The sequence below is a fragment of the Apteryx mantelli genome, chromosome 30 (assembly GCF_036417845.1).
Source record: "Apteryx mantelli isolate bAptMan1 chromosome 30, bAptMan1.hap1, whole genome shotgun sequence".
NCBI lineage: Eukaryota > Metazoa > Chordata > Aves > Apterygiformes > Apterygidae > Apteryx > Apteryx mantelli.
The window spans coordinates 250,894-317,208 of record NC_090007.1 but is presented as its reverse complement, the minus strand read 5'-3'; the positions used below and the strand labels follow the sequence as shown (position 1 = coordinate 317,208).

The 66,315-nt window shown below is 61.0% G+C and overlaps 4 protein-coding genes across 13 annotated transcripts in view; 3 read left to right on the top strand and 1 right to left on the bottom strand.

Moving 5' to 3' along the window:
• MIER2 (MIER family member 2) overlaps nt 1-7,612 on the top strand; it is an 11,253-nt gene extending 3,641 nt beyond the window's left edge. The window contains exons 6-12 of the mRNA XM_013945001.2: nt 212-281; nt 1,864-2,015; nt 2,855-2,936; nt 3,040-3,134; nt 3,936-4,063; nt 5,118-5,254; nt 6,271-7,612. Coding sequence (XP_013800455.1) covers nt 212-281; nt 1,864-2,015; nt 2,855-2,936; nt 3,040-3,134; nt 3,936-4,063; nt 5,118-5,254; nt 6,271-6,746 — 1,140 coding nt within the window. The 3' untranslated portion in view covers nt 6,747-7,612. The remainder of the gene's footprint in view (nt 1-211; nt 282-1,863; nt 2,016-2,854; nt 2,937-3,039; nt 3,135-3,935; nt 4,064-5,117; nt 5,255-6,270) is intronic.
• Nucleotides 7,613-14,961: 7,349 nt separating this feature from the next.
• On the top strand, nt 14,962-20,495 carry PLPP2 (phospholipid phosphatase 2). The gene is made up of 6 exons (XM_067312989.1): nt 14,962-15,213; nt 18,053-18,204; nt 18,487-18,764; nt 18,938-18,995; nt 19,110-19,286; nt 19,427-20,495. Exons 1-6 carry the CDS (start codon nt 15,162-15,164, stop codon nt 19,562-19,564), a joined length of 855 nt encoding a protein of 284 aa, XP_067169090.1. The 5' UTR covers nt 14,962-15,161; the 3' UTR covers nt 19,565-20,495.
• Nucleotides 20,496-27,632: 7,137 nt separating this feature from the next.
• On the top strand, nt 27,633-40,922 carry LOC106486391 (transducin-like enhancer protein 1). 3 transcript variants are annotated; one of them, XM_067312588.1, is made up of 21 exons: nt 27,633-27,699; nt 28,260-28,390; nt 29,163-29,311; nt 30,019-30,082; nt 30,495-30,539; nt 33,912-33,974; nt 34,290-34,331; nt 34,867-35,062; nt 35,299-35,315; nt 35,599-35,706; nt 35,842-35,886; nt 36,104-36,259; nt 36,555-36,678; nt 36,791-36,978; nt 37,048-37,124; nt 37,321-37,570; nt 38,936-39,183; nt 39,379-39,526; nt 39,608-39,758; nt 40,181-40,257; nt 40,521-40,922. In XM_067312588.1, exons 2-21 carry the CDS (start codon nt 28,367-28,369, stop codon nt 40,626-40,628), a joined length of 2,280 nt encoding a protein of 759 aa, XP_067168689.1. In that variant the 5' UTR covers nt 27,633-27,699; nt 28,260-28,366; the 3' UTR covers nt 40,629-40,922. The 3 variants fall into 3 exon arrangements, with proteins under 3 accessions (XP_067168689.1, XP_067168688.1, XP_067168687.1); XM_067312587.1 differs by having other exon boundaries at nt 34,290-34,364; nt 37,342-37,570; XM_067312586.1 differs by having other exon boundaries at nt 34,290-34,364.
• Nucleotides 40,923-42,056: 1,134 nt separating this feature from the next.
• On the bottom strand, nt 42,057-62,332 carry TLE2 (TLE family member 2, transcriptional corepressor). 8 transcript variants are annotated; one of them, XM_067312925.1, is made up of 20 exons: nt 61,779-62,332; nt 61,361-61,458; nt 60,516-60,579; nt 59,389-59,433; nt 57,154-57,216; nt 56,842-56,916; nt 56,160-56,352; nt 53,815-53,831; nt 50,153-50,452; nt 49,594-49,638; nt 48,130-48,270; nt 46,860-47,001; nt 45,421-45,581; nt 44,921-44,997; nt 44,307-44,556; nt 43,843-44,090; nt 43,445-43,592; nt 43,192-43,342; nt 42,964-43,040; nt 42,057-42,819 (listed from the first exon to the last, which is right to left on the bottom strand). In XM_067312925.1, the coding sequence occupies exons 1-20, from the start codon at nt 61,800-61,802 to the stop codon at nt 42,712-42,714; spliced, it is 2,427 nt and encodes an 808-aa protein (XP_067169026.1). In that variant the 5' UTR covers nt 61,803-62,332; the 3' UTR covers nt 42,057-42,711. The 8 variants fall into 8 exon arrangements, with proteins under 8 accessions (XP_067169026.1, XP_067169025.1, XP_067169028.1 ...); XM_067312924.1 differs by lacking the exon at nt 61,779-62,332 and adding an exon at nt 61,673-61,702; XM_067312927.1 differs by lacking the exon at nt 61,779-62,332 and adding an exon at nt 61,673-61,702 and having other exon boundaries at nt 50,153-50,254.
• Nucleotides 62,333-66,315: the final 3,983 nt, after the last annotated feature.

Here is a 66,315-nt window from a genome sequence, read left to right as displayed (position 1 = left end):
AGGTCCCCAGGGTATAATCTCATTGTTTGTAAATTTTTTTGGTTACCCTATAAAATAGTCAGGCTTCCCTAGAAGGAATAGTGACAGTGTGGACCACTGATATATAAATAGGCCTCATGCTGTGGTAGTCCCTAAACCATGAGGTATATTTCAGTGCTTACATAGAGCACATTCTTTTTGGATTTACTCCTTCTTTGTAATGATGTTTCAGGAGATCATGGTTGGACCTCAGTACCAAGCTACTGTTCCCATCCTCCACTTAAACAGGCACAGTGAAAAAGGTGAGGCAACTTGCTTTGTGTATCTTGTTTGGATGTAGGGCTGCTGTGTGGGCACTTGATGAGGCTCTGGTTCACCAGTTCAGTTCCATATCTCTAGGTTTGGCACCTCTGGGTGTTGATACCAAAATTCACAGCTGTACCAGAGCTAGCTTTAAACCAGCTTATTTGAATATGATTAGTAGTACATCTACAGAAGCAGAAGGGCTCAGTCAAAACTGGATTGGTTTGACATGTTTGGAGGGGGGTTGGTCCCGGCTGTAAACAAAGAGAGGGAATACCCTACTTGAGATATTCTAATTTATCTACTTTTTCTTCTAATTTTCTTCCAATTTTTTTTTTCTTACATCCTCCTTAACAGGCAAGAGTTATTTTCATTCAGTACTCCCTGGAGCTGATCAGTTTTCAGTTTGGGAGGGTGTCTACAAAGTAGATGGAGGTGACTTGATTGGCAGATTGTGTCTAATACTAGTGCAATACTAGCACCAGCTGGTTGAATTTGTGAAGAAGGTAGCTAACAGAAAGCCTCTGCTTTAGAAATGACTCACTTCCTCCCTGGTTCTTTTAACCTAGCAGATTCTAGATGAGTTAGTTAAGAGAGATAAGTTACCAGTTTTGAAGACACTGTTTCAGACTTATTCAATACAATGCTCAGAATTTCTTACTGTTACTGAATCAGGAAGTTTAGGGTGCTCTCAGTTTTCTATATTGAAGACCACAGATTTGGTGCTTGTTTTCCATTGCCTGTATGTTTGCGTCAGTGTGAAATGAGAGGAAACTGGTAACAGATCCAGTTGAGGCCTTTTATGCCCTTTATATACTTCCTCTGACCTGATATTAATAATCCTGCAGGGCAGGAGAGAATTGGTTTCTTTGCCTGTAGAAATAAGTGAACAAATAAAGTACAGCACTTGGTAATGTTTTTGTCTGAATAGAAAAATTTCTTTGACTTATGTTGATTTTTATTGCAGAGTTTTTCTTCTTGCTTTCCTTTGCGCTGTTGTTTTACTTAAACACCTCTCTGCATTGTTGTGTGCTGTGTTCTCATGGACTAAGAGCCTTGAAAGCTGAAAGGGACAAGAATCACTTAGTGATGCAGTGTGCTGCTGCTATTCTGTGTGGGTGGAGGAGCATTACAAGCTAGCACAGGGTAGGACAGCCTTGCAGCTTCTTAGTTTTTTTGTCTAGGGCAGAGAGAGGATCTGCAGACTAGGCCAGGGTTGTACCTTAAAGCTGTCTTTGCCTCCTACTCCTTTTGTTTACTGTGCTAAGGAAAAGACACCTTAGAATGTAAGTTTTTAAAGTTGCCAGTATTAATGAATCAAAGCAACAGTCTTTGAGAACATGGTAACAAAAACCTTGTCATCAGCCAAACCTTCTGAAAAAGTTGAAACAAGCGGAGTCCGTGCTTAGGGCTCTAAAAGAGTGTAAAGAGTCAGGAGGGAAAATGCTCTACCTTCACACTGGTGGTTGTAAGCTTTACTGCCAGGTTGGAGTCTAATCAAAGATTTGCCCTCTCCTTCTGTCTCTCAAAAGCAGTGGAATTGTTTCTTTGATTAGTTTATTTCAGTGTTTTTTCTGTTAGCCTATGAGAACGAAGATCAGCTACTTTGGGACCCAAACATACTTCCTGAGAGAGAGGTTGAAGAGTTCCTGTACCGTGCAGTGAAGCGGAGATGGGACGAGCTGTCTAGCAGCACCCTTCCAGAAGGAGAGGTGGTGAAGGACAATGAACAGGTAAATACAGGGGCTTCTTGCAGCCAACAGATAATCAAATGATGCTGTTATAGCACATAGTGGGATGCTGCTGTTGGAGATGGAAAGTGTGAACAGGGTGTTTCTGAGCTGTTGAAATGAGGGACAAAGTCCTGCAGAGATCCTGAATGAGACCCACTTAAAAGAGAGCCAGAGCTAACTCCTGTGATCCCCTCCTGCTTCATGGAAAAGTGAGAGACTGCTTCTCATCTGCAGGCCAAGGAGGCTGCTCGCCCTGCACTGTGCGGTTTTGGGAAGATAGGAAATAGCCATGGTGGATCAGACCACAGACTTGTCTAGCTTAGTATTTTTTTCTCCAAGGCAATTAAGAGCTGCTTGTGGAAAGAATTAACAGACTGGACAAGTAGAGGGTAGATACTGTTCTGACTGTATTCTCCAAGTAGCCTAAAAACTCTGAGCCAGTGCTTGCAGCAGGACAATCCTTTTGGACCCATCCTCTATAAAATTGTTGGATTCTTTTTGAAGCCAGCAGAAGATCAAACATTTGGCAAAGAAACTTCAGAGCAGTTTGTTTTCCTTTAAATTAGCCAGATTAGATTCTCTTAGTAAGTCCTGGTATCTGCAGAAACACAGAGGCAGTAGTTTCTAGAGCTGCTGGTAGAACTGCTTCCGTTCAGTCTTAGGGTTTGTAATACAGTGCCCTAAAAAGTGGAAGAATCTGTGCTGGTGGTCAAGGTTGGAGTAGTAGTTATGTGGCTCCTGGGAAAAACATGTTTTATAAGGCAAATATCATGAGCAGGTTTGCTTGTGGTGTGTTGCTGTGGCGCATGCTATCAGTCGTGTTTTCTTTTGTTTCTTAGGCTCTGTATGAATTGGTTAAATGCAACTTCAATGCAGAAGAGGCACTACGGAGGTTACGGTTCAATGTGAAGGTTATCAGAGGTGAGAAACCCTCATATTTGGATTCTACCCCAAACATTAAGGTACACATAACTTTTTCTAGGTTCTATAGATCTCTTCCAATTCCTCTTTCCTTCTGTTATAGATGAGCTTTGTGCCTGGAGTGAAGAAGAGTGTAGAAATTTTGAACATGGCTTCAGGGTCCATGGGAAAAACTTTCATCTTATCCAAGCAAACAAGGTAAGGATGCTCACCCCTGCATTGCACTAAGACAAAGGGAAGGAGGCATGTGCATTTGCACCAGAAGTATGTTTTGAGCCTTGGCTAATGCAGGAAGTTCAGGACTGCTGAGTTCCAATCCCAGACTTTGTGTTGACTCATACTAGCAGGTGATGGGCTGTTCACTGCCCTGCTCTGCCTTATTTTCCAGGTGGGAGAAGTCACAAACAACACTGACCTACATGAGTGATGTCAGTTAATTACTGATTAGCCCTTTCTGGAGTCTCAAAAGTTCTTTCCAAACTCTCAGCCCTTGCAGTACTTCTGTGAATGAGTGAGTTGAGCATGTGGATGTTTTGTAAAGTCCCCTGGGGTCCTCTAGAATGAAAGATGCTTTTGTAGGGAGAACTGGGCCCCAGGACATATGCTGCTGTGCTGGGAGTTGGCAGAACCAGAGAGTCCAGTTCTACCACTGATTCATTGTGGGCATGTTGACACTGGCCAGTGAAAATGGATGCAAGTTTTCTCTCTTGGTGTTAACTGTGCTACTGGAAGCGCAGGGAAGTCCTGCGTAAATGTACTGTGTATGAACCCACACTGGGGTCTGCAAGAACAATTATGCACCATGGGGAGTTCCTTCTCTGGGCAATACCACCTCGGAAATTTCAGTATCTACTTCTGTTCTGCAGTGTAGATGTGTCCACAGTGACGTAAATCACTGTAATGCATTTAATTTTCTGTACTGGTAAAATGGCAGAACAATCCTTGCTTTGTGAGACTTACCTTGATGCTTGGGATTCTGACTATGATGTTTCCCCTCAGGTCCGCACCCGGTCAGTGGGAGAATGTGTGGAGTATTACTACATGTGGAAAAAGTCAGAGCGCTATGACTACTTCACTCAGCAGACTCGTTTAGGAAGGAAGAAGTACGTCCTCCACCCTGGAGCCACGTGCGTGGAATATTCTCACACTAAAATTAGTAATATTGACTTCCCAGTGAAGATCCCTGCTGCAAAGCACCTCTACCTTAAAGACTGTGCTTTCTGCTCTAGAAGGTTTCTTGGGTGGTAGCGTGGAGAGATGCATTGGTTGTACTCAGAACACAGACCGTAGTTAGTGTGGGGAAGGAGGGAAAAAGCAGTTATTTGCTAGCGTGTGGACTTTCTTGTGTCAGAAAATCTTGTGAATACATTTGTCTGAAACAAAACAGTAAAGATTAAGATTAAGGTCAGAGATTCAGGGCTGATCTCAAGAAATAACTCAGTGCAATGAAGTTTGGCGAAGGGAATTTCATAAGTGCAAAAATACTCTGTTTCTGAAATTTTGGAGCCCGAATTCATTTCTTTCTTTGCCCACCACCCTTTGAGGCAGATCCTTCACTTTGAAATCTATGCTAATTACAGCAAATACTTTTCAAAAAAGTTGAAACTGAAATGTTTTTAAAAGGTCAAAATGAAATATTTCAGTTGAATCAGTTAAAAATATTAGATGTTATGCCATGAAAATATATGAAATCTTGGCTTTTTTCTTCTGACTCAAGGCAGGAAAATATCTGAAATCTCAGAAATTCCCCCAGGGTGGGAAATTTTTTTTCTCGTCTCTTTTGCTTTTTGCTAGCATGCTAACATTGTTACAACCCATTGCAGTCATTCTATGGAGATGACTGTTCCCTGGGGAGAGTATTTGACCATTTATTACATTATGGGAGGGGCTGAGGCTCATGGAGACCTGGGGGCGGGCAGAGCTCTTTGTTTTGGAAAGCTGCAGAGCCCATTCTGGCTTAACATGTGCTGGTCTTAGCCCTGCTGACTTAATTGCAATTGCCCCAGTGCAGAATCTAAATTGGGCTCTGCAGACTAGGAGGGGGATGGATGTTCATTCTAGTGAGGCCCTTTCAGCCCCGTTGCTTTATCTGTTGGTGGGTTTTAATCTCAGTCATTGTTTTCTCTGCCTGCATCTTTCTGCTTAATGGATGGTTGCTATACTATCTGTCTTTCCCCACAGGGATTTTGCCGACAATGACTTGGATGGGGGTGAAGTAGAAAATGCTAGTCGTTCTCGGAGCTCCCCACCAATTCCCTCTGCCACTAGCTGCCTGGACTCTCACTTTGGTCAAGATCAGCTAGCAATTGAGAGCGCAGGTAACTTCTCCTTCTCTCCTGTCTGTCATGGGGATAACACCTCTTTGCTACGCAGCATACAGGCTCCTTTGCCTTTCTCCTGTCCCCATGATCCAGCTGTAACTCTTCTCCCCTCACCTCGCCAGTGTGTTCGCTTTCTGTTCTCTATCAAATACCAATCCAGTGCAGTTTGGTGTGAGTAAAGGAGGCTTGTCTGTCTCTGCAATGACCAGCAGTGATTTTAAAAGATTTGGTCCCGCTTCAGGGCACAGGCACATGGCCTAAATGAATCTCAAAGCAAGGGAATTTGCACTACTTTAGGCACCTGAATTAGGCATCTGCTTCCAGTACACTCACTTTAGTTAGTGGAGACAGACAACTCCTCCAGACATTGGTTTAGGTCACCAAAAATCAGGCTGTGCCTGTGAACTGCTTTCAGAGAGCTGGTCTTTCCCTCCACTGACTGCAAAGGCAGGACTCCAAAGTTCTGTGTAATACACCCGACCTTCCCAAGGTCCCTGTTCTGTTGTTCAGTGATGACCCTGTCAGATGGAACGTGAAATTTAGAGGCTGTTGTTGGAAGAGCTGATTCAGACTGGCTCTGAGAAGAATTTTGGCCTGAAATGGATTCATCCCCTTTCACCATTTTACCACAGACTGGGGCTTTATGTAGGTACCTCCTGTGGGGTGTAGGCTTGGAGGGGATGGGACTTAGGATTGGGCATGTCTTGGAATGTCTCTGTGAGATTTCCTTTAATTTCCATAGAAACACTGATGTCCTCCCATCTGCTGGCTGTATCTTGCTTTTCTTCAGTAGTTGCTGATGGGGATCTTGGTTGCTACAGTAAAGAAACAAGCAGCTATGCCGCATTCTGCCATCAAATTCATATTGTTGTGGTTAGGTGGGATTGAACTGGGTTCTGTTTTCACATGTTATGGACTCACTCTAGTTTTCTTTCACTTGCTGTTCCCCACCCTTTCTTCCTCCTTGTCTGGCTATCCATCTCCCATATATTTCCCTCTTTTGTGGTGTGCAGAGCCCCTGAGCGTGGAGAGCACAGCCTGCAGCCTGGGCAGCATGAGCGAATCGGGGCAGGGCTATGAGTGCAGTACTCCTTCAGAGACAAATTGTTCCTTCGACCCCGCAGAGGAGACATCCTCAGGCACCATCTCAGCTCCTTGCACACGACATACTGTCAACCCCTCAGAAACGGGGCTCTATGCTTTGCCACCGGCAGTACCAGGACTGGCAGAGAAGCAGGAGACGTTGCAGAGCTCTGGTGAGACGATAACCATGGACTTCACTCTCCCTGCAGATATTAATGAGGGTTTGCCTTTAATTGCTGGCCCTGTGGATTTGGACAGAGACCCAGAGGCAGTGGTGGCCCCTGCGCAAGTGTCCTTATCGGTCACAGATTTTGGCCTCATTGGCATCGGAGATGTAAATAGTTTTCTGACTGCTCATCAGGCCTGCCCAGCACCTGTGGCTCGGTCAGAGCCTTTGTCACAGTGAGAGTCTCCAGTCGCAAACTTGTCACAGACCCAGCAAGGACTTTGACTTGACTGAGTGAAATCCTGGAACTTCCCCTGTTCCATGGGGATGGTTTGGAGCTGTTGGTCAGAATCCGTCTTTCTATCCTCCTTGATCCAAGGCTACAGTGAAACCAAACACCTTTCTGCTCTAGTGTGTTCTGGCACAATCACGCAAAGCTGGTGGCTGGCTTAAGTGAGGGGGAAGCCCGTGACCCCCCCAGTTCATTGGCCATGTGTCACCCCAGGTAATGCCAGGCTGTTCAGAGAGTCCCTGCCCTCAGGACAGTGGAATTGTCCTTTGGCACCAGTGGGGCAGCCTGGTACAGCGAAGATATTTTCAGAACAGGGATATATCATGGGCACTTCAGGGGCTGGGACAGAGGATGCAGTCTGGTGGTCCGCGAGCTTAGGAAATCAACAGGAAGCACAGTCCACCCAGGCTGGAGGGCTGTTTGCCTGCAGAGATGGGCATGATGATGCCAAAGGAAGATGAGTCGTGGCTGTTCACCCACAGATACTGTGTCGCAATAGAAGTCGCTCTCCCTATTCCTCTTCTAACAGCTATCCTGCACCTACTGAGCTGTGAATCATGACAGGGACGCACATTGCTGTTTTCTAACCTTTTGGAGCTGTTCCTGTCTGTCTGCCCACACCACCGCCAGCTCCAGATGAGATGTGGCCTATTCCAGCCCTTTGGCTAAAGCTTCAGGTCTTGGAAAGAGGTACTGCGTGGTGAGGTAGCATTGTGTGCACTTAGTCCTTCCCACCCTTCCTTCCAGTGCTCTGCCATGGGCTGGGCCATGGAGAACTTGTACTAGAAATAAAGGGAGTGTCTAGACTGACAAAGTGATGTTGGCCCTCAGAGTGCTGCAGTGCTGCCACTTGTGTTACTGGCAGTGAAAGACTTGACCCTTACTGATTCTGCTGCATTACAAGAGGGTTAAATGCAGGTTAAAAACCTGCGTAACTTCCCAGCTCATTCCAAGCAGGTTGTCAGCTGTGAAAGGAGGAAAGAGGAGGACCAGAACATGGGAAGGGATGGCAAGAAGGGGATGGCTCTTACTTTATTGGATGACTGAAGCTAGAATCCTGAAAGGGAGAAATGGAGAAGCAGAAGCTGCTTCTGAGAAGAAGGTGTCTGTAAGAAGGTAGCTCTCACCTGCTCTCCTGTCCCCAGCACATGCCCTGCACTTCCCTGGGGCAGTGGTATCGAACCTGGGCAAGCTGAAAGCATGTATATGCATCCTCGAAAGGCAGGAGGGCTTTCAGCCCTGCTATCTCATTGGAGTGGGTGGGACTTAACTGTAGCAGGACTGTACATCCTCATTGCTAGTTTGTGGGAGCATACAGCACACATCCCAGGCAGGAGGTTTCTCAGCTCCCAGGGCATCAAGTCTAGGAAACTTGTGCTAGCAGAGACCCAGGCAGGAGAGCACACCAGTCTCTGGGTTTCTCTGCCCCTTTTCACCCCCCTCCGCTCTTCTGAAATGTCACAAAACGAAGCTCTCTGTTTTCTGAGAGGAAAGTAGCGATGTTTCAAGGAGGTGACAAAGGTGGCAATGCATGCCAGTGAGGTGGCCACATGCTGGCATGTAGTGTTGGAGTCCAGAGCTTCTTAGCTTCCCAGGTGTGTTCCAGATCTGGGGTTTGCCACTGGCTTAAATTCACATATTCTCAATCTCTCTTCCCCTGTGCAGGGAACACTGCCTACCAACTTGCAGGGCAGGGCTCTGATGCAGATGTTTCCCTCCTCCAGCCACTTTCTGCATTTGGGAAAGGGGCTTGTGATGAGGTTTTTGTTTATTTTGGTAGATGCCTTCTGGTTGTGACCATGCAGTTAGTTCTGCTGTCTGCGGACTTGAAAGATGACTAAAACCATTAGCCTGGATCTTCCCCCTTTCCCAGCCATGCGTAGCTGCATTCACCCCTGTAGTGGGAGCATGGAGACAGCATCAGACAGCTTCCCAAGATGACTTAGCATCAGATCTTGTCTCTCGTTCCAAACCCCAGATCTCTTTTGCCTGCGTTGGCAGGGATTTATTTTGGTCCCTGGCCAGCTCTGCTTAGAGGTGCTGAGTTCAAACACAGTTGTCTTGACCAGGCATCACTTTGTGAAGCAGATGTGCTAAATCCGAGGTCTCCACACTGGCCGCTCCCAGTTGCTGGAAAGAGAAAGCAAATATGCGTGCCCGCTCCGTAGTGGAACTTCCCCAGGCTGTAATTCCCCTTTTCTGGGGGAGAGAGGAAGCTTTGCTGGCTGAAAGAAGAGGAGGCAGGGGGAGAGCATCTGGAGCCCTCCCAGGGAGGGCTAGGCCTTGGCATCTCCTCTCCATCAGTCAAGAACGTTCTTAGTTTTCCTGAAACCATTTTTTCTTTGGTTTGTTTCAAGCCCTAATGACAGGAGAGGGGAGGCAGAAATGTCTCTTATTTATGTTCTTCAGTGTTGTTTACAGATTCGCATGGGGTCTTTCAACATGAGTGTGGCGCTCTTTCCATAAAACATTTTGGGAAAGGGGTGGAAAGGGCTGGGACAGGGAGGGGGAGTCACTTTTGGTTTGGGATTTTTTTTGGTTGTTTTTTTTTTCTTTTGGTTTGGGGATTTTCTTTTTCCTTCTTAAAAAGCACATTCACTTTGAGCCGCTCTCAATGCTGGACTCTTTTCCAACCCCTCCCTCCCCCCCCCCCCAAGCCCTACACTGTGAAGTGATACTGCCTTGAAGACCCCTCGCCGTTATTTATTTAATTAAAAACCTAATTTGAAAGTGAGCAGGAAGCCTGTCTTGTTTTTGCAGACTGAGGTGTCCCAGTCCTGTACATCATGATGGCAGAAGTGAGGAAAGGGGTCTTTGCCTTTTCTGTCTGATCCCTTCCCTAACCTGGGCAAGTGCTCTTTTGGCAAAGGCTGAATCTTATGTGCACAGAAGAGCATTTTGGAAGCTGTAGGCAGAAGATGTCCTTGTTCAGCCATATGTGGTCTCTAAGAGAAAGAGCTTCAAGGACAGTTTGTGTGGCTGAACACTGATTAAGGCCCGTCCTCTGGGAGTTGGCAGGTCAGGTAACGATCTTGGAGCCCCTGCGGGATTGTGTCCTCCCGTCTTGGATGCTCAGATTACCCACTGATGCCTGCATCAGAACAGCCCAGGGAGCCCTGGTATATTCCTCATGTGGAAGCTGAATTTGACCTGTTCTTAAACACAGCCAGTTCTACTTTGTGAAGAGCATCTTCATCCAAGGATCAGTGAACTGGTACGTTCAGCCTGCCCTGCCCGGCCTCAGGTCAGTGGTGAGATACAGGTGGTCCCCATGGCACGAGTCTGAGTGAGCCGGCCCCAGAGATTGCCTGCTGCTCTTTGTCGCAGGACGGTTTGGGGCTGGTTCACAGGTTACCTGCTTACTCAGTGTTGCTTGGCCCCTGCTCTCCCTGCCGAGACAGGAGAGATCTAGTCCCAGCTAGATATAATCCCTGGCCGAAACATCTGGTTCCAAAACCCGCATTAGAAGACCTTCCAGTGCTTCGTAGGAGGGATGCCATCATGGCCTGGAAGGAGGTCCAGCTTCCTTGGCTTAATTTACCCTCCCAGTTGTGTGTGTGGAGGGGAGGGAGCTGTTTGTTGCTCTTACAGGTGCCCTGAGTCCTCTGAAACCCTGGCAACCTTTGGAGAGTCGGGGAGGGCTGCCTATCCACGTCTCGCTGGCTTCAGCCAGAAATAACATCCTGGAGGTGAGGGAAATGTTCCTGCCAGAACTGCTTTGTATGCTTCTGCAGGAAGACTCGTTCCTCACCACAAAGCCCCTCTGTTTTGTCAGAAAACCCTTGACTTCTGTTCCTTTCACCAGCTCTGATGCCTGTTGCTGTCAGCCCCTTTGGTCTGTGGAGTGCTCCAAAAATTGGGGCAGTGAATCAGGCAGCTGCCTGAGGCCAGCCCGGATCTCCAGGCAGTGCTGGGGAGGGACACTTGGACCCTTCAGTTCCTGCGGTGTAATGCTATCCTACTTCTGTGACTGATCAGATTGGATCAACTCTCATCTTTTGCCCAAAAGGTTTGGGGTGGAAGGGCTCTCAGGGCTCGCTGTTCTGCTCCTGGACTCTCTCGCTCACAGCCCCCTGTCCAGCTGGAAAATTCCACCCCCAAACCAGCAGGAAATAGGCAAACCCACCCTTCTCTTGGAAACTCTCCATCCTGTGCATTCCTTGTGGCAGCTCAGCCAGGTGGGGCAGAGGTGGCTGCCTGGCAGGAACGCAGCTCTTGTGCCTGGCGCCCCATGGCCGCAGCAGGGTAGGAGAGGGGCAGAGCGTCCCTGCTGCCTGGACGGGAACAGCCCTTGGTGCAGTGCAGCGCGTCCGGGGCTCAGGAGCGGAGCTGGAGCTCAGCTTCGTCTGTCCCTGAGAACAGGAGGGCCTGTTAGCAGCTACTGCACAGGACCCTGGACACGCAGACGGGCTCCTGGCTCTGCTGCAGCAGAAGCCAGGGGTGTGAATGTGGGCACTTCCAAGGGCACCACAGACAGGAGGATGTTCCCTGCTTCCTTCTCAGCCAGGAGGAAGAGGCTGGTCTGCTCGGAGCTCTGCAGCTCCTTTGGGAGCAGGGCTGGGCTCAGCCTGCAGCAGGAATTCAAGATTTGCTCCCTGGGCTTTTCCATCATCCCCCTGCTCCAGTGCCATGGTGGCCCACCTGCCCTTTGTTTGATGCGAGATTTGATGCTCTTTCCATTTGGATGTCCTGGTGGGGAGCAGCTGTGTTTGCTTTTTCAGGAGCCAGCGTATTAGCAGCCCTTGCAGAAGGCAGTAGGCGTTTTGCGGGAATTCAGCAGGATCCGGAGAACCCAACTGTGCCAACCTGCTGCTCTGTCCCCTCCTGCTGCAGCCCTGGCAAGGACCTGGGGCATATTGGCAAGCCAGGCTCAGCCCCTACAGCAGGGCTCGAGGGGTGGCCGGGGGTCCCAGGGCAGGGCAGGCTGCTGGGAAGCACCAGTCCTGCTGTGCAGTCAGTCAGTGCCCAGGAGCATCCAGGACCAGGATCCATCCTGGGCGCACAGAAATCTTCCAACAGAACCAAACGTAGTGGGAAAACACCACTTCTGGGAGTCTGAAATGTTGTTGTGGAGATGTTTTGGGGTTGGCAAACTCTTGCCAAGTCAGGGGCTGAACACAATCAAATCCTCATCTGCTCCCACCTTGTCTTCTTGCCACCCCTGGCCTTGTCCCGGTGACTTCGCTGCTGTAAGTGGCAGAGACACTGCGGGGGTAAAGCTATGATGCTGCAGAGATGCAAGAGCTGGGATGCGTTCTCCTTCCTGGAAATGCTGCAGAAACTTTGGCTTTGAGTCAGATGACAAAAACAAGCATGTAACTCTGCTTTCCAAACAGTTTTAGCAACATCCCCTTCTGCGCAACACTCATGATGCCTAAACAACCCTAAGGGCCAGCTGAAGCTGCGAGACGGTTGCAGTGGTGTGTGCAGCCCCGTGATGGCATATGTAGTGCAGCTCTTGCTCTGTTTGGCACCAGACTCTGCCCTCGAGCCCTCAGCAGGGGAGCGGGGCTGCGGCGGTGCATCCCGCACCGTGCTGCGCGTGGAAGCAGGCGTGCGGCCACTGCAGGGTCTGCGCGCAGCAGCTGCAGCCGTGGCGCTTCGACAGCAGAGGGCAATCGTTCCGCTCCCGCGTGGCTGGATGCATGCGCTGGGCCCCGCGCGGCGCTGCGAGTGCAGCAGCCGCAGGCCCTGCCGGGGCTGCACCCCTCACGCCCTGTCCTTCCTGCTCGGGCCGCGAGCCCCTGCTCCATCCTGTCTCCAAACATCCGGTGTTTGCTGCTCTTAATGGGATTTCCAAGTGCTCAGGGAGGTTATTGTGACTCCCAGAAGAGCCGCATCTCACTCCTCTGTGCCCTGGTGCTCCACCCAGCCTTATCAGGCAGGAAGGTCCGACCTTCGCTACCTGCTTCGTTAAATGCTCAGGGCTGCGAGCTCCCTCGAGCTCCAGCTCCGCCCGCCTCGGCCCTGGGGGTGCCGCTCCCCCCTTGCTCAGCTGGCTCCGGTGCACGGGATGATGCTGTCCACCTCCTGGACGCCTCTGGGCCAGGCAGAGCGGCGGCAAGGCTGCGCGGGAGCCAGCAGGCAGCAGAGGGAGGAGGGAGATGCTCCCTGCCGCACTGAGCCTTGGCAGCCCTGAGAATGGGAGCCAGGGCGCGGCCCTGCAGGCTCCTGTGCATAGACTGGAGGCGCTGGGCTGGCGGAGACGAGCCTGTACCGGCACCAAGGGGGGTTTGAAGGGCCATTTTCTTGTTCCAAAGATTCCAGGGCACCCATCTGCGGAAATCGGATGAGCTCCTGGTGCCCATTGCATAGGGACCCCTGTCGCTGGGACGGAGATGGCCCAACACGGGTGGGAACGGCCACTTCTCTGTGCTGTCCCTCGCCCTGTGGAGGAAGGATTTCCTCCATCCCCTGCTCCCAAGGAAGAGCCAGGGCTGGGCAAGGATGTGCTGGGAACCCAGGCCAGGGAGGGCTCCCTCCTGCTCAGCAGCAGCAGAAGTGGCTCAGCGGCCGTCCCCGCTCAGGGCTGTGCTGTGCCTCCCGCCGCCCTGGCACCATCCAACGGCACCGCGCAGGGCAAAGTCCTCCCCGTGGGGCCACTCCATGGGGCTGCGCTCGGCAGAGCCTTGGCCTCGGCCTGGCGCGCAGCCTGCGGCACGGGGCGAACCCTCGCCACGGCAGCGCCTGGCGGGCTGGGCAGGGGTGCGGCGGGCAGACCGGCTGGGATCAGGTTGGAGCAGAGGCATGCGTCTGCTGTGAGCAGAGGGAAGCTGGCAAGTGATCTTGCTCCTCTCCTTAAATCCCAGGGCATCCCGAGAGAGTTTCCAGCTCTGCTGGCTTCCCACAACAGCCTTGGGATTCTCCGCAGGCTGCTCACAGTGGACTTAAATAAACCAGACCAGTAGCTATCATTTGGGTGGTTTCTGTATTATTTACATTTCCTTCCGCTCCTAACCAAGAGTCAGGCCTGGATCTGGCATTGGGAACAAACAGCCTGGCTGCAGCCGTCCCCATCCCCATCCCCGGCAGGGAGCCGCCACGGGGACCCGCGCTTGGAGCTTTGCTCCTGCCCCGCTCCGGGTGCCGCCGGCTCGGCCCATCCCCAGCTGGGTAGTGCTACAGGCCTGTCTTGCTCTGACAACGTCCAGGGCGCAGGAAAGTACCACCGTGCATTCCCACAGTTCAATTACAGTTTAAAACAAACGTGTGCCTCGTCCCATGTTTAAATCTGGGTGCCTTCGCTTCCCGCCATTCCTCGTTGCAGCCTTTTTCTGCTGTGTCTCCGGGTGTCTTATACTGGGGAATCTTTGTTCCTTCCAACAGACATCGCAACTGAGTCAGCACCTTATCTGCTTTGCAATAAACAGATTGCTGCACCACTGCTCCCGCAGCCAGCACATTTCTGTGGCTGCATTTTTCCACTCTCCGATTTTTCCTTTTTCCCCCTTTTTTCTTAGAAAAGGAGCCCAGAGCTGGCGGGACACGTGCTGCTCTCATATGAGGCCTCCCTCTCTGCCCTCTGTCGCAACAGCGGGGAGGAAGCGGAGCTCAGGATTGCAGCTCAGGGACGGGGGGGTCCGACCTCCCTCCGGGGGCCCTGGAGCCGGACGACTCCGACTCCGACCCCGTCGGGGCCGGGCGGGAGGGTCGCTCCGGGACCCACTCGGCGTCCGCGGTGCCGCAACCTGCCCTTCACCACGCTCCTTTTCCACCTCCTGCTCCTGTGAGGTCATCTCCTTCCCCCCTTCCCGAGCTTCCCCCTCTCCGCTTTTTTGTCTTCTCTCCTTTGCAGGCGATGCCAGGATATTTCGCCCTGGCAGGGACGCAGGAAAGTTTAAACAAACACTCCCGGCCTCTCCCGCGCAGGCTGCCGGAGCGCGGCGCGCTGCGAGCGTCCGGGGCCCCCGAGCGCCCCCACTGCCCCCTGCCCCGTGCAGCACCTCCGCCCCCCATAGCCCCCCAGCCCCACACCCCGACCCTCTGCCCCCCACCGCCCCTCCCGGCCCCGGCCCCTGCCCTGCCCGCCCCCCGCCACCGCCCCGCGCCGTCCCGCGCCAGCCCGCGGGCGGGGGCACCGGCCGCCGGTGCCGCCCCGTCCCGCCCCGGTGCCGCCCCATCCCGTCCGCCCGGACTTTACCTCCCGGCCTGGCCCGCGCCGCTCCGCTCCGCTCCGGGCCATGTGAGCCGCGGGGCCGGGCCGCGGGGCCGCCATCGAACCGGCACCGGCACCGCCTCGGCCACCGGCACCGCCTCGGCCACCGGCTCCGCTCCGGCGCCGCTCCGGCGCCCCCGACTCCGCCTCAGCCGCCGGCTCGGTTCCAGCACCCCCAGCTCCGGCTCGGCTCCGGCTCGGCTCCGGCATGGAGCGCAGGAAGGTCTTCGTGGTGCTCGATGTCCTCTGCGTGGTGGTCGGTAAGGGCCCGGTCTGGCCCGGCCTGGCCCGGCTCGGTGCCAGCTGGTGGCTCCCCCACCCCGGACCCTCCTCGCCCTGAGCTGGGGCTCGGTACCGGCCCCGTCCCAGCCGTGCACGGCCCCTGTGCCTCCCGTCCCAGCTCTGCACCCCCCCACTGCTGCTCCAGCTGTGTGTGACCCCCGTGCCCCGTCCCAGCTGTGCACCCCCCAGCCCTTGCTTCAGCTGTGCGCCCTGTCCCCATTCTAGCGGTGCATGATCCCCGTGTCCCCTGCTCCAGCTGTGCACCCCCCCCACTGCTGCTCCAGCTGTGCGTGACCCCTGTGCCCCCTGTCCCAGCTATGCGTCACCCCGGCGCCCCTGTCCCAGCCGTGCCCCGCTCACAGCTCCTGCCTTGATGCCAGTGCTGTGCCCTGGGCCACGTCCCCATCCCTGTGCTCGCTGGGTGCCCCATGGGGCAGCGACCCCCAGGCTGGGGGAGGCCGCCCAGTGTGACAGGCTTGGGAGGGCAGTGATGGTGTTTGGGGTGGTCCCGCAGCCCCGGGGGCTGGGAGCGCACCCCGAGCACCTGCCCCAGGCACCTGGGCCGCTGTTGGCACTAGCCTTTGTCCCCGGGGAGTCAGCGCGGCAGAGCAGCGCAGGGCTTCGTGGCTCAACACGGAAGCTATCGGCCTCGCCTGTGCTGCTTTGCCCTCCCGGGAACGGCACGTTAAGGCGCAGCAGGCTGGTGGCCTGGGGCTGGCCGGCGGGGCCATGGCAGGAGCCTCAGGGTCCCTGCAGCACCCGGCGGCTGCCAGAGCCCAGAGCGGTGTCCTCACAGCCGGCCGGGGGAAACTGAGGCACGGGAGGCCATGGCTCACACCGGGGCTGTGGTGGCTGCGTGGGGCACCAGGGTCCTGGCGAACCGGGTGCCCATGGTGGTGCTCGCCAGGGCCATGTGCTGGGGGGGCAAACGGGGCTGGAGCTGGGGGGGCTGGTGGAGCCGGGTGTGAGGGGGGTGCCCAGATCTGGAGCCGGAGCAGGGGCTGCTCCAGCCCGGTCGCCTGGGGCCACGGCTCCGGGAGCCCCGGTGTTGCGGCGGGGCCAGGCGAGCGGTGGGGACGTGCCCAGTGCCGCCAGTTGCAGCCCAGCCCCGGCGCGGGGTGCCGCGGCACGGCCGGGGGCAGAGCCGGGGACTGTTCGGCCCCACGAAGCCAAAGCCGTGCAGCCTGCCCGCTTGTTTTCGAGTCGGAGGGGACCTTTCCTGCCTGAGGCTGCCCGTTTCTCCGGCCTGCCTCTCCCTCCCTGGGAGGCCGGAGCGGGGCTGTGGGGCACAGCCGGGGCCGGTCCCGCTGGGCATGACGGGAGCATCCCTGGCGCATCCCAGTGGCGGCAGCCCCCATGCTCCAGCCGCCGCAGCCGGGCTGGGGCTCCGGCTGGGGCTCCGGCTGGGGCCGGGCTCCCCTTGTCCCGGCGACAGCCCGTGCGCGGCACCGGGATGCCGCCAGCTCCCTCCCTGCCTCCCTCACCCTGCTGCGTTCTCCAGGCAGCCGTTCCCCCACCACCACCCAGGGCAGGAAGACGCCCGTTTCCAAAATAGACGCTCACAAGCGCCTAATTAGGATGGCCTAAAAATAAAGGCCCAGGTCGTAATTTCAGCCTGAGCCTCCTGAGCCGGGGAATTGCTTTCTTGGGCTCTCTAAGCACCGGTGGAGAAAGGCAGGTTCCTGTTTTTGTTTGGGTCTCTATTCTCTCTTCTGCGTGGGTGTCTTTTATTTTTAGGGGAGCTTTTTTGGAAGATGAAATTATCCAGAATGAGAATGGGTGTCTAATTTGAGCAGCAAATAATGTTTGAAGTATAGAGCACTTTCTAAAAACGAGCCCCTGCCCTGCACGGGTCACCTGGCTCCTCTCGTGCCGGGGAGCCGGGAGGAGTTGAGGCCTGTTCCTCCGAGCTTTCTCGTAGCTCTGTTTTTGGCCGCTTTTGCGTCTGCTGGGGGGAGCACGGAGCGGGTGGATTCGGAGGCGTGGAAACAGCGGGGTGAGGCTCTGCGATAATTTTTCCCCTGTGCTTTGGTGAGAGCAGGAGCAGCAGCTCCGGGGCGTGAAGGACCCGATCGGTGCTGCGCTGGGGCCGGGGCTGGGGGCAGGAGGGGGCCTGCTGGGGACGGAGGCGCAGGTTGGCCCAGGAGATGGTTAACCAAGGGCAGGCGGAAATCACTTCCCAGCGGCGGAACCGGGAAGGAGTCCCTGCTTAAGGTGGACTGCGGGACACTCCCGAGAGCGGCTCTGCCCACGCCAGTGTCCCGCCGGCCCTGTGCCGCCGCGCCAGGCTGGAGGGGCCGTTCCGCCGCCTGCCCCGCTTGCTGCGGCAGCTGCTCCAGCCCTCGGCTTCTCCTGGAGCCGTGCCCCGCTCCGGCAGCACGGAGCGGAGGGAGCGTCGCCGGGGCTGGGGCCGGGTGGCAGTGTGGCTCCGTGCAGCCGAGGCCATGGTGCGCAAGCTGCATGGGCAGGAAAAGCCCTTCGCCCCTTCCCGCCGGGCAAGGGCTTCTCGACGCCCCGGCTGGGCTCAGCACCTCCCGGGCAGAGGAACGTCCTGGCCTGTGCTGGCCAGCCGGTGTCGGCACCCTCCGGGGCCGCAGGGGCCCTCTGTGGCCATCTCGCGTGGTATCTGGCCGCCGCAGGCAGCTGCTGGCGCCCGATAGCGCCCTGCTAATCGGTGGTGTGCTGGAGCGGCAGTGCTCCTGCCCCGGGCGCGGGCGGCGCAGGACAGCGTCGCCCGGGGCATCCCGCTCCGGGGGGACGGGATGGGCGCCGCGCAGTGCCGCGTGCCCCAGCGCTGCCCCCCCCTCTGCCTTGCAGCCTCTCTGCCCTTCGTCATCCTCACGCTGGTCAACTCCCCGTACAAGCGGGGCTTCTACTGCAACGATGACTCCATCCGCTACCCCTACAAGGCAGACACCATCACCCATGGCCTCATGGCCGGCGTCACCATCACCTGCACCGTTGTCATTGTAAGGAAGCCCCATGTGCCCCCCGTGTCCCCCCGCAGCCGGGGCTGGCGTCCCAGCTGGCAGCGTTCCCGGGCTCAGCCCGGCTCCCCAGCCCCGGTGGGGCCCCGCGGACGAGCTCTGCCCCGTCCGGGGCTCCCTCCCAGCCAGTGGGACACCCTGCCCTGGGGCTGCTCTGGGCGCGGGGAGCTCCCGTGCCGCTGACCCGAGTGCCGGAGCATCCCGGGGGTCTGGGAGCCACGCGCCAGGCCCGAGACCCTCACCCCTCGCCCTTTGGCCCCACAGATCTCGGCAGGGGAGGCTTATCTGGTCTACACGGAGCGTCTCTACTCCAAGTCGGAGTTCAACAACTACCTGGCCGCCCTCTACAAGGTGGTGGGGACTTTCCTCTTCGGGGGGGCCATCAGCCAGTCCCTGACCGACCTGGCCAAGTACATGATCGGCCGCCTCCGGCCGAACTTCCTGGCTGTCTGCAATCCCGACTGGTCCAAGGTGAACTGCTCCGTCTACGTGCAGCTGGAGAACATCTGCCAGGGGGAGAACAGGAACGTCACCGAGTCCAGGCGAGCTGCGGAGCCCAGCGGCTCCCCGGTGTGCCGCGACGGGAGGTCGGGGCAGCCAGGCGCCCGGGCCGGGGGCTCTGCCCATGGAGCCGGGAACGGGGGGCCGTGGGAGCGGGGGGGGCCAGCGGGGCGCTGCCGGGTCCCTCCTGGCCTGACACCTCCTTTCCCTCCAGACTGTCCTTCTACTCCGGGCACTCCTCCTTCGGCATGTACTGCATGGTGTTCCTGGCGGTAAGTGCCGCCGGAGGTGGCGCGGGGCAGCGCTGGGAATCCCGTCCCGTCCCATCCGGGCAGGGCAGCCTGGCCCCTCGCGGCGCCGCTGACGGCTCTGCCCTCCCTGCCCAGCTCTACGTGCAAGCCCGCCTGGTGTGGAAGTGGGCCCGCCTGCTGCGCCCCACCATCCAGTTCTTCCTCATCGCCTTCGCCATCTACGTGGGCTACACCCGCGTCTCCGACTACAAGCACCACTGGAGCGACGTGCTGGCAGGGCTGCTCCAAGGGGCCCTCATCGCCGTCCTCACTGTGAGCGTTCCCGGGCGCGCGCCGGTGCTCGGGTCTGCGCGGGGCCGGCTCACCCCACCGCACGGTGGCTTCGCCCGCGGGGCCGGCCGGGAGGGTGCTGGCTGGCCGCAGCCTGAAGGCTCCCCAACTCTCTTTTCCAGGTCCGCTACGTCTCCGACTTCTTCAAGCGCCGCCCCGCGCTGCAGTGCGAGGAGAAGGATGCGGAGCGCAAGCCCAGCCTGCCCCTGACCATGAGCGACCCCGACCGCAATCACTACAGCTACCGGAGCGCCCCGTGAGCCGCACGCGGACGGACGCCCGCGGGGGGACGGACGCCCGTGGGGACGCGCGGCCGGGCTGCGGCTCCCGGCACCGTCCCACGGCAGCGCGGCTTCGTGCCACCTCCGCGGCTGCTGCACCCCTCGCTCCACTGGCGTCCGTGGGCACCTGGCCCCTCTCCCGGCATCCCGGGGCACGCTCCCTGTGCTGGCGCGGCGCTGGCAGGGAGCGCCCGGTCCCCAGATCCGGAGGAGCCCGTTCCCCGCCTGCGCCCCGCCGCGGGGCCGGGCAGGGGGCGCGAGGCACGCGGGGGGTTTCCTGGGCTGGCAACGTGCGCCGAGCCGCGAGCAGACCCCTCGGGGAGGCTGAGGCTGGCGGAGCCGAGCGTGTGTCCTTGTCAAGCTGTGCAGCCTCGTGAGCACAAATCCTTCCCAGCGCAAGGGGAGGAGGGCAGCTGCTGGGCTAGCGAGACTTTTTTGGAAAGGATTAAAGCAATCCAGAGCTCTTCTCCACTCTCCAATTGCCTTTAAAAGCGCTGCCGGCCGCCAGCAGCCGCTGGAGCGCGGGGTGCGCGGGGCGGGCTGGCTGCCGCGGCACCCAATGCCGCAGGGCTGCAGTGGCTGCCTCTCGCCCCGCGGGTGCCGGGCTGCAGGGACGCTCGCCAGCTGCCGGGCTCTCCTGCAGCTTCAGCCCTTCCTTCGAGGGGTGCAGGGGGTGGGCAGGGGCGAGGGGCAACGTCTTCTGTGGTAAGGGAAGGTCAATGGGGACGCAGAGTTGGACGCGCCACTCTGAACTCCTTAGGAAGGTGGGAAAGGGGCCCTTCGCGGTCCCATCTCCCATGTGCAGCTGCTCGGGTGCTGGAGAGCTGTGGGCCTCTTCTTAAACTACGTGCATTTTCATAATGATGTGTTTTTATAAAAATGTTTTTTAAATTAGATCATCCTTAAAGAATGTCTGTGTCAGACCTCTTCTCTTGCTCCGTAGATGTGCTGGGCCTTGGAGCGGACGGGCTTAAACGCTGAGGTTTTCCCCGTGCAAGGAAGGGGTCCGAAGCCCACTGCTAGCAGGCAGCATGCATGGAGCAGCCCATGTGGCTGTGCCAGCCGGAGCAGCTCTCCGGCCTCTCCAAGGGGGAGGGAAGGCGGGGTGAATCTCTTGGAAAAAATGACGTTTTGTGCCAGCAGCTCCCTCGCCTCTCCTGGAGAAGGAGCCGCGGCGGCGCGGGCCGGTGGGGGCCCCAGCCACTGCCTGCTCCCTCTGCGTGGGCACATCGCAGGCTCCATGCTGCACCAGCGCCTGGTGGCCGTGGCCCTCCTGGGGCCATCCGGCCCCTCTGGAGCCATGTGGCCCGGCCGGGGCTCGGCGCTGCCTGCAGACCCCGCTGCAGTCGGTGCAGCCAGGTCTGCCCCGGCTGGGAGCTGTGCAGGCCCCGGGCTCACTGCATGCCGAGGGTGCTTGGCGAAGTCCTTACGCAGTGCGAGTTACTCCAGTCTCAACAAGTCCGGACCAAAAATACCTTTCCTGCGTAGGGGAAACTCCCTTGCCACATGCTGCTTTTCTGTTGCTCCTTAAGAGCTTTCCTCCCTCAAGACTTTCCCCAGTCCCCCAGTGGGGTCCTTCCTCCTGGAGCCCCCAGGCTGGTTGCTTAATAGCTGGCAGTGCAAAGCAAACCTGGCCACGGTGGGAAATGCCAGGGCCTGCCAGAGCAGGGGGCTCTGCCGCGTGGTTTGCAAACAGAAGTCTTCGAAGCAGCAGCTCCTGCAGTCAGGGAGCGGCTCAGATTTGGGAGCTCGTGTGTTTGTTTGGTTTTCCTCTTGCTAGGGGTTGCAGAGAAGAGCATGGGAGCGACACCCAGCAGCCTTTCCCCGAGGCGGGCCGGCTGGCGGGGGGCTGCCATGCCCAGCAGCTGCCTCCCTTCCCAGCACTGCCCTCGGCAGCGCCCCTGCACAGCCAGGAACGCGCCCGCTCCCTTCCCCTGAGATCTCATTTTGCCTCTTGGATGCGGCGCTGGAAAAACCAGCTGGGCCACAATGCGGCAGCGCTGGGTTCCTGCAAGGGCAGGGCTGGCTGGGCACACACGGGGAGCTGCCTGCCTGCCTGCCCCCTGCGGAGCGAAGGGGCTGAGACCTGACAAAATTCATGGTGTGCCGAGCCATGAGTAACCCGCGGCTGGAGGCAGCCCCAGAGCCATGGCTGGGCCTTGTTCCCAGCGTCAGCAGCTCTGTGCACCACGTGCTCAGCCAAGTCACCTCCTTTCCTAAATAAGCTGCTTTTGGCAGTGCTTAGCCGTGCTCTGGCTTCCGGCCCTGCTCCAAAGGGGGGTCAGGACGGCCGCCCCCAACTTGTCCCTCCCGGGTGCTGTTGCCAAGCCGGGCTGCCTCCTTCGTCCCGCGCCTGGCATCGGGGCTCCTCCTGCCCACCCGCACCCAAACGGGCACGAGGGCTCCCGGTGCCCAGGGGCATGCGGGGCTCCCACCCAGCTGTGGGTCAGGCAGGCACCAGGGTGCACCCGGCTGTGGGTCGCACATGCAGTGGGGTGCAGCTGGCTGTGGGTCGGGCAGGCGCAGCGTCCGGCCAGGCCGCAGCGGCTGCAGGCTGCGCCAGCGACGCTGCTGGCAGCAGAGGGCAGCAGGAGAACGGCGCTGAGGCCGCGCGGCGGGAGCAGGCGGGCGAGCGTGGGACCCGCGTGGGGCCTGCGTGGGTGCCCAGCTCCCCGGCACCCGGCTCCCCTGCAGCCGGCAGCGCTCCCGCCCAGCCCCACACGGGCGCTGCCAGCGCCGCGCTGCTGCTCCGGCTGCTGGTGGGGGGATCAGCAAAGCCCCGCTGGGGCGATGCCGCCACGCTGCTCCCTGGCTCTGGCCGGGGAGCCCCCGGAGAAGCCCCCGGAGAAACCCCCCTTGCCCAGGCCCAGCCCCAGCCCAGTGGCGCCCGGTGTCCCTGGCCAGGGCGTCCCGGGGCAGCAACACACGGGCACCCCGCACTGCCGTCCTGTCCCATCCCATCTGTGGGGTTGACGGCCGCTGCAGGACTGGGGGCCGCCGCTGGCAGCACCCTGCTCTCTGCGCACACCCTCTCTTCCCGTTTCGTCTTGCCACGAGGCAGGGAAGGAGCGAGCAGGGAATGAGCCTGCTCCCTCCCGCTGGGCACCCTGTGGCGGAGCGGCGGGGGCTTCCTCCTTGCGCTCCTGCTCCTGCAGGAAGGGCCTTAAACGATGCCTCTTTCTCCTTGCAGCAGCCGGGTGAGGCCCCATCCCGGGGAGCCCTGGCCGGCGCGTGGGGTCACCCCTCCCCGGGCGCTGGCGCGGCTGCACCGCCGTGGCCTGTGCCCATTCCCCTCCGCCAGCCGAACCGGCCGCCCCTCCGCCAAGCGAGCCGTGCAGTGCCGGAGCCGCCTGCCGCGTCACCCAGCCCTGCCGGAGCCGCTCCGGCGCAGAGGAGCTGGCATCCAAACCTGCGGAAGCAGCCAGAGGGCAGGAGGAGCAGTTTGCTTTCCGCCGCTTGCCAGGAGCCAGTGGAGGTGTGGAGATGCCAGGGACACGCTTGCCGGATGCTCCTGGTGCCAAGCACCAGCCCTGCATTTTGTGACAGCCTTTCCGGACTAGCCCTGGCTCTTGCATGGATGAAAGCCTAATTCCCTGCAATTTTCCTTTCAACAGCAGAGGAGGTGGGTTTTCCTGGAGTCCTTTTTTCCTCTGTCTGCATCCTGATGCTCCCAGCAAACCAGACCTGCTCCTGGGAGCAGGGTGCTTGCGGGTGCAAGGGGCTGCAGGTCCATTTTGCTCATGGCAGGTATCGCCCACTTTCCAGCATCTGTCCCTGCCGCTGCAAGCGGCTGTGTGAGAGCTGGCTGCTGGCCAAGAAACGCCCCACTTCAAAGCCATGGAAGAATGATCAGTTCCTGCCTCGGCATCATCCCCCCGGTCTGCACCCGAGCGATCTGCTGGCTGATCTCCCACGCCCGTCCCCTGACCTTGGGGCAGGCAGGCACACTGGGATGGCCGGAGCCGGTCTCCTGCCTCTGGGCACCGCATTGAAGAGCAGGGACAGAAACATGCCTGGGACCAAGGCAGGATTAACGTGCAAAGTGCGATGCTGGGGAACAGTGCCTGCTTCCCGGGCTCGGCAGGACCAAGGAAACACGTTGCAGTCTGCACAGGCCTCTCCTGTGCTGCTTCATCCGACGGCGCTAAACCCATCCCAGCCTGTCCAGCAGCGTGGGCCACGGGGCAGGGCCAAGGGAGCGCAGAGGCAGGCCAGGGGCCACCAGGCCATGCCCAGGCTGAGCAGGAGGCAGAAAGGGCTCCAGGGGTGATGGGACCCCCAGCCGGTGTTCGGGGATGGGTGGGTGCCCTGGGACCTGGTGCCAGCACCACTCGCCAGAGCTGAGCTGCAGCTCCGGGTGGCCAGGCCAGGGGTTGGGATGGGGCTTGGAGGTGGGCAAACATGACCCGCCGTGCACAGGACACCTTCCCAAGGCGTGTGCCCCGTGCGCGGCACTGAGCCCCCCTGCGGGTCTGGCTGTGGGAGGGGGGGCCCCGTCGGCTCTGGCAGGGGTTCCCTTGCTGCCGGCTCCCCCATGGCTCCTGGTCTGGAAGCTGCCGCCCCTTGGCAGCAGCACGTTCCCTCCCTTCGGGAAGCACCCTGGGATGATCCGGAGGCTGCCACCTGGCAGGCGTTCAGCTGCACCTCGGAGCCGGTCCATCCTTCTCCCCCGCTGGCCCTGGCTCTCCTGCCACCCCCAGGGTCCACGGCCACCGATCCATCAACGCTCAAGCAGCATAAACAGGTCTCTCCCTGCCAAGCCTGCCCCCCTCTCCCCTCGCCACTCTGCCTCGGCCGTGATGGACGGCATGAGGCAGCCAGGTGGAGGGGGAAAGCTGCTCCGCCGTGATGGATGGCGCTGTCAGAGCAGCGCCAGCTCTGGCACCTGGGCCCAGGCTGGGCGCTCAAGGGCTGCGTGCGCCTCCCGGCCGGGAGCGGGCAAGGACAAACGCTACGAGCCCAGCGCAGAGCCCACAGTGGTCGCAATGGTGCGACTGGGGGCAGGGAAGGACCTGGAGCCCTGGCCCCATCCTGCAGCGTCTCCCGTGTTTGCCCAGCTCTGCCGCTCACCTGTCCTGGGGAGACGCCGCGGCACAGTGGAGGGAGTCCAGGCGCCCTCCAGCGCTGCCTCCAACACCGTCGTCTCCCCGGCACGCGGAGGCCTGACCATGGTCCCAGTCTCACACCCTGGCACCTCTCATGGGTCCCCGTGTGCATCCCAGCATGGGGGAGCCTCCTGCAGCAAGGGTGGACAACCCAGGGTGGCTGCAAGAAGAGCCCAGCCTGGGCGTGAGGACACGGGGGTCCTGCCTGGGGCCCCTCTACGGTGTCCTGCTTCCCCTCGCCACCTTTGGCCGCTCGGCCCCAGGGAGCCCCACTCCCACCCGGCCCTGACTCTGTGGGGCAAGGGCTGGGGACCACTGGGGCCGGAATCAGCGGGCAGCACAGGCAGGCTCCTGGGCTGGGCAGTGGCTTGCACTGAGGGGGACAGCACCGGCAGTCCGGGCTCTCAATCGCTCTTTTTGATGTTATTTTAATATTTTTCCCCTTTACACGGTTGCTGCCTTAACATGACCTTGGCCAAATTATTTCCCCTCCCTTTGAGATTTATGGCCCTCTTCCAGAAATGATCTGTTCCATCTACGAAAATAGACCTCGCGCTGTTATTACATTTTAAAATATAATAAGGGCTGGGAGCCCGCTCCTCTGCTGCCCTGCCCAGCCCCGGTGGCCATCCACCACGAGGCCACAGCCCCGCAGAACTGGGGCGCAGGCAAGAGAGGGGCAGCCGGGCCGGGTGGCCCTGGGGGCGCAGGGGGGGGCTCCACTCCAAAGCGGTGCACAGCCCTGCCCCTCGGCCCCGTGCTGATGGGGAGCAGCGGTGAGGAGTGACTCCCCGGCCCCCATCTCAGTTGCAGCGGGGGGGCTACAACCTCTGGGGTGTTCAGGAGATGCAAAATGACTGCCAAATAAACCAGACAATGAAGAAAATCAAGTCAAACTTCAACATTTCAGTTGTCGCTTTCCCTCTCCATTGCTATTTTTGTTTCCTGACTTGTGCGTGTGAGTGCATGTGTGTGCTTATGGATGTCTGTACATACATTTTGGGATGATTTGCTTTCTGTCGGATTTTTTTCTCTCCTGCTGTAAATGCAAAGCTTTGCGCTATGTTCGTTTAAATGTGGTCGCCCTTGGATTCAGAAAGGTTGTGCAGACACTGCTCAGGGGTGAGTTAATGGGGGGCACTTAGCAGCAAACTTCAGCTCTGCAGGAGGGAGTTTCCCCTCTGGATCTCCAGAGCTGACGCCTCTCCCGGCAAACATCTTTCTGCAAAAGGGAAGGGCTGGGGAAGTGCCTTGGTTTGCTCTGCTTTCTGCTCAGAAAAGCTCCTTTGACCACCCAGGAACGCCTGTAGCTGTGGGCTCTGGAGTGAGGATGGGTTTGTCCCACGGGCGACAGCATCTGTGCCACCCTGAACGGTGACGGGACCGGGAGGACAGAGCCTCAGTGGGGAGGCAAGGGCTGCGGCTGCTCTTGGATTAAGGTTAAACGGGAGGAGAGGCCGACCCCTCGCAGCTGCTGCTGTTCAAATGTTTTAGTTCCTGCTCTGTAAGCCCGGATTGACCTGCAGGCAGTAGAAAATGTCGAACAACAAACGGTCTCCCTGAAAGGAGAAAAATACCAGCAAAACCCTGAGAAAAAGACAGCGGGTTGTGTGGATTGCAGCCCGCTGGCTGGAAGCACCGGGGGGGCTCGGGGGGGCACAGGACGGGGCCGGGGGCCGCCCGCGCTGCCCGGCCTCCAGCTGCAGCCGGGCGGCTGGGCGCCAGAGGGTCCCGGGCCCCAGCCAAAGCGTCTCCCCCACTTCCTTTCCCCAAGGGAAGGTGCGATGCAAGGGGCCCCCTGGAGCCCCGGGGCCGCCGGCAGCGTCCTGGGGGCCACGGCGGCCGGGGAGGGCTCCTCACTGGGGTGGGCCAGGGCGGGCGCTGGGGGCCGGGCTCGGCTGCCTGCCCTGGGCCCGGCAGGTTCCCGGGGGGGCGATGCAGGGAGGCCCCCGGGGGGAGGAAGCTCGGGGGCCACGGGGAAGGATGGATCCCACGGGCCCTGCGCTGCCGGAGGGGAAGATGCCCCGGCCCTGCCGAGGAGGGCTGCGCTCGCCCACATGACTCAGGATATTCCCGGTGAGCTAAACCTGCGGCCTCGCAGGAGAATTTCAGGTCTCATTTCTTTTATTTTCTTGATTAAAAAAGGTGTGTATGCAGGGAGTGAGGGCTTCTGGTATTTAGTGTTTATTAGGAAAAAGCCTAAAATATCAGAGCACTTCTCTGATGCGGAATTGGCTGGTGGCAGCGGGGACAGAACGGAGCCGGGTCTTTTGTGGAAACCTGGGGACTTTGGCTCTGGTTTGAAGATGGACGTGTGGTTTCGGGGGGTTCCTGGCTCGGCGCTGGAAAGGGGCCGTGCCCTCGCCCCGGGAGCCGGCCGGGCCCGCGGCACATCCCCCGTCAGCGGCAGCGAGGTGGCGCATGGCCCGGGCCCTCGGCACCGCGGAGCCCCGTGGGCGCCCCGCACGCCGGCCCCGGCCCCCCTGTGCCTCGGTGTCCCCCCGGGCCCCAGCGTCCCCAGTGTCCCCCCGGTGTCTCCAATGTCCGCCCGGTGCCCCCCGCGGCCCGGCACCGCGCCGGCACCGCACGGGTTAACCGCTCCTCCCCCGCCCCTCGCTGTCTCTCTTCGCTTGCTACTTCGCCTTCCGCAGATTGACACATTCTCCTGGCGGCTGGGCCAGGCTGCCCAATCGGATACGAGCTCGGCGAGGCCCACGTGGGGGCGGGCCGCTCCCGCGGCGTTCCCATTGGCCAGCCGCCTCGGCGATTGCCAGCACGAGCCAGGCCCCACGTGGAGCTGGCGCTAGTTCATTGATCGGTCTCCCCGCAAAGCGGCTGCCGCGGCGGGCGGGGAGGGGGCGCCGAGCCCGGCCCGGGCGGGAGCGCAGCCAGCGGCCCGGTTCGGTTCGCCTCGGCCCGGCCCGGCTCGGCTCGGCTCGGCGCGCCCCGGCCCGGCCCGGCCCGCCGCAGGGGCGCGCGGCCGGGGCCGCGGCCAGGGCCAGCAGCGCGGTGAGTCTCATCCCGGGCCGGGCCGGTGCCGCTCCGCTCCGCTCCCCGGGCCCCCCCGGCGCGGTCCGGGCCCCGCTCGGGGCTGGGGCGGCGGCGCGGCCGGTGCCTCCCGCCGCTGAACCTGCTGCGGGCGGCGGCGGGGGCTATTGTCTGCGCGGAGCGGAGGGGCCGGGGCGGCGCCGGGCCGCGCAGCGGCGGGCGGGAGTCCCGAGTCGGGGCGCGGTGCCGGCGGCGGGCAGCTGGGGCCCGCAGCGCCCGCGAGGAGCCCTGGGGCCCCTCGGTCCCCCCGGGGCCCGGCTGCCGGCGCGGGGCTGCGGGGTCGCGGCTCGGCTCGGCTCGGCAGGCCCGGCCGGGGCGAGCAGTGCGGCCTCCGGAGCCGGGGCAAGGCTGGATGCTGGGGGGAGCCAGGCTGGGGCATCGGGGGTCCGTGCGCTGCGGGGCTTCTCCGCTGTGCGCGTTTCTGCCAGGACCCTGCGTCACGGGCCGCCTGCGTCCCGGCGCTCCCGGCCTGGCCCGCCAGGCCACGGGCAGCACGAGGCAGCGATTTCTCTGTCTCTCAGAGCTTCTGGCCGAGCTGGAGCTGGCAAATTTCTGTGGGCCCCGATCCTGAGAGCGCATCCAGCGTCCGGAGCAGCGTAAGGGACTCTGGGCCTGTTCGGTGCTGAAGATGTTCCCTCAAAACCGGCCCCCGGTGAGAATGCGACTTGGCATCATTCCCTTCCTGGCCAGGGGCGAGCACATGGGTCCTGTGACAGCTCTGCTGGCCCCATCCTTAACATGACTTTTGTGCCCCAGAACGGAGCAATCCTCACACCCCACTGGGGAGAGGTGGGAGATGTCTTTGGAGTATCTAGGCTTGAGCTTTGCCTGGAAAGTTGTGCCAACTGCATGTAATGGGCACGGGATTGTTTTTATTCTCCTTCTTCTTAAATCAGTGTTTGCGTCCCAGAGGTTTTTGGGGGGGGGAGAGGGAGGAAATCAGTTTTGTGAAATGCTAGAAGCTGAATTAGAGACAGGGCATTTCCATGGGGAACTGTTGGATGAAACCAGTAGGAAGCTTGGTTGCGTGACATACGGGTGAGGACGGACCGCTGTCCAGGGTGTGCAGGGTCTGCTGCCATGGCTTGGCTGGTAAGGGAAGGGCCTGGTGATCACCCTCCCTGCCCGCATGGGCGGTGTTCTCCATGGCATTGGCAATTATTAATTTTCCTCTTCTGGCTCAGTGACTGAACCAGTGCTGAAAATGATTGCCCTTCGTGTCTAGCCATAGCTAGTTTCCTTTGCAATAATTCTCTCTGCCTCCTCCTGCATGTGCCCCTTTCTTGAATGTGCCTATAGCCTCTTCCCTGGAGCATGGGAAACGCTCCCGGGAACACGTGAGCCTGTCGGGGGCCAGTCCTGCGCCGGCCCATGAGGCACCGGGGACAGCGGCAGTGACCCTGCTGGCCCTCTCCTCTGCCCAGGCCCATCTCCAGGCACCCTCCGCTGCTTCAGGAGCCACAGTGGCTGCCAGTGCCATCCCCGCCACCCCGCAGTCCCTGAAGCTGACTTACCCGGAGACCTTGGACCGGATCAAGGAGGAATTCCAGTTCCTGCAAAACCAATACCACAGGTGAGATGCTGCCAGGCCTCACATGCCAGCAAGAAGCTGGGCACTTAACTGGAGCTGGCAAGAGGCGGCTCCCCCCTCGGCGCTGGGCATCAGTGCGGGCTGGCAGCAAGGCCCATCCCTCGCTGCTGCGGGCACTGGTCCATCTGGAGGGTGGCTGTGCCAGGCACCACCTTGGCTGCTTGAAACAACATCGACTGAGGGGGAAATCTACCCTCCCTGGCCTCCCTCTGCCAAAAGCTCTGGGATGAGGGTACTGGCTTTTAGGGCCAAGCTTTTGGGCTGAACTGGAGCAGTCACTTAACAGACCTGCAGCCCCTCTGATCCCCTCCGCTGACAAGCAGGATCACCTCCCGTTCGCTGCATGTTGCTGGTCAGAGCAAGGTTTGAAATGCAGCTCGGCTTTGTAGCCCGCTCCATTTGGGAAGCAGATGCTGGGGAAGGGGTTAAAGCACTGCAGATTGCTCCCTGACAAGGGGAGCCCCTTGCTGTCCGTCTCTTCTTCCTCAGCCCCTTCCCCACCCTCTTTCAGGTGGTTTTCTTGGCTTGTGCTGAGAAATGGGATTGAGCCCGTGAGCGGGAGGCTGAAGCACATGGTGTGCAGGGAGGGTTTGTGCTCTGTCCAGCCTGGGAGATCTTGTCTGGCAGAGGGGGGAGCAGGGGGTCTCTCTTTCTCTTTCTCTCTCTCTTTCTTCTCTTTATTTTTACAGCTTGAAGTTAGAATGTGAAAAGCTGGCAACAGAAAAAACAGAAATCCAGCGTCATTATGTCATGGTTAGTGAGCTCCACCTGAAAGGAGTAGGGCTGGTGGGGGGTTTCTCCTCTGAACCATCAAAGGACATGCGGCCCCGGGATGCTTTGGCTTCCCCTCGTATTTGGGTTTTGGGGCCAGACCCTGGTTCCTGTGATTGTTATTGTCTCCTCTCTCTGCCCTGAAACATGCTGTGGTGTTGAAGCAGCACTTGCCGCTGTGGCTTGTGGTGGCAGTGAAGGGGTGGTGAAGCGTTCCCGTGCAGCTCATCTCCTTTCTGACCGGCAGCGATGGGAGCAGCGGTGGGGAGCCCTGGGAGGGCTGTGTCCATCGTGTGGTCAGGCTGACCTCGCAAACCAGTGCTGGAGAGGACTTTCTGGCTGTGAGTCCCCCGCAGCTCCCCGCTGCTGCTGACGCTGTGTTCTCCCCTTGCAGTACTACGAGATGTCCTACGGCCTGAACATCGAGATGCACAAGCAGGTGAGTCTTAGCGGGGCAGGGAGTTGCCTCTGCTCCCCATCCCTGTCGCCCTGTCCCTGCCCTCCTGGCCCTTTTGGGTTGTCCTTCCCCAGAGAAAGCGTGGGAAGCTGGGCCTTGGCATAGGCTGGGGAAGGGCATGCTGTGGGGAACGTGCCCCTTTCCTGTGTTTCGGGGAGCTCTGCCCCATTCTGTGTCGTGGCCTCACTGGGAGAGCTGCCCCTGCCCACACGTGTGCTCCCGCGCACGCGTGCCCTGGCGTGGCCAGCGGCCGGTTTGGGAGCGTGCCGCAGGCTGGCTTGCCGGGGACTCGTCGCGGTGGGGAGAGGCGTTGTGGAGGAGCCGGGTTTTCATGCCCGTCCGCAAGCACCAGGTTGCGAGTGGCCGCTTAGGGGAGCGTGTGGAGGAGAGCGGCTCCGTGGGGCAGGGGATGCCAGGGCTCCGCACCGGGGTGATAAACTGCTGCTCGAGGGGTTTGCAGCAGCGCAGCGCCTGGCCGGCCCTGGGACAGCTTGCCGGGGGGTGCCGGGCTTGAGGAGCCCCCCGAGGTGGGGGGGGCCGGGGCGCGGGGCGTGCAGTGAGGTGGGCTTGCGAGGCTGAGCCGCGCGGCCCCCGGCTGCCTGCCTGCGCCTCCCCCCTCCCCTGCTCCCGCTGTGCTGCGCTCTGGGTCACCAGCTGCTCCGCGCCTCCGAGACAGAAGGTTTCTTCTCATCTATTTTTAAAAAGGCTGCAGAGGAGCCTGGCGAGGCGTGCTCCAGCGCGGCCCTCCTTCCTCCCCGGCCCCGCGCTCTGCACCCCGCCTCGGCCAACTGTTGCGCGGGAGCCGGCGGCCCCGGCGGCCGGGGGTTTGAACCCGCTTGGCGGGGGGGTTTGCTGCTCTTGCTTCCCCCCCCCCCCCCCCTCCGTGCGCGCTGCCCCTCGCCGCCGTCCTGCAGAAGGGGAGGGACGCCTGGCAAGGCCGGGGGGGCGGAGGCGTGCAGTGGCCCCTGTGAGAGGCCGGGTGCCGGGGGGCTGCGGCTCGGTGCCCCCTCCCGGAGGGCTGCGTGCTCCTTTCATCTGGCTGCTGCTTCTCCCTCTCGGCCTTGCAGGCGGCCGTGTTCGCTGCCGCTTCCAGGTGCCGCTGGCCGCCTGCCAGCGAGCTGTCTGCACTTTTAACGAGGGCCCGTAAGTCTGTGCTCTGACAGCCAGCGGCCATTGTGTGAAAAATGGGAACCGCCTGCGCGGGAGGCCGCAGGTTATCGGCGCTGCAGGGGGATCGAGTCGCCTCACCTCCCCGTCCCTTCCCCCCGAATCTGGCGCGGCTCGTGTGCCCGGGGTCCCGCATCCCTGGAGGCGCCGGCAAAGCCCGGCGCCCCATCTGCGCTGCGCCGGGGCCGTGTCACTCGCGCCATGCCTCCGTCCTTCGCCCCCGCCGCCAGCCCAGCTCCCGCCTCAGGGCGCCCGGCCGGGGGAGCCAGCCTGGCCCCGCGGCTCCGCAGTGCACCGGAAGGGCCGGAGTCTGGGATGGTCTTGCCCTGGGTTCGTCGGGGGAAATGGGGCTGAGCAGCTGGAGGATCTGGGCTCTGATGCGAGAGGCCTCACAGCAGCCGCAGGCTCGGCAGGGGAGGCTGCAGGCAGGAATGGGCAGGAGATGTTAATTTTTTACTGTTGTTTTGTTTTTGGTGTGGAACTGGCCTGTAGCTTTTTGTAAAACCACCTCCCTGAGTCTGCCTGGCCTTGGACTTGCTCACCGCGAGCCGCAGGGGAGGTGACGGTGCTGGTGGCTGGGGGGGCTGCAAACAGCATGATCATTTTTCATGCTGAGAGCGTTAAAGTGCCAGTAAATTGCACATTAACGAGTGCGAGTGAATTGGAGGCAGCTCTCCCCAAGGAGCTGCTGCCCATCAGTGCATTAGGGAAGAGAATCCATCACTGCTGGCCCCAGGAGACAGCTAAATCCTTCCCAGAACTGCTGCCTGCCAAATCTCCTTGCTTGCTTTTTTTCCCCCCTTTCTTTCTTTCCCCTTTTTCCTCCCTTGGAAGGGGAAGTGAGGGCGGGTGCTGGATTGTTTCTCCTCTGTGAGCCTGGCAAAGCCAGCGTGGTGGCCGCTGCGGAGGGTGGCCCGGGGTGGCCCTGGCTTTGCTCCCCGTGTGGGCTGGCCGTTGCTGCAGCCCCTCACCTCAGCCTCGCGGCGCCCAGGCCGAGCAGGGCGAGGGAGACCTGCCCAAGGTTGGTGGCCGGGAGGTTCGGGCACCCGGCTCAGCACCCGGCTGTTTGGGCCCTTCAGCGTGCGGTCTGGACCCCTCCTGGGGCTGGACAGGAGGGGTGGACTCTACCCTCTGTCCTCCGAGCCCCCCGCTGGGTCCATAGCACTTCCCTCCTCCTGACCTGGCATGTCCCCTGCCCCGGGCACGGGGAAGCTCGGGGCAGCGCCTTGCCTGCAGCACCCCCAGCCTGCCCGGGAATGGAGGACGCTTGGGTTTATGGAAAATCACTGATCTTCCCCCAGCTGCCTCTCCCGCATTGGGCCGGGGGGTCCTGGCTCGGTGCGAGCTGGGCAAGGAACAGCGTGGGCTTCTCCGCTGCTTCCTTCGAGCAGCGTCTGCTCTCCCAGCCATCTCTGCAGAGTGCCAGGCCCCTTCCCCAGGGATGCGGCTGCGGGGCAGGGAGAGCCGGCTCCTGGGAAGCTCGCGGGCCTGGTCTGGCCCCCGCAGCCGCGGGGCCTCGGTGGGAGCCCAGCGCAGCCCTGCGCACTGTCCCTTTCCTGCCCCATGCTCCACGCTCCTGATTGCTTGTGGCACTCAAGTGTTGCAGAAAAACAGCAGCTGTAAGGAGAGCACCTCTCCAGGGCTTCCCGGCAAGCCTGGGAGAGCGGCAATTAGCATCCGGCACTGCCAAGCGAGGCTGCGCACGGAGCGGTGGTGGGGAGCCGCAGGGCCAGGGCACGCTGATCCAGCACGGCAGGGTTGAGGTCCCGTGGCGGTGGCGCCAGGGGTCTCCGTGTCCCGTGGCAGCATCCCTGGCGCGGGCTGGCCTCTGGGTGTGGAGCAGGGAGGGCTCACGCGGGGGCCCTCGGAGGGGAGAGGGGGACGATGCTGGGCTTGTGGTTTTGGAGGGGGCATTAGGAAGAGCAGGGAGCTTCTCCAGTCCTGCCCTGGTGCTTTGGCACCTGGGTGCTGAGCAGCAGCTCTTGGGGATGAGCACCAGCACGTTGGTGCAGCCCAGCTGGATGCCTGGGAGGTGGCAGGGAGACTCTGCTTGCCATGGCGAGCCCCAGTGGAGGGAGGGGGTCTCCTGGTGCCCATCAGCCCGTGACTTTGGGGCAGTGGGGCACAGTGCGTGGGGACAGTCCTGCCCTTGTCCTCTGATGTCCTCTGCCTGTCTTCTGCTTCCAGACGGAGATCGCCAAGCGGCTCAATGTGATCTGTGCCCAGCTCATCCCGTTCCTGTCTCAGGAGGTGGGTGAGCCCTGGACAGGGATGCACAGAGCTCCCTCCGGCCCTTGTTGCTTCTGTAGCCAGGCCCCGTGCTCCAGGCTGGGTGGAAAGGGGTTGCTTTTGCCCGGTTCCCTGGAGAAATGAGCCTGCCATGACCCCATTAGCAGCACGAGTCAGTGGGTTTGCCCCAGCTGCAGCGGCGGGTGGGAGCATGGGGCAGCGTCCCCGAGGGTCCTGAGCCGCAAGGACGGCGGCAGCTGGGGCGGGAGCGGGTGCTGCCGGGGGTTGGCCCCTCGCCGGCCCCCCGGGCGCCCACTCACCCCTCTGTCCCGGCAGCACCAGCAGCAGGTGGTCCAGGCCGTGGAGCGGGCGAAGCAGGTGACTATGACCGACCTGAATGCGGCGATTGGGGTACGTGAACCCTCTGCCCCCCGGCCGGCCAGCCTTCGCGCGCCCAGGGCCCAGGCCGCCCCCGTCCAGCCTTTTGCTCTGCCCCACCGGGGTGGAGAGGGAGGGAGGGAGGGCAAAGCCCGGCAGGGCTGGGGGGCGTCAGCAGCAGGGGGAACCGGAGCGTAATCCTGCCCCTGCGGAGACGCCGCTCTCTGCGAGCCTCGGGGAGGGGGTCGGTGGCTCGTGCCAGCCCCGTGTCCTGGTGTCCGCCGGCCGCAGAGGCGGGAGGCGGTGGCTGCCGCCATCCCTGCGCGTCGGTTGTCCCCATGCGACGGTGGGGCCGGGTGAGCCCCCATCCCTGGGGTGAGAGGGGGCCGCCGGGGAATGTGCCCTCTCCCGGCTCCCTCCTCTCCCGTGCTGCTCTCGCCTCTGCTGCCGGCCGGAGCAGGGCACCTTCCCTCGCCGGGGCCGCCCTGACTCGGGCCCTTTGGCTCTGCTTTCCTCTCTGCTCCCCTCCCTCCAGCACCAGCTCCAAACGCAGCACCTCTCGCACCACGCTCCCCCCATCCCGCTGACCCCCCACCCCTCGGGGCTGCAGCCCCCCGGCCTGGCTGGCCTCGGCAGCGCCTCGGGGCTGCTGGCGCTCTCGGGAGCGCTGGGGGCCCAGGCCCAGCTCCTGGCCAAGGACGACCGGGGCGGCCACGACGCTGAGCACAGAGGTGAGCGGGGGCCCGGGGCGGGGGGACGGGGGGTCCGCCGTGCGGCTGCGCTGCCCCCCACGCCGGGCCCCGCGGGGGTCCCATGGGGCTGGGCTCGGGGCGCAGCCCCCCGCGGGCACCTGGCACCCCACCGTGCCCAGCTCCCTGGGCCGGCGGGGCGGCCGCGGCGGGTGGCACAGCCGTGTCCCTTCCTTTCCGCCTCGTCCTGCTGCTGCTCGCCGTCGCCATGGAGACAGAGCGGGACCCCGGCCCCGTAAGTGCCTCTTCCCACCTTTCCTTCCTGCCGTGCCGGGCTCCGGCCTGGGAGCCCTGGGAGCGGGGCCCGGCAGGCCCTGGCAGGGTCTGGGTCCGGCTCCGTGGCGGGTGGCCCCAGTGCCAGGGATCCTGCTCCCGCGGGGCGGCCGGGCCGGGAGGGGGGGCAGCGTCCCCTGCCCGCTCCTGCAGCAGCGCGGGGGACGTGCCGGCGCCGGCGGCCCCTCGGCCCGGAGCGTCCTGAGCTGGGCTGGCGGCCCCTGACGCCTGCTCCTCCCGCCCAGAGCTCCCTGGCGCTGCCCAACGGGGAGCGGGCGCGGGCCATCTCCGAGTACCTGAGCAGCAGCAGCAAGAAGAGGAAGGTGGAGGACAAGGACTTCGTCACGGACTACGTGAGCCCTGGCGAGGGGGCTGGTGCATCCCCCCCGGCCGGGCGAGGAGCGGAGGCTGGCGGCGCCTCTCCGCTTCCCTGCTCTTCCGGGGCCGGGGCAGCCGGCTTGGTGCCAACCAGCCTCCCTGTGTTTCAGGGCAGCGACGCAGACAAAAGCGAGGACAACTTGGTGGTGGATGAGGTTAGTGCACCAGGGCTGGGGTCGGCACCGGCCCTGTCTCCCCACGGGAGCCATGGGACTCAAGCTGCCAGCCCTCGCTGGGATGGCAGGAATGAGCCCCCATGCACAGGCTCCCCACCGGGCCCTTGCCGGAGCCGCTCGCTCGCCCTGGCGGTGCTTGGGCAGGAGGCTGCTGCCTGCTGATTGCCCTCCCCATCCCTGTCTTTCCGTCCCCCAGGACCCCTCGTCCCCACACAGTGTCCACTCCTACTCGTCCCGGGAGAACGGTCTGGAGAAGGTCCCGCTGGGGAGGAAGGAGGCCGTACCGCTGAGCCCCACCTCCATGGCCTCCTCCAGCAGTGCGTCCCCCTCCCGCAGCAGGGATGCGCCTGCGGTGAGCAGGGACGTGCACGACGGCAGCCCGGGGCTGGGCCGGGGGATGCAACCCTCTACACCCACCTGGGGGGGTCTGTGGTGTCGGGGGGATGGAGAAGGGTGGAAGCCCCCCTCCTTGCATCCCGTCCCCGCGCTCCCTACAGCTTTGCCTGGGCAGCGTGGACGCACTCTGTCCTGGCTGGCGAGGGGTGAGGGAAGGACTCAGCTCGCTGGGGTGTGCTGGACGGGGCGGGGGGAGATGCCCTGCCGGGGGATGCGCGTGCTGACCCTCTGCTCTGCTCTGCTCCTGGCAGGTGGAGAAGGCAGGCACCCCCAGCCTGAAGCCCAGCACACCCACGTCGCAGGACGCGCCCCCGGGTGCCAGCAGCGGCACCCCGCAGTTTCGTCCCGCTGCTGCCAAGGCCCTGGACCCCTTAGGTGAGGGGCAGGTGTGACTCCCGCTGCCCCTGGCTCCGCCACCGGTGGGCTCCTGGGCCGGCATCCATCCCGCCAGCTGCGGCGGCGCCTCCTCACCCGCGTCTCCCCGCAGCCCTAGGCCTGCGGACCCCGCTGGGCGTGCAGAGCCCCTACTCGGCCGCCTTTGGCATGGCTCATCCCGCCATCAATGGGGACGTGGCCGGGAGCAGCGCCTACGCCAGCCTCCACCTCGTGTCCCCCCAGCTCAACGGGGCCGCGGCCGCCGTCGGCGCCGCCGGGAGCTACGGACGGTCCCCGCTGGTGAGCGACGCGTGCCGGGGGGCCGCGGGCCTGGCGGTGCCCCCCGGCCTCACCCTGTGCCCCCCCCAGGTTGGCTACGACCCCCACCCGCACATGCGCGTCCCAGGACTGGCGGCTGGCATGCAAGTGGGGACGTCGGGGAAGCCGTAAGTGGGGCGGCGCTCAGGGGTCCCGCGGGGCTTTAGGGGAGGCAAAGGCAAGCGGCGGGCAGGCATGGAGCGGGAGGTGCGTGCCCGGCCCCCTTCCCTGCGGCACCTCGCTGCTCGTGCGCCGCCTCCCCGGGCCGGCTGCTCTCCGTGCCGGGGGCCCGGGGCGCCCCTTCACCGCTCTGCCCCTTTCCAGCGCCTACTCCTTCCACGTCAGCGCCGACGGGCAGATGCAGCCGGTGCCTTTCCCGCCCGACGCCCTCATCGGCTCCGGCATCCCCCGCCACGCGCGGCAGCTCCACACCCTGACCCATGGCGAGGTGGTCTGCGCCGTCACCATCAGCAACTCCACGCGGCACGTCTACACAGGGGGCAAGGGCTGCGTGAAGGTGTGGGACGTGGGGCAGCCAGGCACCAAGACGGCCGTGGCGCAGCTGGACTGCTTGGTAAGGCGGCAGCGCTGGGCACCCGGCACCGGTGCGGCAGGTCTGGGCACCCCCGGGATAGCGGGCGGGATTGGGGCCACCCGTGTCCGGGGATGGGAGTGCGCAGGGTGCAGCATGGCCTTGGTCCTGCAAGGGGGAATGCTGGAGGTCAGATGTTGGAAAGGGCTTGGAAAGGCCTGGCAGAAATTCCTGGAAGACCAGTCCAGAGGTGGCTAATAAATCTGCCACGGCGGAGACTGCTGGCTTCCGTCTTGGAAACTCCCTGAATGCCGGCTGCGGGGCGCCGGGTGGGCTGGGGCCGGGGCCAGGGAGGTCGCTCTTAGCGTGGTGTGTTTCCATGGCCAGTGCCATCACGCCCTTGTGGAGACGAGCTCTGGGACAGCCCTGGCTGCCGGGATGCGGGGACACCTGGAAGCGGTGGCCGGGCACTGGGGAAAGACTCAGTATTTGCAAGTGGCATTGCTCGCTGCGACTGCCTTGGGGCTGGAGTGGCCTCTCCAGTCGCAGCCTCCCCCCGCACCACTCCTTGGTCAGGGCTAGATCCTGCACAGCCTGAAGCATCGCTTGCATCCAGCACCGTCCCTGTTTCTGCTTTTGCTTGTGCGAGTCTGCCCGGCCGGGAGGGAGAACTTCTATTTCTTTTATGAATAAATTAAATGGGCTGTCAGACCACAGTAGCTCACCAGAGCCAAGCTCGAGACATGGCCATCACCTGAGAGTATTTTTAACCTGTGTTCTTTGGGTTTATTTTATATGGGTGGCTGGGATCGGAGTCCCTGTGCCTGCTTTGAGCAGCCCAAATCCAAGCCCTCCTCTTTTCTACTTGCCGGCCTTGGGGCCTGGGCAGCCTGACAAATATTATTCCTGGAGCGGTGCTGACCTTGAGGATACAGATACATAAACAAGGAAATGACTGAGTCATGATAATTTCAAGCTGTATCAGAAAGTCGTGGGGGGGAGAACAGTATTTTAGTGCTCGGAGCAGTGGCTGTCGCAGGCTTGCCCAGCGGCTGTGCTGTGGCTCAGGGTGTTTGCGGTGGTGGGATGAGCTTGCAGCCGGGGCAGCGGTGCCTCCTGCCCACGGTTTGGGGCAGCAGCAGCGCGCAGGGTGAAGGGACAGGACTGGGCTGGCACAGAGGTGACACCCTGCATGTCCCTGGGGCCGTGCACAGGCAGCTCCCACTGCCTGCCCCGCTGCTCCCGTGTACCCCCCCCCCCCCAGGCTCTGGCCGCGTCCCAGCCCCCGGGAGCTGCAGCACTACCTCTGCTCCAGCCCCCGGCAGGGTCTGGCATGGGCTGGCAGTGCAGGACGGGTGCGGGAGCCCTGGAGGGCAGGGGCTAATGGGGCTCCTTCCCGTGCCCCAGAACCGGGACAACTACATCCGCTCCTGCAAGCTGCTCCCTGATGGCCGCAGCCTCATCGTGGGGGGGGAGGCCAGCACCCTGTCCATCTGGGACCTGGCCGCCCCCACGCCCCGCATCAAGGCCGAGCTCACCTCCTCCGCGCCTGCCTGCTATGCCCTAGCCATCAGCCCCGACGCCAAGGTCTGCTTCTCCTGCTGCAGCGACGGCAACATCGTGGTGTGGGACCTGCAGAACCAGACCTTGGTCAGGTGAGGGCTGGGGCTCGGGGCTTGTTGGACCGAGGCCTTCCCCACTCCCTGCCCAGGGCATTCCCCCTCCACCCCAGCCACGGGATGCAGCAGGGATCTCCAGCTCTTCTAGCTGCCAAGGCGCTGCCCTGGCCCCAGCTGGGCTCTGCAGCTCTGACTGCCGCGTGCTCGCGTGCTCGGTCCCCTCTTTCCCAGGCAGTTTCAAGGCCACACGGATGGCGCGAGCTGCATTGATATTTCCAATGATGGCACCAAGCTGTGGACAGGGGGGCTGGACAACACGGTGCGGTGCTGGGACCTGCGGGAAGGCCGTCAGCTGCAGCAGCACGACTTCAGCTCGCAGGTAGGGGCGGGGGCTGGCCGGGACCGTCGCGAGGCTGGCTGGTCCCCAGGGTGCTGGTGCCTGATGTGGCCTTCTCTCCAGATCTTCTCCCTGGGGTACTGCCCCACGGGCGAGTGGCTCGCCGTCGGCATGGAGAGCAGCAATGTGGAGATCCTGCATGTGACCAAACCTGACAAGTACCAGCTGCACCTCCACGAGAGCTGCGTCCTGTCCCTCAAGTTCGCCTCCTGCGGTAAGCACGCCAGCTCCTGGCCACCTGGCTCCAAATGCTCACAGCTGTGGGTCTCCTGGTGGCCTCCCTCCCCTGGGCTCGTTGTGCCGGCTCAGAGCACTGGATCCTCTTGCCATCTACGTCCTGGATGGATGCAGGCAGCTCTTGCACCCCAGCAAGCTGGTGGTGCCATGCAGCAAGGAGCATCCCTCTGGAGCAGCACCTCCTGCAGCTGCAGGTTCAGCTCCGTGTCCCCCAGGATCCCCCTTCCTCTTCCCTAGTTCATGTTCTTCAAAAACGCAGCTGGTTAGCCAAGGGGCTGAGAAGTTTCCCTTTTGTCCCCACATTATCTGATGTATCTGGGCAAGCGTTGCTGCAGGAACATAGCTGGTGGACCTGATTTGGTGATGTGATGCTCTTTGTGCCTTCTGTTCCTCTCCCAGGGAAGTGGTTTGTGAGCACGGGGAAGGATAACCTGCTGAACGCCTGGCGCACGCCCTACGGTGCCAGCATATTCCAGGTGAGGGGCGCGCGTGCCCCCTTCCACCCCGGAGCGGATGGGAAATGTTGCCATCAGGGGGAGGTTGTCCAGAGCTGGGAACTGCCCACTATCACTCAAGTGGAAACTTGTTTTAGCAGTAATAAACCAACTTATTCCCTGCAGCCTCCTCTGACATAAGTCAGGGCCCCAAATCAAGGGGTGGGGGGGGGGGTTAGCAGCACCTTGCGGGACCCCGTTCTGGGGCTGGGTCTCGTACCCACCCCTGCCCTCCCTCTCTCCAGTCCAAGGAGTCCTCCTCCGTCCTCAGCTGCGACGTTTCCACGGACGATCAGTTCATCGTCACTGGCTCAGGGGACAAGAAGGCTACGGTTTATGAGGTCATTTACTGAAAGAGAGCGGTGGCACCTGCAGGCGCAGAGCAGGGAGGGTCTATTCCACGTGGGCAGACGGACATCGGCAAGGGCAGATGGATGGACTCTACCTGCCGGCTTCCCAAAGACCTTGCAGCCGTGGCTGGGGACCTCTGCGCCCGAGGAGAGCAGTGAGGGGCAGTGGTGCCCCTGGGACCACGTCCAGGCACCGGGCTGGGCTGGGAGGTGGTGGCTACTGGTCGCAGTGAATTTCCTGGGGACTTTCTCCTTTTTTTGTTCTTTCTTTGTTGGTTTGTTTCTAAATCGGGACTGGGGGGGGGGGTGCGGGAAGGGGTCTTTTTTTTTAATGTAACGTTTTGTTTTTTTGTTAAGGCTCTAGGCCAGGCTGGAGAGGATGTGCTCTGTCCTTATCTCCTTCTGTGCCTCCTAGAGTGTATTTAATAATGAAAACAAACAAAAAAGCAGAGCTGTGCCTTGTCCTGGGCAGCAGCGGGAGCCCAGGGAGTGCAGCAGCTCCTGGATGAAACCCTCAGTGCTCTGGGGCTGTAGGAGTGAGTCAAGCCAGGATCGGGGAGACCAGGCAGTAGCGTCCTCTCCTGCTAGGGAGGGTGATGCATTTAGCCTCCACTGCTGCTAAATGTTCCTGGAACAGAGCATGGTCATGGCTGCGCTGTGCTGCAGGCAGGGCATTTTGGCTGTGTACCTGCATTTGCTCTGCTTAGAGATGCATTTGTCTTCTGCTCTGCTCCTCCTGGAGAGAAATCCAGTGGTGGAGCTCCCCGGTGCTGAGGAATGCTGAACTCGGCACGCGGGTGCTGAGCACAAGGGTGGCGGTGAAGGGGAGAACAGATGTCAGCGGCTGCACGGCAAGATGCCATTCCCTGAACCTCTGCTCCCCTTGCTGTTGCGCTGCTGGGTGTGGGGGAAGAGGTCACCACTTGGGGAAGTGGTTTTCTAAGGAAATGAGATGCGAGCCGTCATCGTTAGCTTATCTGTCTGGATTTCAGCCAGACCTGCTGGGGGGGGGGGGGGAGTAGGCTCTCTTGCTAAGAGCCTGTGCAATCAGCCGGCTGGGGCCCTAGTGCAGTGGCAGGTCAACGCCATTGGGAACCCAGCTCTGCCACCGCCGAGAGCTCATGTCCTGCCAGACAGCCATGAGAAAGATGTTCAGGCTGCTGCCGCCACCGTCGCTTTGTGCTCAGGCCAGTGCTGCTGGATTTACGCAACCCTCTCATGGGTGCGTTTCCCCCCCCCCGCCCCCAACCCCTCAGCTAAAGGTGCCCTGCTCCCAGCGCCCTGCCTGATACCTGCAGCCGTTCCTCCTGCTGGAGCATCTCCCTGCAGATGTTTCGGATGATCTCTGTCCTGGATGGGTTGGGTCCTCTGGGCTTGGTTTCCATGGCTCCTGCAATACAATTAGCCCCCACACCACCACCAGGCCAATCATTCTTTTACTCCTTTTTATTAGTAAGGGATTGAAAACACTGTTAAATACATTTCTTTACTGATGAGAATTTACAGCTGTTTCTGCAGCAGAAAATTGGTGTCATTAACTCAGTAGCAGTAATTTGGGAGCAACACCAGGCCCTGGCCTTTCTCAGTCACTGATGGCCTTGTCCAGCTCCGCTGGCTCATCACCTCTCCTTCATGACTCTGGGGCTGAGGGTCAGAGAGTCCCTGGGGTGCAAAGCCATGGGGACCAGCCCCCCCCCCCCCCCATACTCCCTCCCACCCCAGGCAGATGCCTGCGCACAACAAGCTCCAGGATCCCGAACCCCAGGAGCTCCCAGTTCGCTCCCTCCATCCTCTGATCTAAGTAAGGCAGAAATCTGGGAAAGGGGTAGCAAGGTGTGTAGGTCCCCTGGGTCTTTTTTTTTTTTTTTTTTTAACTGCTGAAAGGAGAGAAATGGCGGGGGGGGGGGAGAGAGAGTGCGCGAGAGCAGGTCTGTAGATGAGCTGCTCCAGCAGCACCGCCAGCTGCTGCCATGCACTGAACTGGGAGGCCTCCGTCAGCAGCAGGAGCAGCGCTGCCAGTCTGAGGTGGCGTTGGCAAAGCCTGGCTCCTTCCCTGATGGACAAGGGATGGTGCCAGTCGGGGTCCTCAGTACACCACCTCATACACTGTGGCTTTCTTGTCTCCAGAGCCTGTAACGATGAACTTGTCATTGATGGAGATGTCGCAGCTCAGCACAGATGAGGACTCTTTGGACTGAAAATGAGAGAGACAGGCTGAGGGCAGAGCTGGGCGCAGGGACCCTGATGGACCAAGGGTCCTTCATACTGATGGACTAAGCACCCCTCCCCCCCCCCCACCCCCAAATACGTGCCCTGCTCACAACAGGACCTGCCTCACCTGGAATATGCTGGCTCCATAGGGTGTCCGCCAGGCATTCAGCAAGTTGTCCTTCCCTGTGCTCACAAACCATTTCCCTGTGGCAAAAGACAAAGTGGCTCAGTGTTTCGGACACCATCCAGGGGGTCTGAGCACTGGGGAACCCTAGAGACCAAGCTGGTAGGGGGCTGCACACAGTCACCCTGCTCCAATGTCTACACAGCCACAGCAGAAAAATGGCTCTCCTACCGCAGGAGGCAAATTTGAGGGACAGGACGCAGCTGTCATGGAGGTGCAGCTGGTATTTCTCTGGTTTGGTCACATGCAGGATCTCCACATTGCTGCTCTCCATGCCGACGGCGAGCCACTCGCCCGTGGGGCAGTACCCCAGGGAGAAGATCTGGGGAGAAGGCCACATCAGGCACCAGCACCCTGGGGACCGGCCAGCCTCGCGACGGTCCCGGCCAGCCTCGCGACGGTCCCGGCCAGCCCCCGCCCCTACCTGCGAGCTGAAGTCATGCTGCTGCAGCTGACGGCCTTCCCGCAGGTCCCAGCACCGCACCGTGTTGTCCAGCCCCCCTGTCCACAGCTTGGTGCCGTAGTTAGAGATATCGATGCAGCTCGCGCCGTCCGTGTGGCCTTGAAACTGCCTGGGAAAGAGGGGACCGAGCACGCGAGCACGCGGCAGTCAGAGCTGCGGAGCCCAGCTGGGGCCAGGGCAGCGCCTTGGCAGCTAGGAGAGCTGGAGATCCCTGCTGCATCCCGTGGCCAGGGTGGACCACAGGGACAGAGATGGAGCAGGAAGACCACCTTCACAGAGCTCCCCGATCTAAAAAAAAAGAAGTGCCCCAAACTCCCAGAAGCCAGCATCCCTCCCCCATTCCCCTGCCCGGGGCTCACCTCACCATGGTCTGGTTCTGCAGGTCCCACACCACGATGTTGCCGTCGCTGCAGCAGGAGAAGCAGACCTTGGCGTCGGGGCTGATGGCTAGGGCATAGCAGGCAGGCGCGGAGGAGGTGAGCTCGGCCTTGATGCGGGGCGTGGGGGCGGCCAGGTCCCAGATGGACAGGGTGCTGGCCTCCCCCCCCACGATGAGGCTGCGGCCATCGGGGAGCAGCTTGCAGGAGCGGATGTAGTTGTCCCGGTTCTAATTTGGGATTACAGTGAAGGGGGCAAGTGGAGAAGGAGCTGATCAGTGCCCAGGGCATGGGAGAACAACATCCTTTTCTCATCACAGAGACGAAAAGAGCCTCTACCCCGTACCCTTGCGTACAGGGTACCTGGGTACCCCTGTTACCCAGTGTAACAGGGACATATTCCTCTTCCCAACTCCACAAAGCATCTTTCTGTTCTCCCTCCTTACCAAGCAGTCCAGTTGCGCCACGGCCGTCTTGGTGCCTGGCTGCCCCACGTCCCACACCTTCACGCAGCCCTTGCCCCCTGTGTAGACATGTTGCGTGGAGCTGCTGATGGTGACGGCACAGACCACCTCGCCATGGGTCAGGGTGTGGAGCTGCCGTGCGTGGCGGGGGATGCCGGAGCCGATGAGGGCGTCGGGCGGGAAAGGCACCGGCTGCATCTGCCCATCAGCGCTGATGTGGAAGGAGTAGGCGCTGGAAAGGAAGCAGACAGGAGAACAGAGAAATCCCTGCATGAAACCTGAGTGGAAGAGCCAGTTTCTCCCACGAACCATTCCAGAGCCAGGTGGAGGGTTTTTGGGGCAGTCTGGCTAATGAGGGATGCAATCAACCATCTCCTTGTGAGCATCAAATGTCACTAAACTGAAGCCCAGATATGAAAGGACAGAATTGGACGCAGAGGTGGAGAGAAACTCCAGCCAGGCCTCGCCATGTCCCACAGGCTCCAAAATGGGTCATTGGGGGGGGGGGGGGGAGGAGACCCCTGCACCTGGCACACACTGGCCCGCTTGGCCACTTTCCCACCTTCCCTGCAGCCTGCAAGTTTGGCCACACTTACGGTTTTCCTCCAGGGATGGTGGAGAGTGAAGAGGACATTGAGGAAGCCCTCAGGTGAGGGTGAGACTCGAAAGCCACCTGTACAAAGCAAAGGGAGCAAGATGGGTGAAATGCCAAGGTCCCCAAGAGAGGGGGCATGAAGGCAGGCACGTGCCTTTTCTTCCACACACACCAGGACAGGGCTCAAACTGCTCTGCAGAAGGTCCCTGCTTGCTGTGTCCTCCCACATTCAAGTGACAAGGGCCAAAAGGGGCTCCCAGTCAACAAGAGCACTACACACTGATGGAAACTGCTGGAGGCTTCTCAGAGAGCTTCACAGCTTCCACTTGCCCCCAAAGCCCAGGCTGCCTCCAGAAGGGAGCCCTTCCCTATGGATTCAGTCAAGCTCATTGCAGAAATGCAGGTATTGTACACATGGGACAGAACATGTTCAGGACAGCATGGGGCAGGCAGCAGAAACAGCACGTGCTGGTGGCCTGGGCCAGCCCCTCAGCAACTTACCATCGGGGACCGTCCGTACATCACAGTGCTGCTAACTTGCGGAGAGAGGTGGATGCCCATATACATGCTGGGGGCCGTGAGCTCGCCATTGAGGGTGGCGTGAGGCACCATCCCAAAGGAGGATGTGTAGGGGCTGGACACGCTCAGCGGGCTGCGGAGAGCTGCGCAAGGAGAGACCTGTTCACGGACCCTGATGAGTGCGAGAGCTTCACTGGGGGGGGAAAGGGCACCTGGCATCGACCCGTCCCCTCGACACAAGGCCAGACAAGCCTGGCACAAGCCGGAGGATAAGGAGGAGGGTGGGCAGGTTACTGCCAAGACATGGGTGATGCATGGGGCTGTAGAAACCAAAGGGGAGGGGCAGCCCCCAGTCCCAGCAATCCTGGACAGGGGACGCAGACCCAGGCACGTGGAGGAAAGGGCTCCGTCCCCCTCCAAAGGGTGCACCATGGACCAGCCAGCCACTAACCCACAACAACCCTGACCTCCTTTGCCAAGCCCTTTTCAATCATCTTGGCCAGGCCGAATTACCTGCGGTTGATGGCTAAGTGGCTTTACCTCCAGGGCTTTGCTGGTTTATTGAAATCAATTCCAATTCAATTTTTGCTAAACCTCTGTAATTTTCTAGCCCAGACAAGGGCTTAGCATCTCCAGTTTGGCTCAATTTCTCCCTTGTGCTATCTGTCCTCTCCTCTCACCTTCTGGTCATGGTCAAGCTGTTCCTGAGAGCTGTCCCCACCTGCCTTTCCCAAAGTTTCTTAAGGAAACTGAGGCAGCGAAAGGGGGTGTGACCAGGCCAAGATTAGCCACCACAAAGACCACCACTTTAGCTCTCACCCCCCCCTCCTTGTTGCTTTCAAAATGATGCAGCTGTTCACACAGATTCCTGGGTCACCTGGATCTCACCCGGGATCTTTGCAACACCGAGCACATGCAAGACCCCATTGCTACAGAGATCCCCAGCTACACAGGGAGACCGACCAGGAACCACATCCTGGCCTCCTGCATCCTGTGTGCTGGTGGAGGCACCGGGACATCCTTCTCAACCCCTGCAGCCGAGGCCCTGAAGCACGCAGCTTCACACAGCAACACAACGACAACCTGCCTAAGAAAAATGATGACATCCAGAAAAAACATCTGCCCCTCTGAATTCCTGTAGCCAAGAGTTCCTACATCCACACAAAGTGTTTGGTGGGTCTGAGCCCAGCACAAAAGCTTCAGCATTTAGAGAACTGAAACATACAGCTACACAACAGCTTCACACAGATGCACATTTGCTGTGGTCAATACAGTGGCTTATGTGAAGCAAAACTGCTCCCTGCGCAGATGGGGTGAAAGTGTCCCGCCATCCCTCTCGCCCCAGTCTAACCAGCTGCAGAGCAACACCTGCAGGAGAGGAGAGCAACTCCTCCCCTCCATCACCACGGCCGGGAACTCACTGATGGTGTCTGTGGCAGGCGGCTTGGCGGGAGGCGGCCGGAGATGGGAGGCTGAGCTGGGCCCGGGGCCGGGCGTGAGGGAGTCCCGGGAAGGGGAGGACCCGGCGCACTTGGAGGCCAGAGCACTGGCTGAGAGGTCGTTCTGGAAGGCAAAGGCAGAGCCGTGGCAGCAGCAAGGCTGCGGTGCCGCCAGCCAGTCCCGGAGGGACGCGAGGAGCTGCGGCCCCCAGGGCACAGAAAGGCAGCGTGCCCAGAGGGGTGGCTACACCTGGGACCCAGGAGTCCTGCACCCTCGGCCTCTCTCCTCTCGCCCCTCGCTCCCTTCCAGCGGGCAAGAGCTGCCCCACATTTCCCCCTCAGACGCAAACACGGGATCCAGCACCCCTCTTCGGTGGCCAGGTCACCCCCCAGTCCAGACCTGCGTGAGCACCCTGCTGCCCCAGAGGAGATCCCATGGGACCTGCGGCAAAGCCTGCTCCCGCTCCTGCAAAATGCCCTGTGCTGGGCAGACACCATCCCCGGTTCAGCCTTGCACAGGAGCAGGATGGGGGAAGGCCTGGGAAGCTGGTCACATCCCATCTCTCAGATCTCCACAGCTATTTCATGCCTGTCTTTTTTCTTGCCTCTCCTATTTCTTCCCTTTTTTTTCTGCCTGGGGATTTTGTCGACACCAGCAAAGGAAAAAAAAAAAATTAATAACAGAAAAGCAACGTGCTGTGCTGGCAGATTGCTCAGGGCGCTTTGTCTGCTCTAATCCGATTGTCCTGGGGAGAAGCAGCCCGCTGCTCCCTATGGCCTGTAGCCGGCTCCTGACCCCAGGGCTGGCGAGGGATGAATCCTCCAAGCCCCTGCCGGGCCAGCAAGGCTGCGGCGTGACAGAGCCTTCCCTCCCCCACTTCCCGCACGCTGATGTTTCAATCTGAGAATTGGGCTGGTGCTTGGCAAGGAAGAAGGGGAAAAAAAAAAAAGAAAAAAAGAAAAAAGAAAAATCGATCACACAGAGCTCAGAGAAGCTCTGGGGAATTCTGCAGGCAGCCAGATGGAAAATACCTGCAGAGCCAGGCCTTCGCTTACCAGATGATTAACCTCTCTTCCGAAGGCACTGACCTCTGCTCCTGGCCCCGGGAAACCCGACACGAGGCACCAGCCCCGCGGTATTGAAGAGGGAGGGATCTGCTTGCCCAGCTCGTGGGCTGTGGCAGACCCCAGGGCTCGGCTCACGGTGGGGTGCCGCTGCCCCTCGCCGCCCTGCACCACGGCTCCTCCTTACCGGACTTTGGTCCTTGGGCTTGAGGGGGGTCGTGCTGCGGCTGGAGGCGAGCGAGGCAGGGCTTTCGGGCATGTCCCGGCGGGCTGGGGGCAGCCGGGCACTGGGTGCACGGCCAGGGCTGCCGGGCTCCGAGGGCGGATCCTGGGGACGAAGCACAAGGACCATCCTCAGGGCAGCGGGATCTGCATCCCTCCATGCGGGGACAGGTAGGGGCAGCTGACGGCCAGGCAGGTCCCCCAAGAGCGCAACCCCCCTGGGCCTCAAGCTGAGCAGGGACCCCAGGCTCCCTCCTCCTTCCCTCCTGCCTGCTGGGTGAGCTATTCGCCCTGTCGCTCGCCACCCTGCTGCTGCCTCAACAGCCTTGAAGAGAAGCATCTGCTAAAGGGCCCCCACTTCGCTCCTCAGTCCCCTGGATGAGAAACCATCTTTCCTGGCCTTTTCCCCCCCCCGAACAAAATTAGTGGTGACGACAGATTCACAGCACGCTGGTAGCCACAGGTGCCTTTAGCAGAAGGAAGGTGACCAGTTAACCTCCCAGGGCCCCCAGAGACCCAGGATGGGCCCCTCAGCAGCCCCTTGCCAGCATTTCAGAGGCAAGGCCACCCATCAGCTCTTGCACTCCCATAACCGTTCAATTAGGTCTGTGATTTTTATCACTGTAATTACACCAACGAGCAGTTTTTATAAGTGTCGTTTTCTGCAGAAATCCCAGCTGATGTTCCTTTCAGGGCTTGTATTTTCTTGGGAAAGTGGCAGGAGGAGAAAATGGCATATGTGTTTTCCCTCCCCCTAGTCTTCCAGGGGATAAAAGGGATGTCCCCAAAAACATCATCTCTGCCAAGAATAGCTGGGCTGGGATAAAGTGCTGTTGTATCTGCCTTGGTGGCCGGAGAAGGCTGCACCAGAAGGGCCTGACAGTTTGCTTGGGAGGGACTGAAATTCAGTGTACCCGCTGCAGTCTAGACACACTCATGGGCTCAGAGTGTTTTAAAGCAAAGGTTTCTTTTAGACAAGGCACTGTAGGTGACTGCCCAGGATGGGGACTGGCAGGGCCAGGACAAGACGGGGTGCTGCAACTTCTCCACCTGCTTGCTCCTGCCACTTTCACGTGCGTGTGGTACCAGCAGCAAACCCACCTCCCTGGGGCTTTCATCCCAGCTTATCAGATTCCCCATATGGGATGCTGCAGGAGAAGGGTGAAATGGGATTGCAAAACAGAGCCAAGTCTAAGGATGGCAAAGCTGAGCCCTGGCTGGCACAACCTTCAGCCCAGAGCACTGCCTTGGCCAGCAGGAGCACATCACAGGGCTGGCATGTGTCCTTGCCAGCCACTCCTGCCCCATAGCAGAGACCAGGAACCTGCTGAGCCCCAAAACTCAGGAACCAGAGTCCTAAACCTGCTGACTGCAGCTTGAGCCTGATATCCTGCAAGGCTTAAGTGTGCCCATAAGGGTCTGGGCTCACCTCATCCACCACAAGGTTGTAGTCACTCTTGTCCCCATCACTGTCCTGCAAGGAAGAGAGAAACCCATAAAGGCTCAGTCAAGAGTGGGAGAGACTGGAACCAACTCTGGGCTCTGCCTCATGGGCCCCCCCAGCCAGCACAGAGACCCCCTTTCCCCCACCATGCATCGGATCTTGGGGACAGACATCACGTCCTGCAGGCAGCAACTCCAACCCTCTGGCTTGAGGGGTCTCCTCGGGGGTGGGGGCCCTTCATTTTGTTTATTTACTTTTGCAGGATTACTGCCCTTTCCCCCTCCGGCCCTTGAGGCTGCTGGGCCTTTCCTTGTGCACAGTCACTCCACCCCTAACCCGAGCTGGGGTGTTTGGCCAGACCATGCTCTGGCTACCCCAGAGAAGCTGCTCCAGCTCACTTGGTGGTGCAGTCTGCAGGGCAACCACACGGGGACATTCTCCACTTCTGCCTCTTCACCCCCAGGAAGGGGCAGGCACAGAGACTCCCTTGCCACCTCCAGGACCCTTCCCATCTCCCATGGCCATGCTCTGTGGCTGCACTCACATAATGCCCAGGCAGGTCCTTTTCTTCCCGTTTCCGCTTCAGGCCTGTGCTGCCCATCCGCTCCTCGTCCTGCAGGCTCTCCGGAGGGGAAGCAGAAACACTCTGAGCCGGAGGGGGGAAGAGGAAGGCGAGTGAGCTGGAGGGGAGAGCAGACGGGCCGCAAAGCAGTGCCAAACATGTTTCCTCTCTAGAAGAGTCCTTCCGGTGCTGTTGGCTGCTTCCCAGCCAGCGTCCAGAATCCAGCCAGCTATTTGTACAACCTGTGCCACAGCTGCTTTGGGAGGCAGGGGTCCCCTTCCCCTGGTCGAAGGGATGCCAGAGCAAAAGGGGGAGGAATTACTCTCTCCCTGCAGAGGTGCAGATACCTCTGGCATCCCCTTACTGGCCTCCTGTGAGCCCTTGGCTAAGAGTCCTCGAAGATGCACATTTACCTGGGGGCAGAGATGGGCTTTAGTTTGGTGGTTTAAGCAAGGCTGGGGCAGGTGCCTCCAGGCTGGGTTCCAGCCCAAGTTCACCCATTCAGCCCCGATGGGGTAGGGAGGAGGGAAGGAGGATGGGGACTGTCTCCGTGGGTCAGCTGCCCCAACTGCAGATGGACAATCTCCTATTGTGGGCAGCAGGCAGCGAGGTTCAGCTCCGTTCGTATTTATAAGGTGCTCAGAGACTTGGCAACGTCACCTCCCTTTCCTGGCCTGCCCCTGGGATGTCTCCAAAGGGAGCTGCTCTCACCCTTTCCCACCACCCTCCTCCGCTGGAAGCCGGCCAGGACCCATGCCCCATCCCCTCCATGGAGGGAGCGCGGCCAGTCCATCAGCCTGGCACTGCCTCAGCCACGGCAAAGCACTTCCCAGGCAGGTGGGCTGGCTGGCAGAGGGAAGAGAGAGAAAACAAAACCATGCCCAAAACCGCAAAGCCAGACGTCTTGCTGCGAGCCAGGCAGGGCCACACACTTCCCAGCTTCGCCAGAGCAAAGGAGTGGGCAACGGGAGCAACAGCCCCAGCTGACAGATAAGCCCTGCTGTGAACCACTCTGCGAGGAAGGAGCGTTTGAGCGGGACAGGAGAGAGGACAAGACGTCACAGCCATGCCCGTCGCAGCCATGCCCTGACCGAGCTGTTTGCACACAGGGCTACATGAAACCGAGAGCTGAACAACGCAGGCTCCCCAGCCCCTGGACTGGAGAGCAGATCCGCCCCTTCGGGAGATAATAAGGCATGGCGGGAGTGGAAAATCCCCATTGGAGCCTGAATGTTTACTTTGCCTTAACCCTGACGCTGCAGGAGTCAGCGGGGCTTGGAGAAAGCAGGATGGGGGCAGAGCAGAGATGAATGCCTCTTCCCCCTTCCTCACCCTCCGCCCCAGTGTGTTCCAGCCCGCTTCCCGCCGAGGGCAGATTGTGCCAAAAACCGCGGGGGTGTCTTAAATCCCTTCCCTCCCCCCTCCTCGGCTGTTTCCTTGGATGATAATACAATCAAGTGGTTCCTGCCCACCCACCAGCCCGCCCACGCACTCCTGCTCTCTTTCATGCACATCAGCGCGCGCGCGCTTGGGGGCCTGGTCCCATGGCACCAGCATACAAACCAGAGGAACACCAGATCGATGCTGGGTTATGGGAGAGGAGGATCTGCCTGCTCTGCTCCGGGGCCCACCTCCAAAACCGGCCTTGCTTTTCAAAGCATGCGGGGTGTCAGGGGCTGCTGCCATTTCCAGGGTGCAGCTCCCCAGCCCTCCCAAGGACTACTTTGCAGCGCTGTTGATGCTAGCAGTTAGGAAGAAAATGCTCCATCCCAGGGCACCGATGTGGTCATTTACAGAGGAATCAGGAACCTTGCCACATACAACCACAGAGCAAAAAAGAAGGGTCCCGTCCCCTGGGGTGGTCCCTGGAGGAGATAGCCTGGTCTATCTCAGATGCAATAGGGCGACCATTTCTCTATCTCCCTCTGTCACCTGACTGCAAGCTTATGAAGATCAATGTCAATTGCTCCCCAGTGGAGGGGCTAGTTAACCCTTCCTTCCCCTGCCTGTGCCCTGAGCTGTAGCTCCAGCTTACTGGAGCCAACTGGGAGTCACTGCTTTGGGACTCCTGACAAGGTTGGGGGACATTAAAAACAGAGAATGCAGCCAAGGGCTGGGGAGGAACTGGCATTGCTGGGCTTAGGTAAGGAGACCTGTTCAGCCTGTTTGCTAAACTGGAAACTCTCAAAAAGGACAGAACTAGCTATTTTGGGAGCAGCGCTTGACCTTTAGATACTCGCATCAGCAAAGAGTCTCTGAGTCAAGCTGGCCCAGCACCTTCAGCTACAAACCTGCCCGGCTCCCTCCTCAATGCACACACAGCCCACCCGAGGCAGCACAGCAAAGGGATGGGGGGTTACGATGAGCAGAACACTTTATCTTGTTTTCTCTGCTCAGATTCTCCCCTATATCCCTCTACACATGTATGTTCCCCTTAGCTGCCCTCCTCTCCTCCAAAACTCCAGCTGGGTTCCTCCAACCCCGAGCCTAGGTCCAGCCTCAAGTGAGGACCCATGTGCTGCCCTCTGGAGAGAGCAGAGCTGGCCTCAGCCTGGGGTCTCCAGAGGCAGAAGGGGACTAAGAACCCAGCCCCTCTCTCCATCCCACCCCCCTGCAACTCAATGGCTTGTCCTTTCCTTCTTGGCATGCTGAGCCCTTACAAACTCAGCACCCAGGGGAAGGCCAGTCCTGGGAGCCAGCTGCCCTAATCACCTTGTGTGCAAACGCAAACAGCCTGGAAAGTTGACCTACAGTGTTAGGGAGAGATGTCTCCTGTCTTCAGGCACCAAGTTGGGGAGGGAGAAAGAAGAAAGGAGCCCACACAGCAGAAGCCGCCACTGGACCACTGTAACCTGAAGGCCTTCGGCAGAACGGGAGCAGAGTGTCTGGGCCATGGTGTACAGCTCTCAAGAGAACAACATGGAGCTGCTCTGCCTGCAAAGCTGCCTGCCCACCTTCAGCTGATCCTCCCCTGAGGAGCCCCATGAAATGACATGGTGCCATGCAGAAACGAAACCCCAGTCCCTGCCACTCCCTCCCTTTGTACTGAAGCACGGCCTCTCAGGCTGCCACCAAAAAGAGAAGGGCAGCTCCGCTATCTCTGGGCTGTTTACTTCCAAAGGTCAGGAAACAAAACATTCCTGGAAATCCTACTGCGAGTGCTTGCAAAGGGAGCTGGCTGCAGGCACCTCCAGAACATGCAGCCCCTGTGCCAGCCCCGTGCTGCCAGCCCTCAGGCGCTGAGCATGGGGTCACCATAAAATGCAGCCCATCTCTTCCCTTGGATCCTCCCTGCCACGGCCACCCCAGGACCCAGATTCTCTCTAGCAGCACAAAGGTCTTTCCAGGAACTGACACCAGCATGGAGGGCTCTGAACTAGCTCTGCTTCCCTGCCTCTGGACCAGGAAATCTAGGGCAAATGTCCTGCAAGTCCCGAGAGGGTTAGGGGAGCAGGACCATGCACATTAGCAAAATATCTCTTAGAACACCCTGGAGATGCTCTAAGTGACACTCAAGGGGGCTGGCAGGCTCGCAGAGCAGCCCAAGACCTTGTGAAGGAAAAGCCATGCCACCCACCCACGTTTCCAGAAGGCCTGTTCACGCCACCAGCTTGGCCAAAGCCAGGTCTGTTGGTGCAACTTACCCGGCTCGGGGTGTGCTCTGGTGTCCAGGCAGCAGGAGAGGAAAGCATCCGGGAACATCCACGGTGGCAAAGAAGAAGGAAGGAAAAAAGAAGAGGCTGTTAATGCCGTGGCTATGCTCAAACTGCAGAGGGGGGAAGGAAAAGGAGGGGCAGTGCAGCATAAAACCAGAGGAGACAGAGGGACCCAGGCTGAAAAATGACACCCTATTTCCCACTTTGCCCAGATGCTGTGTGGATTCTCTGATGTCTAATAGGAGGTGAGCACACTGGTCTTTCTCAGGGAAGCAGGGAGGAATCTATCCAGCCACCTACTTCCAAGAAACTCATTAGAGCTTTGAAATTTCTTGGCTGGAACTAGCCAATGGGTTCCAAAGTTATTAAGAAGCGACAAGCAGACTAGCTAGCTGAGGCCTCATGAATCACACCCATCCCATTTCTCTAGGAAGCTATGCTAAAAAGCCCTTCTTAGAGACTCTTTGATCAAGGCTTTTTCACATGCAGCACACAAAAAAACAGCTCCATCTCCCTGAGCTCAGGGAAGGAGCGTCAGGCATTTGCTCACAAACCTACGCACCGGGTTATCAGCTGGGGTCTTGCATTGCTCCCCAGTGGCTTTTCACTCCTAATGATCACATCAGCATTTAGAGAGGATATATGGGTCCCAGTCTCTGCTGGCAGGAGGACAGATGTTCAGGAATGAGGCAGGAGGGTATCAGGGGATGCCGGACTCTTAATGTGTGCGGCTGCTGCAGGACTCTGGTCAGCACAAAGCAGGAGGGAAGGGGGGAGAGGGGCCGGGTGCCCGGGATTATCACTTCAGTGCTGGCTCAGTTTGATCCACACCTGCTCTGGCTAACTAGGGGGGCACCAAGGATTAACCTAAACCATATGTAGCATTTCACTGATTTTTTTAAGGAGGAATCAATGCGGGTGTCTGTGTGCCCTCTGCCCTGACTGGATGCCAGTCAGACTGCTTTTTCCCACCCAAGGACCAGCACCATGCAAGCTGACTCTGAAAGCATTCACCAGAGGCTGCCTGGGTCTCGAAGGGTTAAGGAAGGCACAGCATAGCCTGCTTTTATCCTCTTTCTGGAGTTTGTTTTTCTCCTTTGGGGAAGGCCATCCTTAAAGAAACACTGACAGAATTAAAACTGCACACACCTGTGTGCAAGGATGCAAAGCAGACGTGTGCATACATGGACAATTTCCTGATGCTATTTTTACCACCTTTAGATCTTACAAGCAAAACCAGATCATTAAGAAAACGAAGCAAACCCCTCTAGTGACCAGTTTCCCTGCCACCATTGTGTCCTGTTACAGTAGCACTTCCAGACCCCACATCAGGGACCGTGATGAGCCACCAGCACCTTCCCCAGAGGAGTCTGCGGAGCAGGATCACTAAGGCTGCTAAATTTTACTGCCTGTTTCTAGTCCAAGGACCCATCCTGCTGTGCAGGGCTTGGAGCCCTGTCTGTGCCTCAGTTTGCCCCTCAGCAAAAATACCTGACGCCTGCACTCTGTAGAAGGTGACTTGAGCTCAGAGTGGCTCCTCCTTCAGAAAAAGCTTCAAGAACAACAAGCCACCAGCAAAGCTGGGTGTTGCTATTAATTTGGCCCAAGCCTGCCAGTAACATTCACAGAACTGATTTAACGATGATTAAATATTGATGATGTTTGTAAAGCACTTTGTGATCCTGATAGGAGGAGGCACCCAGAAGGATGAGGGATTACTGCTATCTGCGAGGCACTGCATATGCAATAAAGCTTTCTAAATTCCTTGCCACAGCCCCGTGTCTCCCACAGTTTCTACCAGGGGCTTGCAACAGTAAGGTGTTTTCCCTTAAAGTCTCAGCTTCCAGCATCAGATGAGTGCCTGAGAACCTCGGTGCAAACTGAGAGGGTTTCTCTGCAGTGGGGAGCTCGCACCCACCAGCTGTCTCTTGCAGGGGGAGCACAACGCTGAAAATACCCCGGGGAGGCAGAAGGCCCATGTGCACGTGTGCACCCAGAGCCCTGGGGCCCAGCGCTTGGGGTGCGCACGCAGCCGCCCCCTACACTGCCACGAGCTCTCTGGAATCATCGCTGCATGGCAGCTGTTCCTTTGGTCAAAAATAGAGCCAACCTCTCGGGGCTGCAGATATTTAATTAGCTGGATCTGTCATTTGCTGTGCCTGCCGCTCCCCCTGGCCCCAGGGAACAGCTGCCACACATTGAGGAGCCCTGGGAAAGGGGCAGAGCTGGGAGCAGGATCCCCCTGGTGCTGCCTGGCCACCTCTGGGACTTCTGCCTGACCCTGATCCAGCCAGCCTTCGAAGCGTTAATCCAGCTGCATTTCATCCCCTTACCTCTGTTCTCCCCATCCTGGAGCACTCTGTCCTCCTTGGCAGCGAGCTGCGACTGCGCCATAAGTGCCCCCGAGAGGGCCAGGAGCCCCGAGGCGCTGCCGACCCCCGTCAGGCTAGATGGCTGCATGCTGGAGGGGTGGGGGGTCAGCGGGATGGGGGGTGCGTGGTGGGAGAGGTGCTGAAGCTGCTGCTGCTGAAAGAGAAAGAGCAAATGGTCCTGGGTCCTGGGAGGAGACAGCCGCACGCCAGTTGTGCCCACACCCCAGAGCTGTCTGCATGAAGTGCAATGCAAAGCGCGATGGGATGAGACGCGACACGAAGGACAAGGAGGGGAGCAGAGCTGTCAAGGCCGCACTGTTTTAGTCCCATCCCTTGCCCTTTCCCCCATGCAGCACCTAGAGCACCCCCTACACAAGTCAGGGGATGCAACCCCCAAAACATGACAGACAAGCCCAGCCCATCGCTCTCCCCTGCTCAGGTCGGCATGGCTGGGGCCAGGGAGGCTCCCAGAGGCTGTCTGCCTTCTTCGTTATGCAGTGGTAAACCCTAATCGCCACAGCAGACCATCCCAAGCTTGTCAGGGTAGAAAGACCTTGGCTTCTCCCATTGTTACACTGTGCAGTCCAAATTCGCAGTGGAGCAGGGAAGAGCCCTCACTCCCTGGCCCGGCAGGGCAACTCACCCCAACGATGCTGTTGAGTTCCCCCATGGTCACCTGCTTGGCCCGCTCCACTGCCTGCAGAACCTGCTGCTGGTGCTAGGAGGAAAAGCCTGGGCATTACGCAGTGCTTGCGGCCGCAGATGTCACGTGGCCCTGACCCTGCACCCAGCTGTGCTACGGCCCAGGGATGCACAGTCAGTACCTCCCTTCCTCCAGTCCAGGTACAGAGGTTTTCCCTCCCTGAACCTCCCTTTCTTCAGGCTGGATCCTGGTTCCCCCTTTCCCAAGGGCCTCCGGAGAAGCCCAAGCAGTCCGGCGCATGCCCCCTCTTACCTCCTGCGTCAGGAAGGGTATAATCTGGGCGCAGATGGCACTCAGTCTCTTGACAATCTCTGCCTGAAAGAGGAGGCAGGTATCACTGCTGCAGTGGGGTGGGAGGGCTCTGAACCCCATCCCGCCCCCCCCCGCCGGGTAGGGAGGAGGACAGCCAAACATCCTGCAGATGCACTGAGCTCCGGGGAGTTAAGCGCTCACCACCCTGCATCCGGCTCAGCGTAAATCCTCACGCTGCCTCTCTATCCCTGCTGGGATTTCCCAAGCTCCTGCCAAGCGAGGACTCTGCCCAGGGCTCTGGGACCCTCCCAGACTGTCAGGTTCCCCTGGGCACACAGGAGGGAATCTGACTCCTAAATCCCTCTGTGGATCCAGGCCAAGCCAGGCTCTGAGCTGTCAGCCCTTTTAAAGCCCAGCTGGCTTTGCTCAGCCCAAACCCATCTTGGCTTTGTGGGCTGCTGCTCTTGTAGCCAGCGGGCAGGCTGGTAGGGAAGGAGGAGAGCAGAGCTACGAACACTGGCAACGGGCCACTGCTATGCCGCTTTCCCTCTCCCCAAGCATTGAACTGAAAGCCATGGGGAAAACAAGGCGGGGGGGTTTCACACAAATTAATTCAGCTTCCTCTCCCCACCCCCCATCTCTTCTGGATCTTCCCAGCAAGCCCTGCACAGCACCAATGATGATACCTGCTCTGCCCTTCCCAGCCCTGGCCGGATCAGGAGCTCGTGCTTCCCACCCCCTCAAAAACACCCCGGCCGACCAGGCAGCTCCAACGGCTGCTTACAGAGAGGGACACTGAGGTTCGGGGCACTGCGATTTACCTGCCCCCTCCCCAGCAAATGGCAGCAAGGGAAACGCAGAGAAGCCAGGTGCGCCCTGTCCTCACCTACGGTACCAGTGAGCCCGGCTGAATCCCTCCCTGGGACAAGGGCCCTTCCCAAGGGAAGCTGCTGCAGCTTCCCAGCCGGCCGCTCCAAAACAAACCTGTGTCTCCCAGGGAGAACCTGTCACCCACGCTGCAAATCCCCCCGGCACTCGGCACTCGCCAGCGAAGCGACTGGCTGCTCTGAGGTGCTTTTTCATCTCGGGTTTCTACAATCTCTGACAGCATTGCAGAGAGGTCAAACCATGCACAAAGCCGGCAAAGAACAAAGGGGACGTTTACCTGACTCTCAAAGCCACACAGCTCCCTGCTGCGGGGCGGGGGACAGCACGGCCCGCGCCCGTCCCCCCAGACACCCCGTCCCCCACCGATCCAGCCTGCTGCTGCGTGCACCACGCGGTAGCAAGGACCGGGAGTCAGAGATCCTGTCCTGGTGCCTCGTAGTGCCCCGCAGCTGGGAACAGGAGCAGGCATGCCGGGCCCTGGCTGCCCCTCTCCAAGCGCTCAGCTGTCCGCCCCCCTGTCCTGTGTCGGGAGAGCCCCTGGGTCCCCTGCAGCTCAGGCCACCCCTGGATCCTGGTCCCACCAGAGCTGGGAGCGCGTGGGGACAGCAGGAACGTGCTGAAGGGCCCTGCAGCCCTCCCTGCTAACAAAAGGAGCAAACTCGGAGGGGCTGAGCCAGCTGGAGGAATATGGCAGTTGACTTGCCACTTTGTCAGGCATTGGTCCAAACTAATTTCCCTGGCAGAGAGCCCGTGATGACTAGATTGATAAATCTGAAGAGGGAAAGCAAATTAACGCTGGAACAAAAGGGGAACCAGGGAAGGGTGAAAACACTCCTCTGGCTTCAGGAAAGGAAAAAGGGATGAAAGACAGAAAGAAAGACAGAAAGAAAGACAGAAAGAAAGACAGAAAGAAAGACAGAAAGAAAGACAGAAAGAAAGACAGAAAGAAAGACAGAAAGAAAGACAGAAAGAAAGACAGAAAAGCAAGGCAATCCATTCGCCTCTGGGCTCCAGCTCCTGCTGTTTCCTCCACACTCCCTCCTGCGTCTGGGGCCCCAGGGAACCATTGCTGGCAGGTACGCGCACAGGGACTGCAGGACGCAAGGCCAGACTTTGAGGTGCTTTGGGATCACAGGGAGGAGGTTCTGCCTGAGGTGTCTACCAGAACTCAATACCCCATGTCCTGACAATTGCTCAACCCCTTTGCAAAGCAGTCCCTCATCCACAGCTACGCTAGGTCTGCCATGCCGGTAACAGGGACACGGGGAGAAGGGAGATTGTTTTCCAACAGAGTGTCCCAGCACCAAGCTCTCCCCCTGCCACTGCCACAGACCCCAGCTCACTCACCTGCTTGTGCATTTCAATGTTCAGCCCATAGGACATTTCATAATACTGAAAGGAAAATCACAGTGCAGCCTGGTTAGGATTTGCCCCGAGCAATTGGCCCATTACAGCCAGGGTTTAATATCCAGTCCATCTCTGCTTCCCCCGTCAAACTTCCTCTAGCAGAACCCTGCTGCTGCGGGTCCCTGCTCCCACCAGCTTGAGTCCAGGGAAACAGCTGAGCAGAAAGTGATGGGCTGACGCCTGCCCAAACTCATCACACCATGAGCTCCAACCAGCGCCTGGGATGAGCTGGGGTGCCACCAAGGTGTAGACTGTTTAACGCACATGATGATTACACCCTAGTTTCTGCATTAGTATAAACTGACACCCCTCTGGCCTCAGGAATAGGGCTGCCATCACCCAGGGGATGGGGCTGCCCAGGTTTAGGTCTGTTTGCTGTTGGGAGGGGGGATAATTTGTCTTTCCCCCTTCCCCTAGAGGGGCCGGTAATGTCAGATGCTGAAGGAGAGGTAATGTTACTCCAGTTCTCCAGTTCCCACCTTCCTAGCTTCCTGCCAGCAGTGCTACCCCTCCTCCTGCCCAAGGCTGCCCAGCAGGAGCCTGGCACAGGATAGTGCCAGCCGGTAAGCTATTAACACCACACTGGCCACTGCAGAGGGAGTCCTGCCCTGCTCTTTTTAAAGGCAGTTTCCTCTCCCATCCAAAACACCAGCCTCAGGGTATCACTTCCAAGACATCCTCTCTTGGGAGAGAGACAGGGAGGAGGAAGGAGACCTTTATCTTTAAGAGGCCAAACACAAAAAGAGGAAAAAAAAGAAAATAAAAAAGAAAAAAACTATAAAAACCTATGGCATGATTCCTGAGCTCAAACAGCATCAAGCATGGCAGCAGACATCAGCAGAAGAGCCAGCCGTTGCTAGGAATAAAGATTAACTCCTTCCTAACTCATGCCCCCAGCCCCAGGACAACCCCCGAGGCCAGGTATCCACTCAGCGGTGGTGGCCCACAGAAGCTGGCGTCTCAGCTGGGCAAGCGACTGAGAGGAGCTCCGGCCTCGGGACCTCGCCGGGAAGGCTAGGGGTCGAGGATGCTCTGGGGGCCTGGGGGACAGCGGAGGGGTGGCTCACCATGACATAATGTCTCTGCATCTCCGTCTTCTCACTCACCAGCTTCTCACATTCCAGTTTCAGGCTGCAAAGAGGATCCACGGTTTCCATTCACGGACCTACATCTCCTGCCCTGTCCCCCCCATGCCCACCCACACTTCAGGTCTCGGAAAGCTTGGCTCTTCTCCTACCTTTCTCCCCCACTCTCCATCTCTGCCCCAGAGTCACACAGCACCGGCACCGCAAGGGTGTCGCATGCCCATCCCTGACTGCTGCTGCCTTCCTTGTCCTTGGTGCCTCCGGAGGGACCTGGACCCATGGGGCTGTGCCATGTGCTGCCCATGCAGCCCCTGCTCCCCTCAGGGCCGGTCCATCTCAGCCCACCAGCGCTCCAGCTCCACTGCACGGTTGTCCCCTCCACGCCTCCCCACACCCAGCTTGGCCCGCGGAAACAAACCTTGGGACCCCCCTCAGGACCTGGCACCCCAATTCACAGCCTTGCTCTGCCCCTCAGGCTAGACCCCTCTTCCTGTCCGCCCTAATCACCCCTTTACTGAGACCCCTTTCTCCATCTCCTGCCCCTAGCACACCCCTTAGTTTGGCCCCCGTCCTCCTCCTTTACCTGGACCCTCTTTTCCTCGTACCCCTAGCCCCCACTTCACTCCCTTCTGCGGACACCACGTCTCTGCCCCAGCCCCAGCTGGCCTCCCCGGCCCCCTCCTGCCCCCACGCCGTCTCCTCCCCGCACCCAGCCCCATGCCCCAGGCCAGACCAGGACCCTCATCCTTGCCCCTCTCCTGACCCTGCCGCTCGCTCGCTCCCTCCCTCCCTCCCTCCGCAGCCCCGGTCCCCTGCCCCCCCCTCACCTGTGATACTGAGCCTGCAGGAACTGAAATTCCTCCTTAATCCGGTCACAGATCTCCAAAATCGAGAACTTGAAGGGCTGCCCGGCCTGGAGGGGAGTCTGGGGAGAGAAGGCGCCCGGGCGGCTGCTGAGGGCTGCCCGGCGCGGCCGCGGCTCCCGCGCCGTCCCCCCCGGTACTCACCGGGCGCCGTCCCCCCGGGTACATCCTGCGGCGCCGGCCCCCCCGGTACTCACCGGGCGCCGTCCCCCCGGGTACATCCTGCGGCGCCGGCCCCCCCGGTACTCACCGGGCGCCGTCCCCCCCGGTACTCACCGGGTGCCGTCCCCCCGGGTACATCCTGCGGCGCCGTCCCCCCCGGTACTCACCGGGTGCCGTCCCCCCGGGTACATCCTGCGGCGCCGTCCCCCCCGGTACTCACCGGGTGCCGTCCCCCCGGGTACATCCTGCGGCGCCGGCCCCCCCGGCCCCGCCACGGCGGAGGCGCGCGGATCAGGCGGGGTGCAGCCCGTTGCCGCCGGGCCGGCGGGCGGAGGGGGCTTCTCCGCGGCGGCAGCAGCGGGGTCTCCGCGTGCTCCCCATGGGGGCCGGGGCGGCTGGGCTCGGCTGGCTGGAAGCGGGTCCTGGAGCACGGCGAGAAAAAACAGGAAAGACACGGAAATAAGAGGCAGGACCGGCGGGCAGCGCAGGAGCTGGCCGGGCTCGGCGGCGTCCGGGCCAGAGCGACAACCGCCTCCCGCACGGCCCGGCCCGGCCCGGCCCGGCCCGGCGAGGAGCGCCGTCCCCCGGCACCGCTTAAGGTGGCTCGTTCCCGCAGGACACGGCGGCGGGGCCGCCCGCGCCGCGCACAGGAGGGCAGGGCACCGGCACCGGCGAGGGGGAACCGGGCAGGGCAGCGGCACCGGGACGGGCAGCGGGGACCGGGACGGGCAGCGAGACCGGGCAGGGGGCACCGCGACCGGGAAGGGCAGCGGGGACCGGGACGGGGGCACTGGGACCGAGCAGGGCAGCGGGGATCGGGACGGGCAGCGGGCACCGAGCAGGGCAGCGGGGACCGGGACGGGCACCGGGCACCGGGCAGGGGGCACCGGGACGGGCAGCGAGACCGGGCAGGGGGCACCGGGACCGGGAAGGGCAGTGGGGACCGGGAAGGGCAGTGGGGACCGGGAAGGGGGCATCGGGACCGGGAAGGGCAGCGGGGACCGGGAAGGGGGCACCGGGACCGAGCAGGGCAGCGGGGATCGGGAAGGGCAGCGGGACCGGGACGGGGGCAGCGGAGAGGGGGAACCGGGCAGGGCAGCGGGGACCGGGCAGCCCCGCTGTGCCCGGAGCTTCCCGCGGCGCCGGGGGAGGCCGCGGCCCGGAGCCGCCCCGATGGGGCCCGGGGACACCGGCCCCACAGGCGCTGCTCGCGGGGCCAAACCGGGCGCCCTGGGGGGGGGAGGAGGGCTCCTAGCACGGGTCCGCGCCGCCCCCGCAGGACGACCACCGGGGCCGCTGCCGCCCCGGCCCCGCTCTGCCAGCCCGGCCTCGCTCCGGGAACTCCCGCCGGCTCCGGCCCCGGCCCCGGCCCCGAGGCAGCCGCCCCAGCACCGCGATGACGGGCCCGGCCCGGGGCGCAGACAGGAGCCGGGGGCTGCGGGCCGGGGGCGGCCAGTGCCGCCACGGACCCGGACGGGACAACCCGACCCCCTCGCGGCCGCCATGGCGCCCCCGATCCACCTTAAACCGCCTCCTGGGCCGCGCCGAGGGGGCCGCGTCTGCCATTGGCCGCCGCAGCGCGGGGCGCTGGCCAATCTTCGCGCGCCGATCCCACATGGGTCCCTGACGTCACGGCGCGGGATGGCTAATCAGAGGCGAGCGAAAGGAGAGCCGCCGGGCGGTGGCGGCGGCGCGGGGCACGCTGGGAGCTGTAGTCCGCGCTCCGCCGCGCCGCCTGTGGCGGGCGCCCGCGGCGGGGCTGCTCCCTCCCGCGGCGGCCCGGGGCAGCGGCCCCCCCTCCCCCCGCCTGGGGCTGGGCGCGGCGGCGGCCGGGAGCCGCTGAGCCGCAGCGGCCCCGCCGCGGGCGGACTGCGCGGCCCACAAGGCCTTGCGGGCGGCCGCCGGCTGCCACTCAAAGTAACGTGGGCCGCAGCCCGCCCCGGCGGCGGGGGAGCCCCCCCGCGCTTCCCGCGGGGCCCCGAGCTGCCCCCGGGGCCCCGAATTCCCCTCCGAGCCTCCCGCGGGGCCCCGAGCTCCCCCCCGGGGCCCCAAGTTCCCCTCCGAGCCTCCCGCGGGGCCCCGAGCTGTCCCCCGGGGCCCCAAGTTCCCCTCCGAGCCTCCCGCGGGGCCCCGAGCTGCCCCCCCGGGGCCCCCGGCCCCCCAGGCCCCGCGCTCCCGCGCCCAGCTCCAGGCGGGAGAGCCGAGTCCCCCAACCACGCAGAACCCCCCAGCAAAGGGGGTGGGCGTCGAGGCGCCCGGGTGCAGCCCCACAGCCCCCCGCGTCGCCCCGAGGTGCAGAGCCCCCCCTGGGGCCAGCGGCCCATGACAGGCCACTGGTGTTTCCGATCTGGGGCAAAACGCCCCTTCTCTCTTTTCGGCAGGGAAGGGAGGAAATTGGAGGGGAAAACCTGACACCACAGAGAGAAAAGAAACCAAACCCCAAACCCCAGCGCGCTCGAATTTTTGCCAACAGGAGGTTCCGGGGATGATTTCATCCACTTTGCATATATATCGGTAAACAGAGGAGCTGCAATTAGGAAAGCAGCTACCGGAGGCCCCGAGCGCCTGGCCCCGGAGTCAGGCCTCTCCGTCGGACCGCTCCCAACCGCAGCCCGTCCCCGGGTCGTCGGGCTTTAACCACACTTGGCTCGGCACCAGGCTGGGGCTCGGCAAGCCGTCCGCGGCCACTGCTAACCAGCCGCCGATTTCTTGGGGATTGCTGTCCAATTAAAACCAGGATTCACCTCGTGCTCGGGGCTGGGAGCGGGGATGACGCTGCCCGGTCAGATGCAGTCGGAGCCCTGGCAGCGAGGGGGGGGGCGGCTGCCTCGACTCCGCTCGGCTCCAGGAACGACGACGCCTCCGCGGCCCCCCCGAGCCCTCCACGACGGAGCAGAGCGCTCGAACCGACTGGGCTCCCGGGCCCCCCAGCAGGTGGGGGGGATTTTGCTGCCCCTCTTCACAGGCGAGGAAGACGAGGGAGGTGCAGGAGATAACATGAAACGGTGAGGCCTGCCCAAGAGGCACCGCACCGAACCGGCGGCAGGAACAGGGGCAGCCCCACGCATCCCTGCTGCCGGGCTGGCCCCGGGCTGAGCCCCAGCGCCTTTGCCTGGGGGGACTTCGGGCGGCTCCGTGGCTGCAGGGTCGACTCATCCTCGCCCGAGCCGGGTCGCCCGCCGGCAGCCCAGGCCCGGTGCAAGGAGCCTGTCCCGTCCCTGGGGCCCCCCCAGCCACCAACCGGCGGTAGTGGTGGAGTGAGGATGATCCTTAAATATTGCAGGAACCAGCTGTACCTGGGCACTGTGCAGGCAGGCATGAGGTTAAATATTTAATGCCTCACATTTCATCCTAATCTTTTATTAATCGCGCTCTTTACTCGCCGCGTGCCGGTGGTGGCCGGGGTTGGGGCAAGGCGGAGGGCACCTATCCGGGGTCCCGGCCCCCGGGGAGCAGCCCAGCCCCATCCCCGTCCCGCAGCTCGCGTCCTGCAGTCTCCCCGGGCCATGGGGTTAATGCGGGGACAGACGTGTCCCCACGGGCGCGGGACCCGAGGCACTGACCCTGGCCCGAAGGGGTGATGGGCATCAGCTGTATATACACACATATATACACACATATACCTCATTTCAGGTCCTGTTTCAAGGCAGGGAGGGACTCGGTCTGAAAAGATGTTTTGGAGCTTTTCAAAGCTCCTTATTAAAAACAGCCCGTTTTCCACAGGCAGTTTCTTGGCTCTCCTGTCTTGGGGATGACACAGGTAACTGCGAAAGCGGCAGCTCTGCAATGACTGGTGTCACCCGTGTCTTCATCGCCCTCCATTACTGATTGACACGAGCCCCGGAGCAGGACAGCCTGTAACCCGGCAATTAATGTGTTCAGCACGTGCTTGGGCTGTGGAAACCACCTGCTGTCAGCCCTTTGCGCACGGCCCACAGGGTGCAACAGGGACAGGAGCTGCCCCCTGCTCCCCGTGGGTGGCCGGGGAAACTGAGGCACAGGGCGGGAGATAGGGCCGAGGGCGGCCAGCAAACAGGTGGCTGCACTGGCTGCTGCCACTGGATTGGAGCTGCTCCGAGCCGGCCCTGCTCGCCCATGTGGACCTGCTCACCTGAGCTTGGAAGAGCCCTGATGGACGAAGGCGTTTGAAATCCGCGCTGGGATCCAAGGCGAGTGCTGCGAACAGCCCTTCTGTTGGCAGCCTGAGGAGAAGCCAAGCAAGGCCAGGCTTCAGGATGCTCAGGAGCTCCCTTCTGCACATCGAACCTGCTTCCATGCAAAGCAGGTTGCTGCTGCTGGGGCTGCCACAATGGTTCTGCTTTTCGGCTCCCTGCCCCAGTCCCCAGCACCCTGCAGCAGCAGCTGCCGGCTGAGAGCAAAGCGTGGAAAAGTGGGAGATGAGAAACACCGGGAAGGGGCCGGGCCGCAAGGCGGGACAGTGCCGCAGCCCCCGTCGGGGTGCCCCAGCCGCCTGCCACCCATGTGGGGTCGCAGCCACAGCAGCCACCCGAGCACCAGCTGGTGCCCGAAGTTTCCTCTGGCTGCCAGGCTGCAGGGACGGGGATGATGCATGGGGCTGCGGTGGGGAGAGAGGCCCTCGCTGGCAGGACTCGGGACCCCTTTGCCCCTCCACGTGCTGCCCGAGGGACACAGCCCATCCCCTCACCCCTCTCTGCCTCGGTTTCCCCACAGTCCTAACCACCGGCCTGCCCGCAGAGCTGACGGCAGCCTGCTGCTCCGCCAACCCCAGCTCCAAC

Bases quoted from the DNA above. Each gene is read 5' to 3' on its own strand.
- PLPP2 (XM_067312989.1), top strand. From the start codon at position 15,162: ATGGAGCGCAGGAAGGTCTTCGTGGTGCTCGATGTCCTCTGCGTGGTG. The intron at 18,205-18,486 runs GTAAGGAAGCCC...TTGGCCCCACAG, and splicing joins TCACCTGCACCGTTGTCATT to ATCTCGGCAGGGGAGGCTTA. The intron at 18,765-18,937 runs GCGAGCTGCGGA...CTTTCCCTCCAG, and splicing joins AGGAACGTCACCGAGTCCAG to ACTGTCCTTCTACTCCGGGC.
- LOC106486391 (XM_067312586.1), top strand. From the start codon at position 28,367: ATGTTCCCTCAAAACCGGCCCCCG. The intron at 30,540-33,911 runs GTGAGTCTTAGC...TTCTGCTTCCAG, and splicing joins ACATCGAGATGCACAAGCAG to ACGGAGATCGCCAAGCGGCT. The intron at 39,759-40,180 runs GTAAGCACGCCA...TTCCTCTCCCAG, and splicing joins CCTCAAGTTCGCCTCCTGCG to GGAAGTGGTTTGTGAGCACG.
- TLE2 (XM_067312925.1), bottom strand. From the start codon at position 61,802: ATGTACCCGGGGGGACGGCACCCG. The intron at 57,217-59,388 runs GTGAGTGAGCTG...CTCCTCTTTCAG, and splicing joins ACATTGAAATGCACAAGCAG to GCAGAGATTGTCAAGAGACT. The intron at 56,353-56,841 runs GTGAGTTGCCCT...TTTCTCTTTCAG, and splicing joins AACTCAACAGCATCGTTGGG to CAGCAGCAGCTTCAGCACCT.